Raw genomic sequence first — 65,150 nt, forward strand, 5'->3', positions numbered from 1 at the left:
GGTATCGAATACTATCCAAATGGCGCTTGGGTCAGAAATGTTTCCAGTTTCAGTAGACTTCCGATCTACGCCGGCTGCCACAACACGGATTTCTGCAGGAAGGATACCGCCTGGTCGTCGTGTATCGCGCACCTGTCGTACACTGAACCAGTGGGGCCGAAGAACCGCCCCATAGAGGTCTTCCTGGTGCCAAAGGCGGACGCGCTCAGGTCACGTGTTGACTTCAGCGGCATAGCCAGTTATACAGGGCCGCCCACTTCTGTCCACGCTTGCGTGCTAGTGCTCGACTTGGATGCCGATAACTACGCCAACCAATGTGGGCCAAGGTACATGCAGTACATGCTAATGGACCACTTTTACAGCGGCACACTAGGCCAAACTAACTTGGGCGGGTCTATAAGCGACGGGGCTCCCTGGTGTCAGATACGTCACTGACACCAGGGATACGCTGAGCATGCGAACGGAACTTAATGAATGGTGCACAATATTTACTTTTTTTCGGATCATGTGCATATTACTTTTGTTTGCGCTGTCATTTATATTGCGTGCTTTCTGTTGTATTGTAATTTGTGTCGATTTTATAGCAATAGCCGAATAAAAAGCTTCTTCGCGAGCTTTCTATAAGCGAGTGCTGGCATACGCTCGTTTCATGAAAAATACATTATTTGTAAATTTATTTTTTTACCTTGGAGTGTACAGTAAGAACGGTTAGATCAAGCTGGCGCATGTATCACCTTCAGAAAGCTCGTTGAGACACATAGTTAACGTGACGACTAATCAGACTAATCAGAGATATCTTTCTATGAAATGAATATGAATATATGAAATATATGAAATATGAAAAACTTTTCATGGACACCGTGAGAATGTTGATGTCTTTCTGACAGAGTTTGTGCTAAGAGCGCCCTGCTCCGTGGTCGTGGCTTGATTCGCTTACACAGCGTTACACAGCGACATGCCTACATAGGTCACTGTAGACATGGGTCAGCGTAGGTATTGTTCGAAGAAACTCTTAGCGAGTGACTTAGAGTATTGAGTATGTACCATTCGGTTCGTGTTATTCTGCAAATAAACTGATGCCAACTTGGGTCATACTGTGTAACTAGCACTGTGCCACTCTTCAATGAACGTCTTTACCGCCGACTTGAGAAACTTGGTAAGGGCCACTCGGGAATTCGCCGCGCTACAAGAACAAAAATTATCTTTTTCATTTCTGCTATACTAAACGGAACCAAACCCATTTCGCAAGGTCTCGTCAAGGATAGCAACCAAACGCTTTCGCAAGCTGCACCGCAAATGCACCGGGTATGTATATAGCGTTTCAATGAATTGCCCTCACGCCAACGCTTTATTGAGCAGCGCCATCAATGCTCTGGGTATGGGCCACTCTTGAATTATCCTCTTGACAACTTGAGTCACTGAATATATCTGCCACTGAGTGTGCGGCAATCCAGGGAACAATCCTCAGCATTCGTAAGCCCTGGAACGCCTTGGCGTTTAGCAGGCTTCGCAACAAATGCATCGCATATAGGCCGGTTTCAAGAAAGGCCATTGGCGCCAACGCTTTAGCCATTCAGTTCGTGTTATTCTTCAAATAAACTTTTTGATGCCAACTTGGGTCATACTGTGTAACTAGCTATGTGCCACTCTTCAATGAACATATTTACCGCAAACTTGGGAAACTTGGTAAGGGCCACTGGGGAATTCGCCGCGCTACAAGAACAAAAATTATCTTTTTCATTTCTGCTATACTAAACGGAACCAAACCCATTTCGCAACGTCTCGTCAAGGACAGCAACCAAACGTTTTCGCAAGCTACACCACAAATGCACCGGGTATGTATACTGCGTTTCAATGAATTGCCCTCACGCCAACGCTTTATTGAGCAGCGCCATCAATGCACTGGGCATGTAACTGTATGTAACAATACACTGTATGTAACTTGAGTCACTGAATATATCTCCCACTGAGTGTGCGGCAATCCAGGGAACAATCCTCAGCATTCGCAAGCCCTGGAACGCTTTGGCCTTTAGCAGGCTTCGCAACAAATACATCGCGCATGTGCCGGTTTCAAGAAGCGCCATTGGCGTCAACGCTTTAGCGAGCTGCACCATGAAAACATTTCGTTTTTTTTCCTCTTCAACGAACCTGTCGCCAACATGGGTCACTGACTATGTGCCACAGACTCTACGGCACGCGATTCTGCCTTTGAAATTCGCGATTATATCTCTTACATGCACGCTCGCGCACTTGCCTTCCAGGTTCACGTGCATATTCGCGCTTTTATCTTACAAGCTCACGCTCTTTTACATGCGTAAGCATATATATGCCCACACAACGAGGAAACCCGTCCATCCGTCCGTGACCTAGAGAGATCGCATTCAAGACAAGGCCCGAAGCAGCGAGCGAATGGACCTTCATCTAGCCTCTCCCTTCAACGCTACGATAGCACAGCGCGCAATGAAGCTATCCAAGATCGTTTCAAGATCCGCGTGGCAGCACCGCACGCAGCCGTCACCAGAGTACTGTGGATGACGGTGGATAATGGTTCGCGTCGAGAGGAGGCAGTGTCATGGAGCACGTCTACGTACGAGGTCTAAAAAACGTGACAATGTTCCATTACGGCACGTACCCCAGCACGCACTGGCCAGCGCCCGTCTTGCACGAAGCCAGCGGCATCATCGAAACAAGCCATCTTCCAATTTGAAAATAAAGAAATACAAGGAGAAGAACCGAACAGGAGACAGTCAACGTAATAAATGTTGGGTTTATTTGCTTCATTTACAATTCCCCCTCGTGGCTTCATCCCACGTCAACATGCTCTGCGAGTTATCGATAACATGAGCGAACATCGCTACAACTCGCTGCTTTTTCGCCGTCTTACGCTTGTCTTTTCGGTGCAGCATTTCGCGGTTGCAACACGATGGTGTTGTAACGGCGCTTTTCTAGTAATGAACTTTCGCTGTGTTTCTAGCAGTTATACCAACAACAGTAACGTAGCACGAAGAAAGAGCAGGTGATCAGCAGCAAATACTTGCGCCTCATTTAGATAGCTCTCGCAGGATATTCTGCGTGTAAATTTTTCACGTCTGTCTGCCTACCTTTTAGACACACCTTTCTCCTGAATGACCTGAAGGCATTCCAGAATTTTGAGAGCATCAGCTTCCGATGCAAGAATAGACTTCATTCTAGTTTGGTTCACTGAACGTGTTGCAGTGATACAAAACTATTCCCATTGTGCAGTTGCCAGTATTACACTTTACAGAAGTCAGTTCGAATGCATAAAAGTCACAGTTCCGCCAAAAAGGCGAAGTTTCGCTTGCGATAGGAAATTAGCGGACAGCTATACGAAGTAAAGAGAGAGAGAGAGTCAACTTTTATTGAGCCCTTAGTAAAGGTTTGAGCGCGCTGGCACCAGATGGGGTGGAACCTTCTCAGGTCCCATATGCGTCCAACAGTTCCTAGCCCCTAGCCGCCAGCGCGAGCTGGGTCGGTAGGTCGGGGCTTGACAACAAGGTATCCCATCGCTCGGGGGGGGTTGGGGCTGGGGAGGGTGAGGGGTAGGGATGGATCGGCCATATGAACTTGTAAACATACGCTTTCTAACTAAATTAACCAGTCTGGCGTCAGGCGGGAACAGGCAAGTATGAACACATTGAACTCGACGATCGCGGACACTTGCTGTAAAAATGCTGGCATAAAGAAGTGCGGCTGCAGCCGCGAGTAAAGTGACCATTGTGCTGCATGTCGCTTTAACGCAAACTCAGCGACGAGAACACAGCATACACGACACTATGGCCGTCGATGCCCCTAAGGCGCTAAGCGTAAATGTATTACAAACTTTTCAATTTAAATCCTGCAATCAGTCCTCCACGATTAGTCAAAAAAAGTTTAGCCACCCCCACTTCGCCTTTGTCACGCGACGTCACGAAAACCGCAATAGCTCTCCATCTGATATGACGTGTATACACCGATCCTGCATGAGTAGAAAGAACAAAAGAAAAATAATTATTTCTGATCTGACACCTTTCGCCGTAAGCCCTCTACTATTGGTAACCAGTTTTCGGGCTGCAGCCACTTGACCTTTCTGTCACGCAAGTCACAAAACCACGAAATCTCATGGCGTCAAAGTGACGTGTACGCGCTGAAGAAACATTAATGTGGCAAAAACAACTGAATTTTTTTTCTGAATAGCGGGAGACTGCCTCGTTCCGAAAGCAATAGAAGATGGCTGCGCGCCCATCACTCAGGCAATGGCTACTCGAAGCTGCTGCAGAGCATGCATTTATTTGCGTACAATATACATTTGTGCATCGCACTGTAGCGTTATTGAAACTTTTCGCCCCGTATGCGACATTGCTCTGCCAGCTCTTTGATGAGGATCCGCTTTAGCGGCATTCTTAACCTTCCGTTGCACGCCGCCGCAATATTCTACCAGCCACCGTAAGCTAAGGAGAAGCGGACCAATCGCAGACCCGGCACCACACCTCAAACGGTTATCTATTTTCACTGCTCTGGCTCGGCCCCATCGAAGCCCTCTCCACTTGAGCGCCCTCTACGCCTCTTGTCAACCAGTTAGATAAGAAAAACAGCTCAATGTAGGCAATGTTATTCGCTTTGAAAGCAAACAGAGGTGACCTCCTATAAACCAGTCGAGCGTTTGACTGGGGTTTTCAAACTACGCTGCGTGTTAGGGAATCATGCTTGCGTCGGTGGTTACGTAAATTTGCCATCAGGAGATTGGAATAAAAACAAATTGGAATGGTTCTACGTTATAGGGCTCACAGACTCTGTCCTCTACAGCAGATCCCTTTTTAACATTGGGCCCACGCTCCCCCGCCATACGCAGTGGCCACCGGAGTAGAACACCCTGCCCTCACCCTCTCCCCTGCGCCCCGTCCACTGCGCGCGACAGAAGACGGCACGCTTTCACCCCGCTCTCTTCCCTTGCGCGCTCGAGATTCAGCCACCACTGTCTGCTCACCCTCGTACATCTTCACATAACATAACGGCGAAGCCGACCGCGACAAGGACGGCAGAAATGCACCTGGAGTGTCATAATTAAAATTTATTGTGAAACCAGCGGCACACAATGCCTCGAAGAACACTTCGCAGTAGCTGCAGTAACACATGACACGACACCATAGTCAAGGCTGGTGCTTGTAAACAGAATGAACAAAATTATTTCCACAGAACAGCAGACACATCGAACATCACTGCATTTTGTAACAATGAATTAGGCACCTTCTTCAACAGTACAAGCTTAAATAACGCAACCTTATCTTTGCTACAATACTCGTCGCAGCATATTAACTTCGCAACAATCGATATCACATGCATTGAAGAAAATATGAACAATTTATATTATTGGGAGACAGTGCACAAAGCGAAAAAAAAATGTGCAGGACAAGCAATACCTACTGCGTGTCTTGAACCCTGAATAAATGCTACTTCAGTCGATGATTAAGTAGTTATCTAACAGCCGGCGCTTCACATGAGGTTAGTTTATATATTGCGAAATTAAAAAATGCACCTCAATAAGAATGAGCGTACACGCACAATAATTGCCTCTCTTAGTCGCTTATTTTTCGGACTGAGATACGTAGAGATGTGGAAGCGAAGATACACGCGGAGACGTACCAGAAGTATCAAGACGTATAGGAGACGTATCAAGAGCTCTTTCTTGGTTTGCCTGTGATGCAATACGCACCCTGTAGTTCGCAACCTGGAAGGCGGTAGCAGATAATTTTTTTAGCCGTCTCTGACACAATTCTAACCCTGCTACTTTTCCAAAAGACCCCTTATTGCGAAGATGTGTTTGTACTGTCAGCTACCTAAAAACCATGGCTACTTTATCTGCTGTCCCACTTTGGCACGCTCGTTGGTGTCGTGGCAATGGCTTTCCTATTTTTCATATTTATCTGTGGTTCACATAGAAGCATATACTGACCACAGAGGGATGGATAATACATGCAACATGCATAGCAGAAGGGACCTCCCCTGACTTTCTGACCAAGAACTGACAACTGCGGTGACAGAGCTGAGGTTGTTTGGTAGGATGTAATACACGATGATTTGAACGTTTGCATTGCAGGTAACAAAATGAGAAGACAATTTTTGAAATTTCCACATGGGTTTACTTTACAAGTCTGCATCATGTCGCAAAGAGCAGTGGTGTTGTCTCAATCAGCTAACAACGCTCAGGAGGCAGCAGTCTCAACATTGAAGATTCAAATTTCTGCGCTTGGGCTGGTTATAGGAAGAGCTACACAAGTTCATCAAAATTGTCGCTAACGAAAGTTCAGGAGCAGTAAATATCACAGCACTGGCTCACTTTACGAATGATGCACATTAAAAAGGAAAGCGAGTGTCATAATTGTTACCCTAAAAGCAAGGATTGAAATAATGGCAAGGTAGGCATGTGGCCATCACATACTTATGCTGTAAGAAAGTATATTCTACAGTGCGATGAAATGCATTTTTGCAACTCACAAACAATTCTTGTCTACATTTAGGTTGGTTCAGTCACTTATTGTCAATTGCTCCGTTAGGTTTTTGGATAGTGCAGACCATATATCACTCAGTTCATTCGAAACAATCAGAATTAACAGAAACACAAACAGAAAAGAAAATAAAACAACTGCCGCGCGAGGTCTAATCAATACAATGCGACATTACTGTGCACTCTGGTGCAGCTTGGACATGTTAATGACACATGCATATGTATAAACGTCAAATGAAAATGAGCCCAGTTGATTGAGTATGGCCTAAACAATGAAAGGTTCCTTTCCTTCGACCGCTTCCTAACCTTACGTGAGGCCTCTTTACAGCGAGAGGCGATGGAGGAAGCAAGCGTACTCAGAAAGCTTCCTTCGCCCGTCCTCACGTAAGGAACCGTTGCCGCATGCCTGGGTTCGAGAGGATCTCTTTAAAGCTTCATGCGAACACCATTATTCAATAAAGATATGTTGTATCATCGCATAATTTTTTTAATTGAAGCGCTAGCATAGAGACGCGTGTACACTTTCTTCTAGTTTTGTTTACTAAACGTAAAAAAGTACCACACCATAGCGCAAAACTTTATGGGCTCCAGCAACGCTGGCACGCCGGCGTCCTGCAACGCTTAGCAACGCCTAGGAACGCCGCTCATGGGGAACGTACGACTCAAATGAACATGCCTGTCAAAACGTACCGTGCTCGCGCTTCTGCGCAGGCAGGCGAGAGCGCGCGTGCGCAAGCAAACGCCACTTGGCTAAGCAGTGAGATGAAGCACTCGTTCAGGGCCAGGAGCGACGTAAGGACGCATCAAGGTAGCTTCGGAGCTACCTTACGCTGAGGAAGCACCAAGGAAGCCTTCACTGAGGGCCTCTCAGTAAGGAAGCTTTCAGAGTGACATAAGATCGCCTCACAGCAATGAAGGCTTCCTTACTGAGGTAAGGACGATTTCATTGTTTGGCCCTACTTCGCATTGTAGGTCATCTTCACAATAGATGTCCGTCAATCAACTTACCATTTCTCAGAGGAAATAAATTTCTGTGCCCCATCGCTTTTATAATAGTTTGTAAATTTTCGATGGAAGAATAGCAAATGAAAATGTCCTCACGATATTTTGCACACTCCGAATTGCCATATTGTATGAATCAAAGGCCTCCAATACACAACTTTGTAAATTCCTACAACTAACATGCATCTTATAGAAAATTGTAGCTGACATAACCCGCACTTAAGTGAATAACATATACTCAGTTATCTACAATAAATGAATAACAGCACAACGTGCACAGCATAACGTAACACTATGACTAGAATTCATAACCAGCACACATATTTAGTCCGCAATAAATATAAGCTTGTCAACAACCACTCTACACCGAAACAGCAGAGTCATTTAGTAGGGAAGGGTGCTATGGCTCCTTCTAAAAATTAAAAATTATGGGGTTTTACTTGCCAAAACCACTATCTTATTATGAGGTACGATGTTGAGTGGGGGACTCCGGAAAATTTTTACCACCAGGGGAACTATAACGTGCTCGCAAAGCACGGGACACGGGCGTTCTTGTGTTTCGCCCTCTTCAAAATGCGGATCCAATCCCGCAACCGCGTGTTTAGCAGCCCAACACCATAGCCACTTAGCAACCACGGCGGATAATAACACGTTTCCCTAACAAACAATAAATGAAGAGGCACAAGTAAATGCCCAAGTGTACAACACGTGTTGCATCCAAGGTATAGGCATAATCGAAGCCTACTAATGTACTTTCTTGTCAATACAAAAATCACAGCATATATATATATATATATATATAGCGCTCTTCATGTCCTTTCTAGTCTACCTGTTTCTATTTCCCACAGTTCAATGGAGTCCTCACATTTATTTCCCTCACATGTAACACCGATATGTGGCGTCATGCGGCTGAATGCTAAGGCAGCTGCCTCTAAATGGTGCACCACGAAATTCAGCAGCAGGCAGCGCACACATCAGCATATAGTTTCCAGATTGCTACTCTATGTATTGTACGTCAAACGATGGCCAATAGATGCGAACGGGCATACAAAAAGCGCACCCGCTAATTATGGCAAGGGCGACATTCATTACGGCAATGACTGGCCAGAAGTAACTTTGCCGTTGCCTGGTTCACCATAACGTTGTAACAGATGACATGAGAGCTTCAAGTCTTCTATGTTTTTTATCTAACGACTAAACCATACATTTGTATGGTATTGTGTATAGTGCTAACAACAAATTTGTCACTCAGTGCCTGAGGAGCCTGCATTAAAAAGAGCAATAATTTTCATTCATAACTTGCACTTAGTAGCCCAAAGACATGTCCATTATCTTGCGATCCTTACAGTATAAGCCACTTCAACAAAGGTTCGGTTCCTCGAAGTGGCACTTGGAACTAGCTCAAGAGCGTTCCAGCCTTGTCCTGGTCAGTGCGCTGCTTCGCCAACACGGTATTGTGATTAGTCACCAACTCGCACAATTGTCCACATTACTGAACTTCATTTCCATTACAACGGGCCCCTTTAGCGGTGACTGTCGGGTATTCTTGTGTCTCCTCTCTGCCTTGCCGTGGTCAGTACGCTGCTTCACCAGCACGGCATGATGATAGCATCAATACTTCATTCTAATGTGCCCTTGATTGTAACACGCATCTCCTTTTCATGTTACGCAGTGAATAATGCAATTGCCTCCATTGTAACGTGCACGCCATACTAACGCAATTAAGGACCCCGTGTCGTAGAACATCAGGTGCCGGCGTCGGCGGAGTCGTCCGTAAGCGAAAATTGTATATATTTAGGTATATGTATATAACACGCCTTGCTAAGTGATATTGCAGGTACAGGAGGCCTCATTAGGTGCTGGGCACATTTAGGTACTGTATCTTTTTTTAAATGTATAAAAAATCCATAAACATGAATCAAACAAATCTTCTTGGACGTATTTCTTGTAAACGGTCCGTTCCTTTCGCTTCGATGGGCAATCACCACGTCAAGCTACTACATAAGCAGCTTTTAGTAATTGCTTCTTTCTTTCATATAAAATAAATAACGAAAATTCAATGGCTTGCAAAGCAAATCAGGCATTCCCATTCATACTGTTGCAAATTGCATATCTTTCCAAAATTGTACAACCAGCACTCACACGCGTGAAAAGAAATTCTCCCACCCAATGTAGCGGTACTATATACAGTAGTGTATACATCGCAAAAACTAACACCCGTGGTCTTCATAAAATCTTACTGGCCCATCCACTCACCGCAATCACACTCTAAAAGGCTTCACTAAGACAAAACGTACTTATGCTAAAACAACCAGCTCCTCAATAACTCAACGTATCACACTGCACGCTTGTGGTCCGCAATCAACACGTGCTGCTCCCACAGCGCTCCTTCGCAGCTAAGCGAACATCGTCTCACGGTGAAATTGGTCTTATGCATCAACACTCGTGGCATCGCAAAGCCGGTACTCGCAGGCATCTCCTCGTGAGAGACATCTGTGTAATGTTGCAAAACGCTTCACACTGTGATTCCAGTGTCAAGCTCCTCTCAGGTATCAGTGAAAGTACGACCAGTGAACAATAACTCTTAGGCGGCAGCTTTAGGCACCAAAACTATACATTCATTGTCAACATACAGCAGAATCCACAATACCAGCATGTTTTTGTCCACACTACCAGGAGTAAAGCTACGTCCACCTTGCAGGACACTTTACTCCAAAACATCGGCCTTAAGCTCTTTCCCGGTGTCAATGCAAGCGCCACGGCACACGGCAGAGCACATCCTCATATTGAGTCATGGCAGCTAGACCTAGCGCTCAACAGAGAAAGCAAACCTAAGGCAGCCCAGTCTCGGAGGAGAAGAGCCATGTTGATGTGATCACTCTGCACGCCGCCCATTCTCATTTGTACATACAGGACTACTGTCGGGTCTGGTTTAAAGACGCGTAGGGTGCAACGGAATATGTTCGCACCGTCTTGAAACGCGGGAATACCATCTTGTTGCCATCTAGTTTGGAGCCTACAAGACGGCCCGTGTTAAAACCGTCCGCATACATCTTCTCGCGTGCCTCCGTCAGTGATGCCATCGCATCGGATCGCTCCACTAGGGCACCTGGAGCCTTCCACTGCAGCTCGTTGCCGAACACACGCTCATTGTGGTACAATGTTCGACGAGGCGGGAAGGGCACGTACGCGTAGAAGTACTCAACATCCACCGACACAGCCTTTCCTGTTGCGTCAGCACCGGCTTCGGCATACCGGGCTTGCATCAGCTCGTAGGCGACACGGCAGAACTGCATGAACGAAGAAGGATGCTTGTAACACCACAGGAGAGAAAATTGTGATAAAGGTGAAGGTCGGATAGTATAAGTGACTGGGAAAACATGAGTACATATGCGCTGGTTGGTCATATCACTATAATCAGGTGTCTTTTCGCTTGTATGATTTGATGTCCCTGCGAAGCTCCGTTTAACTCCTTCAGGAGCGGCGTGCACGACTGTATGCACAGCACCTGAGAAAAGGAAAAAGCACTAATGAAAATATCATTTAGGAGAGTTCTCTTAAATCTAGTGTACTTTGCAATTTTTAATCTGGGACTTGTCATTGGGCATGAGCTGAAAGTGCACTTGTGCATAGTACTTTATTAAAATGAGCTGCAATTTGTATGCCTAAGTGTTTGCTCTAGGTGTGAGTATGTACTCAGGTTCACTACTGTCATTGTTTTAAAGCGAATAGCTTTCCTTGGCTCTTTCGGGCGTTTTCGTGGTCGGTAGCAAGTGAGACTTGGGCGAGGGAAGACGACTAAACGTGGCGAAGGAAAGCGCATGCGCCCTTTGGCAATCGAGCAGCGGGAAGGAACCGGAAGGGAAGTTGTCACTCTTCCGTACGCTCGCTTGTTCGCCGTACGTCACGGTGACCGGCCAGCTGTGGCCAGCCCATCATGGATTATGTGACGGACTAAATTCCGCAGCGGATTCTCGTCCACATAGTCTACACTGCCAATGTAGGTGAACGTTCCGTCGAACGCTGATGACGCCAATTTCGGCACACCGAGGAAACAATGAAGTCGACGCGTTCGTTACCCACTTCTGTAACAAAGGAACTCTGGAAAGGCAAGGAAAGGAGCCGAGAGAAAGGGTGCGTGCTCTTAGGGAAACGAGCCGCAAGTATGCGCGGCGAAAAAGGGGAGGGCGAGGGAGGCACAGCAGCTCACTCGCTCACTCACTTGCTCGTTCGTTTGTTGATTTCGTCAGGCCATTCGCTTACACGGACAATCATCAGTTTTTCGATGCTGACGTAGTCTTTCAATCAGGCGTAGTCTTCAAGTTGTATGATAGGTGCTTTCTACACGCACTAGACATGAAACAGTTCAATTTCACATAATTTACATTTCTTCAGAGAGTTCTCGCGTGAAGTCTTCAGATGGTGAAATTAATAAACATCAGTGAAGCATTAAAATTTCCTAATCTTTTCTGCAGCTGTGCACTTTTCAAGATTCCGATGATCAATTGTGAAGAAGAGAGAGAATAAACTTTAATGAAAACTAATCCGCCAGTTTCCCTTTGGGGTAGGACGGGAGAGAAGAAACAATATTTGTATGGACAGAAGCAATTTGTATCTGAAGGGGTTAAAACAAACGTTTTACCAAGACTATATTCTTATTACCCAAAGAGCACCGCACTCGATCACGGTTGTGGGGAAAGTGGAAGCAACATGGCCTTGGTAACTTGGCACGCCTAAAATGATGCTTTCTCGCATTTTTTTTTACAGCACAAATAGAAAAGTGTGTTCCACCTGCCCACTGTACCTAGAAATTCAGTTCGAAAATGAGAGCACAGTATCAAATGCTTGTACACAGTGCTTCCACGGGTGTAGTGTTTTTACAAGGACACCTCCACACGCACCACTCGAATCCCCACTTCACCACGTGGCATTCATTATCGGCAAGAATCTCAAATTGTTAATATGCTCTTTCTTCGCATTCAAATTTATTGTAGTTAGACATAACAGGAATTTTGCATGTACCACTGAAGCTCCCAAAGTTGAGTGACTGTTGTCGGGACCACCTATGCAACTTGAACGCGGAGAAAGTAGAAAAGCTCACCAGAGACGGGGTACATTACAGAAATGCCCAAATAACCGCACTGAAAAGAAACTGTTCCATAAGGCCAACAAGAGAGTCTGATAAATTTTTGTTATTCACTAAAGAAGAAAAAATATTTTTTCTCCTTTTTATTTGGTGCCAAGGAACTCAACGATTATATTTGCTTTGAACTGTTCCATATTGATATCTAAGACTTTCCAATAGGATGTTCCAACAAAAAAAAGTTTCGCAGTAACAAAAAGCGTCTTCTCAAATTACGTACTCGGCGACGATAAAAATGACGCATCATTCCTTACAGCCATAATTATTTTTATCAGTCATTAGCTTACCTGGCAACTGCATTACTGAAGAACATCAACACTCACAACGGGCGCTATATTATAACCCTGTAACTTTTGAAATATGTTCGTTGATAAGATATTACTTACTAGTGTCTATCTGCTCAATGTTGATTATCAAGTCAGAAGTGCTTGCTTCTACATACATTCTAAAAATTGTTCCTTCTATCCACAGTCATATGTTTATCTAAATCTGTATGCACATTTTTCTCATGATCAGATGTTTCCGATTTTGCGCACTCAGTATGCAGGAATATTCAACTTGGCTTTCACGTTGTTGTAGAGAAATGCTGCTCGTGGGCAAATTTTACTTAGTTCAGTCATGCTTTATAGCATAAGACTCTGTAGCCTCAATATTTTGTCGTTCCTTGCGTTCTGACACCTTCCAGCGGCTCATTGGCCCCAAGAAGCTGTTTGACGCCGCTTTTTTGCCAAGGAGCACACCAGCATATGTACATAAGGCGCGAAATAAAACTAAATTGAACTGAATATTGAGGAAGAAAATGAAGTGAACCCATCACAATTAGTGACTACACTGAGCAAGAGCATCTTATCAAAGCTGTGCTCCGGTCTTTGGCGAATACGTTTCCAATACTCTTGAATATGCTACATACTTCGTCATCGCGAAGGGCAGTGCACCTGCTGGATGCTCTATTCAATGTTTGCAAGTCTTAAGCACCAAGACTCACCTGCAGCTTTATATTCGCACTGAAATAAAGAAAGCTGTGGTTTATTCTAACGATATACTGCGACGTGCTGCAACGCACTGCTAACGACTATTGGCCCTTTGGTCATCTCAGGTTATTTCAACGCCCATAACCAGCTATAGGAAAGCACCAAGAATAGTTTTAGACAGCAGAATGACGGCCGCCCAATGTATCAGGAGGGAACTTGCTTGGACTTGACTTTAGTTTCAAGGCACTTTGCTGCAAGCAGTCCAGCATGCACCCACACACTGTTTATTGTTTACCTCTTTTCGCCTTTCTGTTCACCCTTTCTTTTCCCCCAATGTAGGGCAGCAAACCGGATGCTCGCCTAGTTGACCTCCCTGCCTTTTTCTCCTTGATTTCTATCTCTCGTTCTTACCACAGGTGGCTAAGTGAGAAGAATCAGAGTCAAAGAGCACACGTCATGAGAAAACTTCTAATGGACATCATTATATAAGTTTGACCAGTGGTCGCATGCACAAAACACCATGGTTGTAGAAAAATCACCCACAAGCGAAATTCTTCTAGGAAGCAGATCGAGGTGAAGGGAGTACCGAAGGGATTGCTCGGAAAGAAAAAAATACACCGCAGGAGTGCTATTAGCGTTGAGCGCAACGACCGTGGAGCTGCAAGCACCGCTCGTGTGACGTCAAGGCGGCGGACCGTCATCTGCTACAGTTGTAAACAGATGTAAACCCTACAGCACATAGCTCCACCGATAGTGCTACAGGCGAGCATCCAGAGCACTGCATCAACGTAGTACACATATCTCAGAGTCTAAGCCTCGATTAAGATGATCTCCTAAAACGTGGTTTAATGTTTTGTCTTACGAACAACGCAGTAAACGAATATGAACTACACAAAGATATAACAGAGTTTTCAAGACGCATGCGCATCAAGGAGCTCTTTTTCAATGACCCAGACGTAGAAAGACAGGATAAAGACTCTCTTAGACCACCTAGAACGTGGATACCGCAAGCCAAACAGTGCCAAGACCTGAATTTATACATGGAATGGAATGGAAAAACTTTATTGCTCTATATCTCAGAGAGATTGCCGGTGGGCCGGTGTCTTCATGTCTTGAGTCCTGGCCGCTTCACAAGGTCGGCGCCCCTATTCCAGGGCACCGCTGCGTCTTGCTGCCTCGCAGGCGTGCTGCACAATTGCCCGTTGGGCTGCGAGCTCGCTGCTGGTGAGCAGACCCTCCAATTGTTCCGCACTTGGGTTGTTTACTTTATGGATTGCGAAATTACGCTTGCATTCCCACGTAATGTGGTATAACGTGGGGGTTGCCCCGCACCACGGACATGTATCCCTGTACTGGGTAGGGAACATTTTGTGTAGTGTGTGCAGGTTGAAAAACGTACCTGCTTGCAGTCTTCGCCAGCTGACTGCCTCGTGTTTAAAGCTAACCTCAAAACGAATTCTAGAGTCTGCGCGCCATTGCCGGACCGCAAAAATTTGCACCCCGCTCAGCACCAAATCCTTAAGGAACTCGCAGAAAGGAATGATATTGTAATAAAACAAGCAGACAAAGGCGGCAGTATCGTATAATCTGGCCTATAGAAAAATACTAGAATGAGGCCTCTGAACATCTGAGTAACCACGCCCATTACGGAAAACTCGACTCTAACCAAATTTCAGACTACAGCAATACTGGGCAAAGCACAATAGCGGAGCTCCTGGCCCGCGAACTAATCGCGCAGTCTGAATACTGCTTCATGATGCCCAAGAACAAAGAAGCACGCCGCCTTTATCTTCTTGAAATACATAAAGTTCCCGTCGAAGCAATATTTACAGCAGAAATCCCAGGTCGGCCTATTGTATGCGCACAAACGCACCTGCTCACCTGCGTGGAAGTACAGTGGCAAATTTTCTTCTTCAAGACCTTCCACCTAGCACAGGCTGGATTATTAACAAATTGCCGTTTTCAATCTCAATGTTAACCGAAAACACGCGAAATACATTGGGTACATGAGTTTGATGAGCCTTAACTTTTGGTTATAATTTGAACACGTTAGGAAACATGTTTCTCTTTTTTTAGAAAACTGAATGACCAAACCTCTTGAATACCCATTATTTGCGTACGGCAGAAAAAATCTGGTTGTGATATCCTCGAAACATACCTGGTGGGGAAACCTAAAATGCTAAGAAAATTTGAGAGAGCACCTGTGCGCTCTCTCAAACATCAAGTGGGCATCACTGTAAGGACATCCACTTGAGGTCACTTAATATAGGTCCCTGGTCGACTTCGGGAGTACAGACATCAATCGGACGGCCATCTGGCATTATATGACAACTGGGAAGCATACTGTTGTAATGGAAAAAAAAAAAAAACACTGCAGGCATCTGGCACGTCACGTCGCCGAAAACGCTCGGAATTCCGATTACCCATTCGAATCACGACCGTGATTATGCGTTTCTTTGCACTTTGCAGGCTGGGATGTTTGTGGGAGATCCACCGGATGTCGTTTGAATGCGGAACATGCGGATCTTTCCAGCACGTCCATGGGAAACTTTGTGTCGTGTAGGATGTATAGCACTAAGCGACCGACGCTGCACAAGCATATCGGGAGAAAACCTGAACAAAGCGGGTTGTGAAGGAGCCCTACCAGCCCACGTCAATTAAAAGCTACCGGATACCATCGAGTTCACCGAGAAGGGTCACGTCTTTGTTTAAATCAGTCGCCAGCAGTCGCCGGTTATCTCACCCCAGAAGAGAAGGCGCACACCAGGTAGTCCGACTCAGCGAGCAGGTGAATGTCGATGAGCATCCCACTCAGGGCCGAGCTTTTCGTTCGAGATTTCAAGTTGAAGGCCTCACTTGCAGAATGTTGATTCGCGATAACCAGGTACGTTGGAAACCTGCATTGTTGAAAGTAGGAATGTGCAAATAGTGTTTTATTCCAGCTGAGGTAATACAGAAATTTACGTCGGTAAAAGTTGCAGTCAAAGTAGATACGTTCAAACAGTAGAGTGTTCAAACGAAATTAAACACAGATGTAGATTAACAGTTTGTACATGCGATCGATTCAGTGATTGACTGTCGAGAAATCTCACCAAACACCAATAAAACAGATGGCTTACAAGAAGGGTTTCGGTTAGGTTATATGCCTCTAGATAAAGAATGTGGGCAATAATGCTCCATTTCGAATTGATGACGTGTCCCTAACTAATGTAATACGGTAGGTTCCTAGCTATTTAATTTCCCATAAAGTGGCAATGTCGCAAAGCCATTACCGAGGAGGTGGTCACGTGGGAGAAGGACACTGCGATGTTTCGGCACTAGGGGGACATTTTTGTTTGCTCGGTAGTCCACTGTGCTGCAATTCATGTAGCGCCAAGTAGCAGTACAACAGGCAATCAAGCGAGCCACCACGAGTCACAAACGCTCTCGATTTCCGGCTCCCACGTAATCATCTGCGTCTGACGGCGCAGGACAGTAACCTCCTCGGAAACAAAACCGCTACTAGCCTTAGAAAAGTTATTGTAAATTATTTATGGGCGCTTTCAGGCCTGCCACTCTTTGTTGAAGGGAATCTAGAACTTTCATTTAATGCAAGAAACTGGACAGTGCAAAAATATCTAGTCAGCAGTCCTTGAAAGCCGTTATAACTGGTAGACTGTACAATTTCACCAGTATTTTGTAGAATATATTAAGTCACGGATAAACAATACACTACGTTGCAAAATAAGTGCCATTTTTTATTTTGCCGATACGTTCTGTCTGTCAATGTAGACTCCACTGTTAAGAAAACCAGTAAGAAACCCAAGGTTATGAGGCCCACGATGTTTGGTCGTCAGTGCTCTCCCCCCCCCCCCCCCCCCCCCGGGACCATTTTTGTGTACTAATCACTTGGCTACTTGCTTATTTCAGTACTCCTAGGTTTTGGAGGTTTTAGATGGACAATTGCTTTCGCCGCATGCAAATTTTTAGGCGGGGCTTCTTGAAGGTGATTGCATCGCTAATTGCAGCAACGGAAGAGAGGACACTCCTTCAGGTGTTCCTTGTGTGTGGTACGCAAAAATTATGGTGAAAGGTAGCTGCCGCATTCAGGAACTCCCATGTTAAAATTCATGGTCGCTGTGAGAAGAACCATCGATGGGTACTGAAGGAGCTGTGTTCGTAAGAGACGAGGCTGTGATCCGTCATGCAGGAAACGAAGCCCACAATCCGCAGAACCCAACATCAACACCAATGGCAATTACCACTTCGTGGCGGACGCTGAGTCGGGCAGTGAGCAGAGTTAAAGGCATTAAATGCGTCAAATCACCTTTTGTGCAAGTCATGTCAAAGCACCTTGACGCATAATCACGCCATGCTTTTCGTATTACACATCGTACGAGTAAACCACAGAAAAAAAAAAACGTTTACACATGACATGGCGCAATGAAACCAACCGAATGGGACGTTTTAAAAACTAATGACAGCTTCCTCATCAGAAGTTATAACCTTAATAACTATAACTAAACAATTTTCGCTTTATTTATCTCATTGGCTGGATAATTACTACACAGAAATTATCCTCGTGGAGAGAGAGAGAACTCATAAGCGAACACCGTTACATCCATAACTGTATATTGTATCAGTTCCTTCTACAGCTTGTTTATCTTTTGCTACGACACCTTCATTCTGAAGAGTTTGACATATAAAAGTAATCTGCTCAAGTCGCTATGTTAACGTACCATGGTCCATATTCACATACCTGAGACACGGAAATGACCAGTACAAATTTCACGCGTGGATGAAAGACGAGAGCACAAGCGCTACTGTTTCATGCACCGAAATACCAAGTGCAAAACTGCCAGTTTTGACCACTGTCGCAGTAACTAAATGTTGTCTTACTTTGATTTTATTGCACTAATGACTGTAGGGTCATCAGTAGCGATGAATACACGCTTCTTGGCAGCCACTCCCTTGAGCGCAAGGGCACTGTAGAACTCTTCGGCATGCTGCATATACTCGGCCACATCATGGTATGCAGCTTCGCGCTTCTTGTCTGTGCGCCGAATATGCATCCTGCAATGCAGAAACAAAGCAAGATTATTACAGGTATTCTTATTGCGCACATCTACAAGCGGTCACAACAAAATCTACCAATCAGCCATGCAAGCGCGCTGTGTACATCCTTCTGTTGTTAATACATTCATGAATTAATGAAGACATGGATTAATGAATGGACACATGCATTCGTCCATCCATGAAATCCTTCGGACCATTCATTTATACACACACCCAGCCACCCATCCGCGTATACCCAGTCACCCTTTCTCCCATGCAGCTATCCGTCTACGAGACCATGTACGCATTGATGCATGCAGAAAGCCTGCTTAGAAGCATGTTTAAGTGTTTCGTGTGCTAGCATTTAGCAACGTGCTAGCCCAAGCAAGTATGAAGGTTTTGTTGGATTTGAACGGTTTTCAAATGCGTTAGAACCGTGCCGGACCAACAGCAAATTTCAAATCTGTTTCAAGTTACTGACATTTTCAATCACATATCTTCGAATTATTGCACTTAGCCTGGCCTTTACATTACCAGCGCAAAGTCACTATGCTGCGAGCGGATCCCTGCTGGCTCGGTTATTTTATTGCGATAGCAATTACATGGACACTCCACGCGCATTTCTGCCATCGGCGTCGCCGTGATGTTCAGCGTAAAGTCCGAGGGTGATAACACCGTCGCCGCGTGCCATATGCCTATGTGCGAATGAAACCTTGCGAGAGTGAGACGACAATGGTGGCTAAATCTTGCGCACGCTGAAAAGCGGGGAGAAAAGCGAGAGGAAAGCGGGGAGGAAGCCGGCCGGCTTCCGTCGTGAGCGAGGCACAAGGGGGAAGGGAGGGGGCTTCTACTCCGGAGGCGGCTGGGCATGGCGCGGTCGCCCGGGCCCTATCTTCAAAGCGATCTGCGACGAGTGTACAGTCTAGGTGCACCTATGGCTAATGGCTTTGTCTGTGCTCTGATCTCACTGCTTACATCACGTTGAAGCGATAGGCAGCACGAAGGTCAATTTGCTCGCTGCTGCTGGCGCGCTATCTCAATCCAGCGTTTTGACAGCGAGTGTGCGCGGTCATTAAGTGAGACGTGTTCATGTTTGAACATGCGCGGGTGAACACCATGCTTCTTAATTTGGTTAGTAAGCGAAAGTTTAGAATACGGCCGATAAAACTAGTCTTTAATTCGTATTGCTGTCTACAAATTTGCTATCGCAATAAATCCTTCACCTTTCGGGCAAAACTGCGACTTTTTCAGAGGTGAAGGCCATGTGCACTGCGTTTCTTAAAATGGAGCTTGTTCTTATCCTTCGGTTGTTACAGGATATATAGTGCATGTCTCTCCTGGTAGTGGCCCTCGCCTCCTGAAATCATGTGTTTGCGGCACTGAAATGTTTCTATCTCGGCTGTTACCAAACCAATTTGAAAAATTCTTGCGGCACAACGCTCCCTAAGGCACACAAGAAGTTCCAGCGTATAAACGAAATTTGGTATGTGGCCTGGTTAGGGGCCCTTTAAAGTGCGCCAAATGTACGGTACACGCAGGATTTTATATTTCGCTCCCATCGAAATGCAGCCATTGCATTTGATCCCGCGCCATCGGGCTTAGCAGCGCAACACCACAGCAGCTACGCCCCCACCAAGGGTAATTTTTTTCTTTGAGCTTTTCTGCATTTGTTCCCTGATCGATGTAGCCAGAAACCGGAAGTCAGTTCAATAACACAGCTAATCAGCAAGAAATATGCTGCAGCAAGCTTCTTTGTTTTGTTACTTGGTGATCAATGTCAAATATGTTGAATGTTGCTTTCCAGGTGACCAGGCTATCAGGCTTTCCAGCCTACCAAAGCTTAGTTGAGCAAACTATCATTCACGTGTTGTCCAAGCCATATGTTGTATGTCATTTGTTTTCATATAACATATGCTATATGTTGTCGAAGCCATAGTCTTGGCCGTAGACAATTTGTTTCAATTGCAGTTTAATTTGCTGCCGAATTCTAGGTACCACGTTTAGAAGACTACTGATGGGTCTTATGGCACACGTAGTGTGTTAGGGCAATTATTATAAGTATGCACCAAGAACTCACGCTACAATAGGATGCTCATAGCCGTTCTTCTTCTTGAAGTCTTCTATTAGCTGTCGTGACGAATTCTGTAGCCGGAGAATGTAGGCCGTGACCTGGCCATACCACCAGGCATAAGGATCCCCATGGTTTGCCACCAAGTCTTTCACTATAGACGCGGGCAGGTCAAGAATTTTGCTACGCTCCTTAACACCTGAAAATGACCAAAAAAGAATTATTGAAATTCTGGGGTTTTACGTGTCAAAACCACGATGTGATTATAAGGCAAGCCGTAGTGGAGGACTGCAGAAATTTGGACCACCTGCGGTTCTTTAACGTGCACGTAAATCTAAGTACACGGGTGTTTTCGCCTTTCGCCACCATCGAAATTCGGCCGGCATGGCCGGGATTCGATCCCGCGACCTGGTGCTTAGCATCCCAACACCATAGCCACTAAACAACCACGGCGACGAACGCCTGGAAATGAAAGATTGCCAAGCGACAAAATAAGCCTACAGAGAAAGCAATTTCAAAACGTCGCAGAGATTCAGAGGGTAATGCGGATCTTGCGGGTTCACCTCCGACTGGCAGCAAGTTGTTTTTTCCTCATCTTTCATTTCTCTTTAGCTTATCATTCTACGCTTAAATTAAAAATGACAAATAACTTCCTCCATGCATCCCTTGGCTTCTTATCTGTCGACTTCATGTGGCCGCGACTGGTGAAAACCGGGATCCTCGGTTCTCCTTTTTGTCGTTCAGAATAAATTTAACACAGCCTTGCTTGCAGACAACTTTCTGTGGCAATGAAAGGAAAGCTACGGAGGCAAAGCGCGCACAAGAGAGAGCGCTTCTGAAAAGAGTACCACGTTTTCATCCATGTTAGTTTTAGCTCCGGAAGAAAAAACAAGCACATTATTGGGCAGCAGTTAAAAAGGACAAAACAGGCCACTGAATATAAAAGTCTACTTATTTTGAGGCTTTTCCCTTCCGCGTCTGGGAAAACGCGAAACCATTGCACGTGGAAGCTGCGTCGATCTAGCGTCTGTTCCGAGCAACCAAAAGCACTGTCAAACGCTGGCGGACTACTTGGCGCGGTCAGACATGTGCTGAAGCTCCGCCCCCGTAGCTTTCCCTTCATTGGCACAGAAAGGTGTCCGGGAGTGTAGAATGCTAGCTCGGAAGTTAAGAGGAAGCTTTAGCTCGGGCTCAACACCGACGCGGCCTATTCAAATACATGTAAAACGCAAAAACGTTTTTCTGATATAACCCCTGGATCGATTTTAATGAAGTTTGTAGCATTTGAAAGAGAAAGTAAAACTCTAGTGACTCTTGGAAGCTCAATTTAGATTCAGGGCCTGAATTTTGTAACAAGAACCTTCAAAAATTCCCAAGTATGAAAAAAAATAGAAGCACAATGTTTACAAATTCATAGCTCTGCATCAAGAACAGATATCGTGGTTCTGTAAACGGTATCCATTACATCATTCAAGGCGGACAAACTCGATATGTCAATTTACATCTTACGTGAATGTGTTACGTTGTTTACAAGGGTTCTGCAAAAGCTGTATTTCCATATTACTAATCTTTTTTTAGATTCATGTGTAACATATCAATTTTGTCCGCTTCAGATGTGCTATTAGATGACATTCACAGAATTGTATTGTCATTTTTGTTGCTGAGTTACAGAATTGTAAACTAGATCTGGTATTTGAAAAGTTTCGATTTTCGCCAATTTTTTATAAATAATTGACGACCTAAATCAAAAATTCGAAACCAACAGTCACTAGATTTTTTTTTTAATGCACCAAGCTCCCACAAATTTAGTGCAGTGGTTGCCGAGAAAAACGAATTCTCCTTTTACATGTATTTAGATAGGAGCAGCCGAGCTAAAGCGTCCTCTTAAGTGAAAAGCCTTCGACGTGTAAGAAAGGTGAGCGGCATTTCCTCATGCCGCAATTGTAAGTGGTTCCCAAAAGCACGCCAATGAAATTCTTGAAGTAAGGAGAGTCCCACATACAAGAAATGTCAACATACGTTTCTCTTGGAACCTCCTTGAGTACAAAATCGGTTTGATGTAGGCGACTAGCCTAACAACTTTCACAGAAACCGAGCACACTCATGAAATAGCACCTCAGCAAAATACTCCGCATCTTCGCAACCCAATTAACAGTAATTTCTCAAAGTTCTGGAGCCGTTACACTATAGACTAAATATACTGCAATAACGAGAGTTAGCAAGCGTGCACACATGTGCAGACATACACACACACTAAAGTACACGCAACTGAAATTACGGTCATCGATGACACAGGAGATGATAACATCACTCACTGGAATCATACCCCGGGTAGCCAGTGACGATCATGTTCTCAGTGCCAGCGCCATTACAGGGCCGGCCCGCAATGGGCTGAAACACCTCTGACCAGCCGCTCTCGCCGGGAGCGTAGTGCCACGACGTACTGTTGAGAATCACCGTGCGCCCCATCTGCAATGCTGCCACAAAGCACCACAGCACGTCATGGACACCAGCTGCAAAGCCCCAAGGGTTGTCCAGGAGGCAGTGTAGTTTGGGCGCTGACTCGCAGTCACCAGGATTCTGTATGGCAGATAAAGAATTGCAGTTTAACACAAGATGCGGCGGTATACGCCACAGCTGTTGCAATGTTATATGCTGTTGCATTGTTTCTTTGGGTATCGGTTTCAGTATGCTTACTCCACTGTGCCCGGGCAACCTGCTTTCTGGGAGAAAATATTCTGCTCTGCCGAACATTAAAAAAAAACGGAGCTCAACAAAACGGATTGGTGGGCTAGTTAGTATTGCACATTCATAGTTTTTAGCGCAGAGAAACGCACCGCAGGAGAGAAAGCACACAGAACACAGCTCACATAGTTCACATCGTCTTCTATTGTGAACGTAGTGCTCCCTAGTTGTGGACCAGTGGAGAGACAATGTTATGTTTCCTGCTCTTTCCTACTTTGCCTTCTACATTTTACAGCTGGCTTTAACGAAGTTGTTTCACCTGCTGCAGAGTGTGCCGTCTGCCAATCATACGAGCTAAAGGCATGACAGCGTTCTCCAGACGCATTACCCAGTGACTGGGAAGGCCTCCAGTAGATATTCTTTGGAGACGCACCGCTGTTAAGTGGAGCATATTCCTGAGGCGAGCTGAATTTGTCCATCGGACGTTATTTGCATGTCCGTGAGGGATGTCATGACGACAGGCTGGAAACTTTTCACGCCCATGTCAGGGCTGTTCGCTCAGCTTTTTTGCTATAACTTGTATTACGTTCTCAGAAGACGCTGACAGATAAAACCGGAATAACGCCCGCGCATCAAGGTGAGCTACATCACCAGCATTTGTAGGCCAACACATATAAATGCAATGTATTCCACGATATTCGACTTGTTACGGCAAGCTTGAGTGGCCACACTGGTCTAACTAAAGTTCTCAGAGTAACCTAGGCCGAAAAATACGGATAGTACAAGATATACATACGCATCAGATATATTTGCGCCCACTTATTTTTTGGACATATAAGAAAGCATGATTCGTCGCGAGTAAATGTGGAATACCAAGCCTTTGGGCTGACAATCATACATCTGTAGGCTGAAAAAGGTCCAGCTGCCTTTTCCCTTGGACGTCCTTTGTAATATATTGGACACCCGATAGTCGTGGATGTCCTATTTGTCTCCTAAATAGTGCACGGATATTGCGACACGATTTTGAAACCCCATGAACGAAGGGTTTCCCATGTGTTTAAATCTTCGTGGAGTTTACAATGTTGCACGTTGGTTCAAATATTCTGTCTAGTTTAACAATTGAAAGAAACGCTCTAGAATTTAAGCAACTATTGCTTGTTAGCCGTGTTTCATTAACCTTTTTCATACTCCCCTTTTAAAGAAGTTTCAAGAATACAGAACCTTTTCTAATCTGTTAGCACAGAAGGTTCTGACCCTTAAGTCCTGGATCCATAACATTTGTTTGCATTTCCTTGTGGTCAAGGAGATTATATATTTGGGTTATCTGATAGGTCTTCACAGGAATGCCAAGGACAAGTAGAACAAGCACCAGATAAGTTGCCTTACCTGAAGCCGTTCAATTTCTTTCCGGACGAAGTTCCGTAGCCTGTGCATTTTTTCCACACTTCTGTCGACAGCTTGGTCTGTCTTTTTGATAACTGCTACATCTGCCTCCATAACCCTGCAAGAAGAAGTGGCAATAAAGAAAAGTTATTAACACCACAAGGGTGCTGCATGTCAAATGAGCGGTGAGAGAAATGTTCAGCAGCTTGAAATTCCAACGAAACATAATGCTTCCTTACTTCGTAGCGCTTTCTACTAATAGTGCTGCGCCTTTCCGGCGGAACTGGGAATTTTTTTGTTTCATGCGTCTAGGATTCCTTCGGAACTGAGTGCGGTTTCGCGCGACGGTCAAACCATTTCCGTGGACTGATCGCGAACGTAGCGTAGTCTAACAGACTGGGGTGAAAGCCTCACGGCAGTACCGCTGTTACGAAATGCTCCTTGCGGAAGTGGCTAGTACAAGTTGGCTGCCGCTTCCCAGCAAGGAATGGTGGTGACGGAAACGTTAAGCATAGTGCCAAATAGCGCCACAAATAACCACCTCCCTAAAGCATGCTGAATGCATTTTTGGATAGTCAACCGCGGAGTTTGTTCTTCGTAAATTTTCTTTGCGACGAACCAAACGAGTACACAGGTTCAAATAATCAGCTTAACCGCTTTCTCCATGACGGGAGCCACCTCCACATATATTTATGCACATTGTAGATATGTGTATGGGCGAAAGCGCACCGGTGAACTAAGATTTGCCAATTCGCTGCGCTGGCTCCCAGATAGAATGCGTACTAGACGTCCACCGTAGACGAAACCACTAGAACTGGTTCTGCCCTTCTTCCTTTCTTTCCTTGCAAGAACCCTGTGCGAAGAGTAGCCATTCTGGCAACTTAAGGAGACAGCGAGGTAAGCCAATCATAATGGGGCTTGAGCCGTTGCACATGGACATGCTATAGCACGTGCGGCGGCGTATGTAGAAGAAAGCGTCACTGGCTCCATTTTGTAGGTGAGAGAAGTGCAAGACGATACCAAAATCGACGCTAGAAAACCTCTTTTAACAAATTATATGGGGCCCTCTCAGGCCTGCCAGTAATGTTTCCATTGTATTGAAGCGAAATGCCTTCACTTAACCCCTAATAATCAGAATACGCGAAATTCATGTTATTATACTTTCTTAATGTTTTGAATTATTGGGAACATAGAGTTTCATTCTGGACATTCTCATATTCAGCCAGGCAATGACGCCATGTTGTGATATTCGCCATCCTACACACTTTGATTAAACTAGTGGACTGCTACAGCGTCTATAAATGGCTCAAAATGCCGCGATCACAGAATTTGTCAATACGACGGAATGTGACTATGTCCCGGATAACACTAATTCGAGAAAATGAGCAATGTGCCACTTTGTTTGTAGACAGATTGGACCTAATGCGCCTGCGGGTTGGCATGTGTTCCGGTCAAACTATAGATGTTACCGTCGTGTACTTATTTGGTTGGCGAATGGCACGCATTCTTTTAAAACGCTTGCCTGGAGCACACGGCTTTTGTGAGATACATGCACTTCACTCACGTCGCTTGACCTTTAGACGTAGCAACGAAATCGCGGGTCATCACTTTCGGAGATCTGTGGATGACGCTAGATGTCTTATAGTGGCTTTCATCGCGCCCTGCTGATGTCCCAGATTGATATACCATAAGGACCCCCCCCCCCCACTCCAGTCGCCCAGATTTTGACAGCCACACCAGTTACTGCCGTCTCACGTGATCAGAGAGACTGACGCTTGGCCAAGTCCTTATCGTGCCGTGGGCGCACCTGCGGTCCCGGGGAGAAATTTGTTCACTTACCAGAACCATAACATGACAAGTCCCTTACAACTACAGGTTCAACTTGGAGCAATGTTCACCTAGTACAAAGTTCCCCTGGTGAAAATTTCACTTGGTGCAAAGTTCACCTGGTGCAAAGTTCACCTAGTGCAAAGTTCACCTGGTGCAAAGTTGACCTGGTGCAAAGTTGACCTGGTGCAAAGTTGACCTGGTGCAAAGTTCACCTAGTACAAGTTCACCTAGTACAAAGTTCACCTAGTACAAAGTTCACCTAGTACAAAGTTCACCTAGTACAAAGTTCAGCTGGTGCAAAGTTCACCTGGTGCAAAGTTCACCTGGTGCAAAGTTCACCTGGTGCAAACCAAGAAACAAATAATGGCGAGCACGTGCATCACTGTTCATGTGCAAAACGCCCGCGCCCAAGCGCACCTGAGGTACTCGCGTGCCTTGACGAGGGTCGCAGCTGCTCGGCTGGTGTTCCCACTGCCGGAGGACTCCGACATGTGACGCACCAAAAAGTAACGCATCCCAGCAATCGTGGCCTCCAACCTGGCCAGTCGCTCAACGTGGACATCATCCTTGCCTGTTGGGAGTAAGCGTTGCTGTAGTGTTTTTTCGAACACACTTTAACACCGCATAGACATGCGATTACGCCGATTCCGACGCCTTAACGCCAGGATGTAATATATAGGTGGTTGTTTTATATATTTTTGCACTTTGCTTGAAGTCAGCCTGCCAGATGGCGCGTACCAGCCGACCAGTCTGTCGTGAGTGGTAATGTGTATGCGCGCTAACATAAAACTCGAGTTGTTTATAGCAGGTAACTGACAATTGACGTATAAAAACGGTATGTCGCCTTACGCCGAAGTCACAGCAAAGCTTGAAGCACTTAGCGGCACTGATTGCCTGCAACGAGCTGGCAGTGTTTTCGCATTGCCCGAATCTTCTCTTTAAGAAACAATGTCTGTAAAAGTAGGCCCACGCTATTTATTTCGCTGAGACTATACCGTTACGCGAGCATAATGTCTTTGTCAGTAGACGCGCGTCGAGGCTTTAAAGAAAGACGAAGATTTGGTGCTTTGACCTTACATGCATGGCTGCCGCAACAAAACAAAAGAACATTACAAGCAGTACGCTTCCTTGCACAACGTCCCTGTTATCCGCCCACGTATTTATTCCTCTTGTTCAGTCGCGCTATGGCAGCCATTAATATGTGTTCATGATTATACTGCGCTTAGTAATACCTTGTAGTGGTGAACGTCCACCAAACAGCCCCGTTCATTGCTTTACTAAATGAATATACTTGAACGTAACCAATCGAACAATCCTCCATCTATTTGAGGACCGCATATAAAATCGATCAGTGTTGCAAGTTGTCCTCGTTGGTATGTCATCTTGAAGGTTTTTTCGTGTAGCGCTGCCAAGGCGGTAAAAGAAAAATTGCCGCAGCGGAGGGAGCGGCCCGTCAAGTGTAGCCGCCGCGTCACCATCTCGCGGGGGAGTGGGGGGCAGAAGCACGCCAGTCGCCGCAGATTACGTTTTTCGGGTCTTCGTATCGTGCCATACTCGATGCTGTTGGGATCCCAAAATCTGCTAACCCGCTCGGGTGTTTCTAGGAATGTTGACGTACAAGCAGTTGACATGTCAGCATTATATCCATCTCATAGAATTAAGGTTGCATATTAGCATTGCCTTCCTCTAGAGTTAAAAAAGAATATATTTCAGGCTAAAAGGAAACGGCCGCCGCCAAAATTCTGAGACCATCCATACAACGAGGATGCTAAAGCCACGGCTACACCTGCTGATGATGAAGATAATGAATAATTATGTTTCTTGTATGTACTGCAATTTCTCATGCTACATTTTCAGTTTTTAATTGCTTTTCGTTATGACAGCTTTCATTATTTATCAATTTCTACACTGCATTAAAGAAGGTAAAGAAGAATTTTTTCTACTTTGCGGGACTGCATAATCACATGCCGATAAAATGGAAAAATTCCCCAGTACTCAGACAACTGTGATCCAGATACATACAATATGGCTCGCCTCATAGCCCACGGTGTCGCACTAGAACCTAAAAATCCGTTAAGCAAATAAAAACCGCTGGAAATGTCGGCGAACAGCGCTGCGAAACTTTCGGCAGGCCGCTTCTTGCCCCCCGCAAGATGGCCGCCGCCGGCTTCACCCGAGCTCGTAGGTCGGTATGGGCGACTTCCATTGCAGAAGTTTTTGTTTCACATCCTTGAGCGCAACCAGTACAAAGCCGCAGAGAGCGAAAAAAAAAAGACACATGCTCAGCAATAAGGATAAAAAGGCCAGGCAGGCAAAGTTAGCAGCCCCCTTCCCCACCCCGCCCTCGCCAGGCGAGCACACATCACCTTACGTCACAAAAGCCCCGTTACGTGTTATAAATCGGCTAAGAAGAAGGGGCGCGTAGCACAGTAGTTCATAAATATTTAACTCGCGTGCGCCATTCGCATACAGTGTCAGAAGATGCCGCTACTAGCTCTGCTGATTGGTCCTCCACAGCGTACACCGTCTGGTGCTGCGTTAAGCGTCTACGCATTATACCACCCTTTATGACAAAGAACTAAAATTGTAGAAATCAGCACTTTCGCCAAACGGTTTTACAAGCAGGACAAAACAGCCTTTACTCGACGAATGTGGGCATGCCAATTTAATCCCATAGTGGACCCCATTCCAAATCCCTCAGAAGAGCAGTGGGAGGCTATTCTGCTCAGCGATGATCCTGACCGTCAGCACTGGCTGGTGGGGAGGGCGAGCGCATCAGCAATAAGCAGTGGACTACCGGACTAGGCGGCCCAACCACGAGTTCTACGAATATCCAGCAAATAAAGATGTTTTCAATGAAATCGACGGATAATCGACGAACGTACGCTGCGTGAGCAGCTTTCGAACGCGTAGTGCATAATTAGAACGAAGCCACACGTCGAAACAAACCAGGACTCGAGAAGCGTAAACCATTCTCACCAATCAACATTGTAGGGTCGAAAGTCTTCGCGCCCGCGGATGATGGGTTTCCCTGGTTTCTCAGGGCAGGGGGCGCTTCCGTCGAACTGAAACGTAGAGGCAACTCTATAAAAAGACCATATCCACCGATTAAGATGACGACATAGGACCGTCTACGCACTCAAAATAATCCTTCTATGGTTGCTGGGTTTCTGTGGCGAAACATACTGGCTATTGCCACAGGAAATGACGGTACAACATATTTCCGGTTTCGTGCCAAGATTCCCAGTGCCCGTGGCGCCGCCGTGACGTCACGGGCATCATGGTCATCGATATAGGTTCCCGCCACTTTCGCACCCGTTGCAGTTCAGATTGAACAACACTCTGCAAAAAAATACACCTTGTAAGCGTTAACGCGAGCATTTACACATTTCGTCACAGCTTTCGAGGACGTATTTGTAAACACTAAGGCCGAGCACATGATTTCTGCTAGACGTACGTGACTACTCTCACTCCGCTGTAAATGGGCTATCTACAGGTATGATTTAAAATGTGTGATCAAAAAGTTAGTTAGTGACAACTGGTTTATTAGCCACCATAACACCACCATGTGTCTCGAAAGTAATGCAAACCATCAGCTAATCCATCTGACGCTATGGAATTGCACTATGTGTCGTAAGAGGTTTCGTTTCTATCTCAAAATTCGCCTTTACACTAATGGCTGATACACTTAGTTTCACTACTCCTTGACCATTTCGCACTTCTTATGCAGCGGGAAAGAGGAGGAAGGGAATGCGTAGCTTTCTCTTGCACCATGTATGCAAGATTGCTCCGGAAATAATGATCGATGCACGTGCCTACAAACACTGACACAAACACAATGAAAAGGCTATCTCTGCCGATTCTCTCATTTCTCTCTGCTCATTTAGTAGGAGCATCGCAGGCGTAATTCGAAGACGTTAGTTCGTATCCCACCTGCCGGTCAGTTGATTCTTCACGCACTTTCCTTTCTATTTATTTATAATTTCTTTGTTAAATTAGGAACTACGACATGTTTCCCTTATGCTTCCTTCGTGTAATTGTTTGTTGGCTTCTTATGATTTGACTGTACATATCATATATATGTATATATATATCGACATCGACCTCGTGCCTGGCTTCCAACACTACGCATACACTCTTTTTTTCTTTGACACTCCTGATGTTAACGTATTAAAAAAAAACGAATGAAACCTCTTTGGCCGAAGACAGCTGTCGATTAGCATTGTCCACTCACTCGCTGTGCGACGAGACGCCCAACAGCCCAAAGGCTATCAGAGGGGAATCCTGCCTGCCGGAGATCCGCACCTCGTACCGGAAGCTGCGGCACGAGAATCCGGTCATGACGATCAAGCCGAGGCACAGGCACATCACCAGGAGCACGGCGTTGATGGTCCTGGCCGACACTCGATTCTTGAAGGGTAACATGACTCCTCCTAAAGCGAGAGATGTAGTATATGCACTTAGAAAAAACGTTCAATGTAACGATGACATCTAACGTAAGGCGTCGTGCTAGCTCTCTAGAAGCGTCACGACGTCAGTTTTATGCCAGAGATCACTTAGTTGCAGAAACAATGGCGAATGAGGCACCCGCACATATATTTCGCAAACCAAATCGCACGCGGCAAAAAGGCATGCGGCGGCGCTCTTGGAGGCGACGCTGTGCAGGCGCTAATGCCTGTTCTCAGCTGGAGAGAGGGTGTCACCTTACAATGTTTGGAGAAGTTTTATAGGTGAATTAAGAAGTCAACATTGCCCCATTTCGAAACACCTCGTTAACATCAAGTTAACGTCTCATACTCATAGCATGTCGTCATTTTGCGGCATCCTAAATTGATTTCATAAATCCAAATTGGATCCTTAAGAGGATGAAATCCTGATTCTGACGTCGCGTGTGGTCGTGCAGAAAAAGCGCGCCAGCGTGTCTCCATATCTGACTGAGAAAACAACGCTTTGCGTATAAGTGCTTCGAACGAGAGTGAACACCACAAGAAACACATACGGCTGCATTCTCCTAGGTATATAGATTGAAGTCGCCATTTCTGCAATGCCGATTGTTATACAGACTGCCATCGGATCCGACACGGTTAATCTGCAAAGTCCGAGTTTGTTCAAATTGTTTTGTGCCGAGTGCCGGTATCATGTTTTTTTCTTCTTTTTTTTTTACAAGGCTCATTCGGGGAAGCGAATGGTGTGAGATTAATTTGGACCTCACCCCGCATACAAATTTTGCTAACTGCTGTTCGAATGTTTGAGTTCATGCAAATAAAATCAAGCAATCGGAGGTTATATTTTTTTTTTAGCGTTCATACTGTCTTAGTGAAATGTTTTAAGTTCGATTAGCGCATGATGGAAACGTTGAAATAATAACTTGAAAATATAACCTATTAGTTACGAAATATTACTTGCGAAAGTTCCAAAATATTAGCCACTAAATAAATCAAGTTTCAGAGTATGGCATTCCTTTTCCCCGCACCGCCTGCTCTCCCAAATGCTCACGTGGTTCGTCAGCGGCATAGTGCTTCCAAGCGCCAGCCGGCACACACATGCTGTAGATACGCGAATGCTGTGTTTCGTTGTTTGTAGGTGAACTGAATCGACAGTTGGCTGCAAGTCGCATTGTTTAGCCTTCCCTGTCTTGATGCCAGGTGGCTGCCCATAAAGCTGCAATAACATGGCTGAGACAAGAAACGCAAAACTTTCTTTTGTATCGCGGTAGTGAAAGGTTGCCTGAAACGGCGTGCCATGTCATTGCACTGAATTGGGTAAAAGAACCTTTTGTTGCCGTTTCCTGCATCCTCAGATACGTTTAGCTTCAACTTTTCAGGTGATGTTCGCGCAACGCACTTTTACTGGGCTGTGCGCAAGGATGCCGCGACGCGCTCGCTCGAAGGGGCGCACTTCGAAACACAACTATTCGGGAGTGCCGTTGAGGGTCATTTTCATGCGCGCTAAGGAATCTCAAGGAAAAGGCTGCAGGACATGGGTATTGAAGCTGCAAAACGCGGACGTGCTGCAACAGGCTAACCGGCAAAGCAAACCATTGAACGGCTTAAAAGAAATCCCGTTAACTCTAGGTGATCCTGCGGCAAACCACGCGGCAAAACTGACGTAGTGTAGTTCTTTTAATTCTGCTGTTACACGCACCAAAACTACGATATGATTATGACGCACGCAGCACTGGATCAGAAATTCTGACAACCTGAGAATCTTTAACGTGCACCAAATGAACGACACACGGCCAATGCTTGTATTTCGTCCCCACCGAAATGGGCCCGCCGCGGCCGACGTCTGACCCGAGACCACGCGTGGTTATTAGCGGTGCTTATCAGCCAACCATAGCCGCTAGATCGATGACGGGTGATATAGCTCTTATTCGACATTGGCGACAATTAGGGAGAGGCAATTACTTGGATGAATTATCTCTGGACGCGTGTCGTGCTTAGCAGCGCAACACTATAGCCACGCTAAGTCACCGTAGCGGGTTGTATAACTCTCAGTCGATATGAGCGACAATAAGGAAAAGACAACGACCTGGACTGAGTACAGAATAACCATTAGTTTATTTCCTGCGACACACCTAGCAACTCCCCGAATTTCTCGTAAAGTTTGCAAATTTGGGCTCATTCGACAATTTTACGAATGCTGTCTCTAGTTTGATGCAAAATCAATTTTGTTCTTGAATACGTTTTGAACATGCTTAAAAATGGACCGGTACAAGATTGCCGTTTTATTCGGATAAGTTCATGGAGCCGGCAAAATCGGTAGCAGGAAAAGCGCTGATGAAACTCACTGTGATCCGAAAAAAAAAGAAAGAATGTCAGTTCCTGCTGCTCCTATAGTTTGTTGCTGCTTGTGTGAAGCGTCTAAAGGTACATTATTGTTAGTAAAGAGTGCGTGATGCAACAATGTAGATAAATGCATGCCATCACCCCTCCCTCCTTTCCCCAACGCGACATATTGTTACGGGGATGTTGTGAGTATAGAAAGACTATATTTACAATATATATACAGGTCGAGTCAGAGCACTTTCGATGCCTGATCACCAAGAACACGCAGCAGCCAGCGTCTCCGATCTTCTTCCTCTTTCTTCTTTCATCCTTCCTTAACAGGACCCCCGGGTGGCGAAGCGCCATCTAGGCGCATGGTAGGCGAAGAATTGCGAGCGAAGCATGGCTTCAGCCGCGAGACGTGCGCGACGTCAACAGGCGTGTCACTTGAGGATGCATCAAAGTGTAGCGGCGATATCTCGTAATTTACGTCGTTAACTTGGCGTAGGACTTCATAAGACCCTGTGTAGCGAGAGAGAAGCTTCTGGGAGAAGGCAACCCGACGACATGGTGACCAGAGCAGCACCCAAGCACCTGGTGCCAACTTAAAATAACGATGGCAGCGGTCGTAACACTTTTTTTGTATATGCTGCGAGGCTAATAAACGAGATCGGGCGACTTGACGTGCCATGTGAGCGCGGTTGATGACTTCACGAGCGTACTGAGTTGCAACACGCGGCACACAAGGGAGGATGGTGTCAAACGGCAATGTGGGGTAGCGACCATACAAAAGTAAAAGGGCGAATACCCTGCGGTGTCATGTCGGGACGAGTTATACGCGAACATCACGTAAGCTAGCGTGGCGTCCCAGTCGCGGTGATCGTTAGAGAGGTACATCGATAGTATCTCTCACTGTTCGGTTGAGACGTTCCGTAAGACCGTTCGTTTGTGGGTGGTAGACGATGGACAGCTTGTGCTCAGTGGCACAAGAGCGGATGAGGTCGTCGACAACTCGAGATAAGAACGAGCGGCTGCGGTCTTTAAGTAACTGTCGAGGTGCACCGTGGTGGAGAATGACGTCGGGGAGGAGAAAATCGGCGACGTCTGTTGCGCAACCAGTAGGCAACGCCTTTGTTATCGCGTAGCGTGTCGCGTAACCAGAAGTGACGGCGATCCACTTATTCCCTCTAGTCGTCGTCGGAAAAGGGCCAACCAGGTCAAGCCCTACGCGAAAGAACGGTTCAGAAGGAACCTCAATAGGATGGAGTCGTCCGACAGGTGCCAGTGGAGGTTTCTTCCGGCGCTGACACAATCCGCAAGTTACGATATAACGACGCACAGAGCGATAGGGACCCGGTCAGAAGAACCGGCGTCGTACGCGGTCGTATGTACGCAGGACTCCAAGGTATCCCGCCGTCGGTGCATCGTGAAGTTGTTCGAGAACGACGGATCGCAGATGACGAGGAAGGACAAGGAGCAACTAAGGGCCGTCAAGGTTGATACTGCGGCGGTAGAGGATAGCGTCATGCAGCACGAACATGCAGCACGTGCCGTCGGTGCGGCCAGATTGATCTCTGGCGATGATGGACTGTAAGGATGCGTCGCGGTGTTCAGCGCGCATGTCGGTCATGTCAGTCAAAGCCATCACGCAGGTCACCGGATCATGCGCAACAGGATCGGGAGGATCCACGGTGTGACGCGAGAGGCAGTCACCGTCCTTGGGGAGGCGTCCAGTCTTGTAATGGACACTAAAGGAAACTTCCTGGAGCCGCAAAGCCCCGCGACCAAGCCGTCCAGTCGGGTCCCGAAGGGACGACAGCCAGCAGATTGCGTGATGGTCTGTGACGACCGAAAACGTGCGACCGTACAAATATGGTCGCAACTAGGCCACAGTCAAAACTAAAGCCAAGCACTCCCGCTCGGTGATGGAGTAATTTCTCTCGGCAGGTGACAGCAGGTGGCTGGCGCAAGCTATCACACACTCGGTACCATTCTGTTGTTGGGCCAGAACAGCGCCGATGTCATGGCCGCGTGCGTCAGTGTGGACTTCGGTCGGTGCAGATGGATCAAAGTGAGCAAATGTGGAAGGGGTGGTCAGGAACCCGATAAGAGCGGCAAACGCGTGAGCCTGCTCGGGGCCCCATGAGAATGACGTGTTCTTTAGAAGATCTGTCAAAGGCCGAGCAACGCCGGGGAAGTGTTTGACGAAACGGCGCAAGTAAGAACACAGGCCTTCGAAGCAGCGCACGTCAGAAGCAGGACGTGGTTCAGGGAAACTGCGTACGACGCGCGAACCTCTTTCTCCTTCAATCCTCCCGTAACAATATTGTGACCGCCGAATATTTACGCTATATACATGCAGTTCAGAGATTAGTGTAGGTACACTTTTATGCACTGCACCGCACGACGTTATCCCACAAGGTCCATGTTGGATACGGACCCTTTCCCTGGCGTCACTCGAGTTCCCCGACCACATCCAATCGCCGTCGCATTCCAATTAGGGTGCGCAGGAGCGCGTCTACCCCGTTCCCGGGCCTGTCAAACAAGTTGGCGACCCCCGCCTCAGGTGCCACACGTAGAGCTAGTGTCACCACCCCTGCTAAACTCTTCCCGAAAGTGCTACAGGAGCCTAGAACGGTTGCAGGGAGTTGATCTTGGTCTCAAGCAAAGCTGTTTTGCAGCTTTGAAAGGTCGTTCGAAAACAACCCGTCTCCTCCATGTGAGCGCTTTCAGGCGGGAAGGCAACACCAAGGCAACGCCGGTGGTAAGTCTCCCGTCCGACAGTGGAGCCCTTAGAGTGACCCCATCTGCCGAATGTGACGGCACTTGCATGGGCGCCTGACATTGGAGGAAAATGACGACACCTGAACGGGCTCGACGAGTGACCGAAAATGACGTGACCCCGAGAGACCGAAGGGGTTAAAAGCGAGAGACAGGGAGCAGAGACATTTATTCCTTCATTCATTCATTTTGTCGTTCTATTTGCCACGGGCCGCAGCGTCCGATTTGCTGCCGGCCGTAGATGACTTGATGTCTCTTCATTGCTGTGTATTATTACTATAAATAATGTAAATAAACCTTCTCAAGATCCTCCTCAACGTCGGTCAACTCCCGCACTCAACGGCAAGATCCAATATCGACCAGCATTAGGGTAATGCGACCGCCACAGGAGCTGAAAATGAAAATAGTGACATCGCACCCGTTCAGTAGTGAAACTTCGGCAACCAATTTTAATTTCTCATTAGTACATGCTCTATCGTAGCTGGTTTCAGATGCGCATATGCTGCAGTCATGTCTTCCCGCGGTTGTAAGCTAATTTTGACATAATGGAAAATTAACATTTGTATATTCGTTCGTTTACACTAGCGCGCTGTTTGGCAGGCTATCGGTACATGCAACATCAGTCAAAAGAGCCACCAACCCACAATATCGCAATGTTTTGACAGCGAAACGCGTGTATATGCGAAACTGCTTGCCAGGTTACTTGTGCCACGCAGCGACTAACATAATCCTGCTAGTGATTCATTTGGCCCATTTGTGAGCTTTGAAAACTTCGAGCCACCCGCACCGATGAAATCTGCGAAAACGATTCGAAAATTGTGGCAGGCCGGTCTTGTTGGCACGACGATTAAACTATCGCAAACTGCCCGACAAGAAAAAAAGATGTCGCGACAAATCGCACCACAATCTTAAACAGACACGCACAATCGCTGTTTGTCCATGTCTGTCAGTGTTCCTTTCTTTTGTGTGTGTGTTTTTGGCGCTGCTGTTATGCCTGAAATAAGTGACCAACTCACCCCAAGAACACGTTTTACTGACAATGTTAAACGCGGTTCAAGTGTTTCTCAACGCTGTGAAAGCTAAAGCAGTGGCGCTTGGGAAGTCCTATGGAAGCCTCTGTTGTTATCAGAGGGGCGGCTACCTTCGCGCTACCCTGTAAACCTGTCTTTTTTTCGTGACTATAGAAAGTATGTGATATCATACTCGTTTAACGGCGTCTTTTCAATCACTTTTTTTTTCGCTCACTTCATTAGACTCATTCGGTGGCGTGTGCTCCCCACTGCCGGCCGCCAATAGGAACTGGCGAGTCAGCCTAGTTAAACAGGGCACATCTTGCATAGAAACACAATACTGTAATCAATACGCCACAAACGTTTCTCCCCCCCCCCCCCCCTCCCACTCCCGTGGTCCTGACAATCAGATCATAGTTTTGTGATGTAAGATCCTGGAATGTACTGACAATGAAGTAACAGGCTCTCATGCATCCAAACAAGGGCCGATCCAGAAGCCGGTTCAGTCGAAAACTCAAGCAGGCAGGCGCTCCTTCTACTCCCTTCACACGAGGGGTGACGCGACAGCATGTCGTGCGCCGCAACTCCACCCCCTTGTCACCCCTAACTCACCCAAAAAGACCAGAGAGCTTTACGTTAGGGAACGAAAGCGTTGGGAGATGCAAACTACCCGCGGCGTGCAAAGGAAACCAAAGCGAGCACAAAAGAGCGCGAAGGACCCACAATGGAGTTTGCGTCCCCCAAAGCTCGGGTGCGGCTTGCATCCCCTAACCTAAAGCTCTCTACTGTCTTTCATAGGTTTCAGGAAGACGTTAAATAACCTTCCAACTGTTTCTCTGGTATTACATGAACTGCGTATGCGCCATCGAGTCCGTATAGAAAAAAAAAACACATAGCACAGGGGATTTCTCAGCATAAGCGAGGTCTGTGAACGCAGGCGACTCACGAATAAGATAGCCAGTGTTTGTTCACTCCCTTAGTGAACGCACGACCACGACTGCATGGTAACGGTGGTATGACAACGGATGCGTGAACGCGAATTCTGATGACGACATAGTGACTACGATGGGATCGCAACGGCGGCATAATCACGACTGAATGACGACAGCCACGATTATGCTAGAACGACGATGTAGAACTGACGTCGATGGAACGACGAAGGTGGTATGACAACGACGGCGTAACGAAAATGGAATGACTTCACTCGAGTGACGACAGTAAAACGACGGCGGGACTACGACGGCACGACGAAGATGGCTTGACTACGACGCCATTATGAGAGTCGGGTGACGAAGTTAGAAGGACGAAGGCGAAATGACCGCGACGGCATCACAACTGTGTGAAGACGACGACGTAGTGACGAGAATGAAATGAGAACCGTATAAGGACAACTGGATGACGACAATGGCATGCTGATGACTCCATAGTGAAGCCTGTGTGACGATAATGGTGGAACGACGAAGGCATGACAAGATCGGAAGACGAAGCTGGAGTGACGATGTGACAACGATTTCATTACGGCTGTAAAACGATAGCATGACGAGAGTCGGACGACAAAGCTGGAATGGGAACGACGAAACAACCAAGGCGGCATCAGAACCACAAGCTATAGACTAGTGGCTAGCCACTAGGCTAGAACCTAGTTGCTCAACCTATCAGACAACTTAGATCACTATGTAGGCGTAGATTGCGTGACGACGACGGTATGACCAGAGTCTGATCAGGAAGCTGGAATTCCGATGATGGATCGACCGCGAAGGCATCGCGACCACGAGCACATTCCTAGTGGCCCAAGGGATCGGGCCGGCAGGCTATACCTGTCAGTCCCGTCGTGGGATTAGCCGGGTGCTCGTTTCATCGAGTTCTGCTGGACCCAATAAAAGTTTATTCACGCACTCGCTCACTAGAGGCCCAAGCTCGTAGACAGCTTGGACCACAGAGTCGGTGTTATAAGAACAGACAAACAGACAGACAGACAGACAGACAGACAGACAGACAGACAGACAGACAGACAGACAGACAGACAGACAGACAGACAGACAGAATTCTTGTCTGATGCCCACCTGGCAGCCCACTCCCTCGCATGCGGACGCCAACCCGACTTTCAAAAAAGTTCGGTAATGCACAGATCTCCAAGGCAGACCATGAAAGATATCTTCGAAGCCCAAGAAATCGCCGTCAATTCAACCCTATAAAGGCGGCTGGTCAGCAAAGCTGTACATATGTTGCGCCTAATGTAGGGCAACTTGTCAAACACTGATCCCATAATGTGCGCCCATTACGGACATTGCTTTTCAAAGTGATATGTATCACGCACACGCTTCAATGCAGTTTACAAAGCTTTTACTTTATTTATTACTTTGAAATTACTGCTATAACGGTTTCGTGGTCGCTATGATAAACACAGATGTTTTTCGTTCTTCAGAAATGTTTGTCACCAAAGTTGAGTCGATGCATGATCCGTGTACGGTAGTTAGTTGAATCGGATCGTTGAAGTAAGTGAGACCACACTCTCCGACAAAGTGGATGAACCACTGCTTTTGTTACCGGTATTGAGACGTCTACGTGAAAATCTCCGACAACGGCCTCGGGCGAGGCATTGGCTGCTACATACGTTGATCAACGCGGATGTGCGCGCGCCTCGTCATTAATCATGCGATTTCAGGGCTTTTTTAGAGCGCAACTCTCAAATGCGCGTTCCTGCGACGAGCGTCGGCGTTGGCGGCGTAACCGAGCGAACGAGCACAACAGCGAAGCATGAAAGACAATAGCGTAGCGCCGCCTGGTGTCGCGCACAATGGTGCAACGCAGGAAGTAAGTGCTCTGCGAGGATCGCTACGAGATGGCGCCAGAGTATACCGCGCGTCGTCTGTTCACTTCTTTTATCTTTCTTCGGTAGCTGCTTCCCATCGGCTAACAAATGCTAAACGCTATCCCTCGACGGCCGACGCGCTTGCATGTATCAGAAGTTTCTCGAATGTTATGAATAGTTCTATTCGTTGGCTGCTGTCCCCAAAGCTTTTATATAATTTGCATGCACGACACGAATGACGTAGTACTTTCTTGAAGCCACACGGGCACCAGCGATTAACCTAGAACGTTCGACGAGCCATGTATAAAAGCCCAACGCGCTTGACCCGCACACATTTCCGACGATCGCCGATTCTGCTAGCCGCTGTGCTTCAGTGTTGTTTCGCAACTTTTTTCTCCGTTTGCAACGTGTCACGCGAGACAGATTGTCCGCGCCAGCCGACAAGTTGCGAAACGAAAACACGCATAGAGGTGCGCTCAAATTAAGCATTAGGGAGTCCCGTAATCGTCGGTGAACTTTTTTTTTATTTGTGCACTTCGTATTGAAACGAAAGCTGTGCTGTATGTTCGTGTCCCGCCTCTGCCTCACGGGGTAACGAGCCATTGCTCCTGGCCCTGCACTCCCGCTGGGGTCGGGCCACTGGGTTTTCTGTAAACGAGACGGACGCCTAGAAATCCAGAGGTCCTAGCCACAGACGGCTTCGTTTTAAATAAAGTCGAACTGCGCAGGGTTCGTGTGTAAAGGCCGCGTTGTTGGATAATTCGAACACAGATGCTGCGCGGTAGTTCAGAGCCGTTGTACGCTTCTGGTTGTTTCTTCCGCCTTTTCACGTTTTTTCCTGGTTTCTTCATGGAGCCAATGTACCACGTGTTATTTCAACGCATAAATACAGCTGGGATTTAGCGCTTGTCTGGCTCCCTGTCCCCTGTATCAATTTCGCGCTTCAACTCTGCTCACGGATTGCCATCCAACCCTCTCCCAAGCGTCATGAATGAAATATATATTCTTTGCAGAGACCATGAGTAGCGCTCACCTTGAAAAGGATGCAGCATCCAGAAATAGGCTGTTGAAATAGACGGAATGAAAATATGACAAGAAACGAAACTGTCTGACTACGGCAACTGGAAGCAAATTTAAATGGCAGAGACACAAACAAAAAACAGAAAGATGAGCTCTCGTGTGTTTTTTTTTTTTTTTCTTTGCATATGGCGTGTATGTTCTTCCGCCAGTTTTGTGATCAAGCGGCACCGCCGGCGTCAATTTATGGCAACGGATTCAGAAACAATTAGGAAGACTTATAGGAGCAATTAAAACAAAATGACAAAATTCCGATCATGTCATCACCATTATTTACCGACATTTTACTAAAAAAATTTAGTGTTTCAGGCCGCAACGTGGCCACATTGTAAAAAAATAAAAGAAAGGTGCACTGTTTGGCACACCAAAACAAACGAACATAGGAAACTGTGCATGCTTCCGCTAAGCCCTACCTAGAAATATCAAAGTTTTAGTTATAAAACAGCCATCAGACTGGCACGCGGTAGCCTGCAAATATGCCGAACAAAATACACATAAAAGCAAACAATACTTGGTATGATGTAACCGCGACATGAGCGCTGAACTAACATGAACGATAACATGAACCCAATGGGTCAGAGTCAGAACGCCGCAATACAAACATACCTGTAAATTGTACGCTCGACATAATTACTACAGGCAATTCACAAAATTGAACATTTTGTTTAGCATACAGCTACGCTCTGACCCGCGACTGCAAGAATAAAAGACTGTTCGTCGTTGAGAACTTCAAACAGCACAGATTTACAAGATGAACTCAACTGAAGTAACCAATAGTTATCGAACAAGAGATGCCTCCGACTTGAGTCAAGGTTACGACAACGAAGGGGAGGGTGCTGCGTTCGTAATTTGTAGCTCTGACGAAGACAATTAAGTCCCATAGACCGAGACATTCCTTGCTCACCCCCTGTTGAGAAAGTACGCCAGCTGTCGCTCACTGTAACTGAGACTGACAGAAGAGCAAGTTTGTTTGCTGGATCGTACGAAAGGATTGCATTTCCCCGGGGCAAAAAATGTCAAGACACTGCCACGGTGTCGCTGAAGGTTACGTTAGACTATAAGGGCCGGGCGAAGATTAGAAGTTTTGAATAGGAATAAAAAACCTACACACTTAGTATTCGTATTCGAAAAGGAAATGTTTAGTATTCAACTTCGAATATTCGAAAACAATCATTTCGCAACAACGAACTATATGAGCCTGCTAAACAAAGTCATCTTCATCATCAGCCTGGTTACGCCCACTGCAGGGCAAAGGCCTCTCCCATACTTCAACAACCCCGGTCATGTATTAATTGTGGCCATGTTGTCCCTGCAAACTTCTTAATCTCATCCGCCCACCTAACTTTCTGCTGCCCCCTGCTACGCTTCCCTTCCCTTGGAATCCAGTCCGTAACCCTTAATGATCATCGGTTATCTTCCCTCCTCATTACATGTCCTGCCCATGCCCATGTTTTTTATCACAAGTTATGTTAAGTGTGATAAGTTTTTCGGAGCAATGCAGAAACAAAATGGGTAATTTAAAGCTTTGTTTTCGGTTTCGCGACGGAAACCTACATGACAAACTGCAATTCTTGCTTGCAGTCTGCCATTCAAGTGTTTTAGGCTGTATAGCCATGTAATAATTTTATCTATTACGTTACAGCCGGTGATGTTTTCCTTGCAACGGGAACAACTGCATGTGTCTACGGCACACAAATCCTTCGGCAGCTTTTTCAATTTTTTTCCACAGCTTGTGATCTGTTTTTCTGCTAACATTTATTTCGCGTTTTTATAAATTAGTGACAAAACAGCTATAATTCATTTCATACCTTCTTTACAACCAGTCCCTCAAGCTGTTTAGAGGCCAAACCCGCCGCGTTAGTTTAGCAGGGATGGTGTTCCGCTGCTAAGCACGAGGTAGCGGGTTCGAATCGCGGCCGCATTTCGACGGGAGCAAAATGCAAAAACGCCCGTGTCCCGTGCATTGGGGGCCCGTCAAAGATTCCCTGGTGGTCAAAATTAAGCCGGGGACCCCCTAAACGGCGGGCACCATAGTCAAATCGCGGTTTTAGGACGCTAAACGCCACAATTTATCGTTTAGAGACTATTTGTGCAGTTTTTTTATTACAATTAATGATCTTCTGTTGAAAACCGATCCTTTGTCCCCGATATTCAGTGGCCTTCTCCCACTAGGCAGTGCAAACATGGCACCTAATTAAGCTGAAGTAAATATTCCTGCTGTAAGTACACACGTCTCGCTTTCACTGTTGAATATTTACTATTCCATTCGTATTCGGAGAAGTTTACATGCGCCTGCCTCTGACTACAATTATTGAAAAACAAGCGCAATGGTCGATCAATGCAGGCTCCTCTTGGGGCCACCTCGCGTTCATGGGCTAAATAAGAAAGTCACCAAAAGAATGCAAAGCTTTTGCGTCCTTGGGCAAAGCCCCCCGCCCCGCTTAGACGAATAACAAGTACGGTGGGATTGAATGGGGGCGTTTACAGAGGCTCGGTAAACACCCGCACACGGTTCATAGCTTCAATCCGGAATGTTTTCCCGCACAAAGGCCTATTTTTACGTTTATCCTTCGAAATTGCGCTTCGGCACTGTACGCCCCCCTTGTACAACTCATTCAGGCCAAAATTTACACCAACACCGGGGTTAGCACTCGACAACGCGCCTGGTTGTTTGTATTGTTGCCATGGGTTACATGCAATGATAATGCGCGGTGGGCTGCGCAGGTGCACGAAAGTAGAACGAATCCGGCATTTCCATAACAATAGCCCCAGATTCACACAGGGGAAACCGCGTTCTCCGTCTGTTAGCACAACAGTGGTAGCGCTAACGGTATTCCGTAACGTCGACTCACCTCACTGAGCACAGTATCTCGCCCGTGAAGCTTCCGTTTCCTGGATATTATTTTCTTGCGCAGATGCGATGTGCGTCTGTCAGCCCGGGGGGCGTAGGTAGCATCAATCGGAGCCTCTTCAGCGAACCATGAAAGCTGCGAGCTCACGTTGCATTTCATAGGAAGAACATAACAAATCAGGTTAACAATCACTCGGAAACCAACGGTGACAGGTAACGTCAGCACTTCTCCAGACGACGCGACCCAAGCAGCCGATGAGAAAACTCGCGATCACGCCACATACAGACGTCGGCGCGCACTCCGCGAGTATTCATGTTTGGACGGCGTAGCGCACCTATTTTTCGCAGAAACGCTAATCTGCCATGGGCGGTGGTGGCGCACCACGGCTGCAGAGGAGGAAAGAAAGCGGGGCTTCCTCGGTCGGCTAACAGACGACACACCGCAGTGATGGCGACGCAGGGCTTCCGTGCGACGTTTATAGCAGACGACAAAACGCTTCCAGCGGTTGTTTTCCTCACAGCATGGCCGCACACCCGTCAACGTAGATGACACTGCACCAGGCCAAGAAAGTTGGGCAGTCTTCATTCATGTCCTGCACGATACATCGGCCGTACAACACAGGAGCGCCATGGACGTTGCGAGAGCGGTTGACGTAGAAGCGGAGAGACCATGGGGGCGGGTGGTTGGGGCAAACAAGCAAAGCGGCGAACTGCGAGAAGGGGCCGAGGGGAGGAGGCGGCGCAGACCCAAACACGCACCAGTCGTGATCACGTGACAAGAAAGAGGGACAGAAACGAAGGAGAGAACGTCGGCGCGCCACAGGAAAAGTGAGGGTATGTTAAAGTCAGAGGAAAGGGTCTAGTCACGTGACAAGATACCCGCTCTTCTTTTATGGGACAATGGCGCCAGCCCGTCGCGCGGATTTAGGGTGGAGGCTTTGAGAGGCATGAAGTTTTGAATTGTTTATTTTTTTTTGTCAGAGAGCGCTGCGGCGGCCCTTCTGTGCAGTCATTGCTCTCTCCGCGAACATCAGCAGTCGCTGGCTGAAGGACATGTATAACTGGCAGGAAGCAGCTGCGCGAACAGTTATGAAAGTGTCCGAAGCGACTCAGCCTTCTTTATTATTCGCTTTTGCTCTTGTTTTAGTTTCTAAATCAAACTAGCATTTCATATCAGCTGCGGCCCGTTGCGTTCTGACAACCTTACGAAAAAGAAAGCAATAATAAAAGGGCTAGTACAAAGCTCGTGTAGAGGTACAATTGTTCAAGAAATTTATTTATGTATGATGATATTCGATATGTTGGCAATTGTAGTATCTGTAAGATTATTAGATAGAAGTTACAATGTTTCAAGAAATTTCATCCCACAAAACAAGGACACTGTTCACACAGCATAAAATGAAAAAAAAATAAGTATTTTAGTTGGCTTCGTTTATTTCGTTTATTTCACCATTTTGCGGTCTCCATAATTTTCTTCATCACATAATGCAACTGAATCCGAATGGTTAATTTGTTTCTTCAAAGTCTCATAACTCCTCGATCATGATCAGAGAACCATAGGCAAAAGAGAGGAGGAGGAAAAAAAAAGCTTTATTTTGACAAGTCAATAAAGGCATTAGGGATCTCTCAGGCCCCCTTGGCTCCCGCACAACCCCACTGCGCTCAAGCGTTCACGTTCAACGTATCCCCTACGCTGGCAGCCCGGCTTCGCCGGGTCCGTGGAGCGCAGTGACATCTCCCAGTCCTCACAGGTTAGAACGCAATGACTATCAATAGGCATTCGGCGCACATCGCGCAAGTGGCTATCTCATGTACGTCTTTTTCAAGCACCTCAGCTATGGTCTTAGGTGGAATATAATTGCCCCTGCGCACTGAGACGTCGGTGATAAATACGAAGATAACAAGATAAGGGTTACAATTTTTTTTTATTATCTATGAGCGCTGGAGGCCAACGCCCCGCGACACTTGGACAAAATACGTTTTGTCGACCTCGATACGACCCGATATGAGAACGAGAGCTTGGACAATGAAAAGGGGTAGGGGAAGACCAAATTTCCGCTATCTGTTAGACAATCGGCATTTACCCAGGACGTTCCTCCTCTCCACACTCTGCCTCCACTGGAGAGAACAGGCGCACCTGCGCCCTTCGGCGCAAGTGGTCACTGCGGTTCATTGATATTCTACGGCAATTCTTGCGAAGCGCAGCTTCCGATTCAGCCGAGGGGTGACGCTGTACTCAACTCTGTGGAGTCGAAGAAAGACAGCGGAATTTTGGGCTTGTTGGTCCAGGATCACCATCTTGCATAGCGCAGAGGAAACGACCTTAATTTAAAGAGACCGACAAGACATGCGGAGCGCTCTGTGTGTCACGTTCTCCTTTTTTTGTGTGGTTATTCCCTTGTGCGCTATGCAAATCCAAGGAGGAAAGAGCTTCGACCTCCGCATCGTTGGAGAATACGTGAATCAGGCACAGCCCCACATTCTCAAAGTTTGTCGATGGAGATGAGCCCTGCCACCAGCGTCATGTCCTGATCAAGAGCTTTTCAAGTTGCGCTAGGAGACATGTCGGCCTTGTTTTGTTAGAATGGCAGAGTATACATTCACAAGTATCCATCAAGGGGCGGCTTCGACTGACAGTAATGAGAGAGTAAACGCTTCCATAGCGTACATAATAAGTCCTCGGTAGGTTGGTGGCGCATCAGTATAGAGAAGAACAAGAATGACGTCGACTAAAAATTGGCACATGGCTGCCGGACGGTGTAATCATGCATTTATGATAGCTAAAGGAATGGAAGCTTAAACATATACAGTTGCGTAAAGAACTTACGCAGTATGGTGTAGAGTGTGGTGGCCCGTTGCACTGCTCCATTTCCCAGCGCAATCATCATCATTATTTAGCTTTGCACTTGTTGGCTGACAATAGGTGGCGAAGTGTCCCCAGATATGAAGAAGGTCCCTTTCAGTGTGATGACTTCTATTAGCATTCTCAACTGCGGCCGTATAGTGCATCTCACATCCTAGATCAGCGGGAGCACTTTCACATAGTGTTTTCCTTTTTTCCCCAGTGTGAGAAGTTCCTGCAAACATTGCGGGAACCACGCGTACGCAACAAGGGGCCAAAAACGTACAAATTACTCAAAAAGTAAGTTACTAGGAGCCACGGAGGAAGACATTTAGGAGGTGAAACTCCCGTCAGCGCGAGCGAGCGCGGGCGACCAGATAAGTTCGCAATTGTATGCGCCCATGGGGCCGTATGCAGTGGCGGCGCCATACGGCGCGTCGTAGAATCTTCAGCGAAAAAAAAATGCAGCGCCCGGGTAGGCGGCTCCGGCGCGCTCTCCGGCCACTTCCTCCGTGCCCTCAATAGAAGTCAGGCGCGCGCGGCCGAACGCGAGCAACACGCTCGACCGGTTGCCCTGGCAACCGAAACGGCGGTAATTTGTTTCCAGGCCGCCAGGCGTCGCCAGCATGATATTGGCTCAGCAAGCTTGTGACCTTTTCTGGTCGCCGCAAACATCGGAGTTTCCACTCCTAAATGTTTCTTGCTCCGTGCTAGGAACCCAGCAGAAATGCAACTATGTGGAGTAATAATAATTTCTCGAGTTTAAGGATACTTGAGTATAATAATACTAAGACAAAAAATGTTACTTGCTTATAAGTTACTTACCCCTTAGAGGAGAATCGTCAAGCCCATTGTCAGCAAAATGGCACAGTCGCCCTCAAAACGCTCTTTTGAAATTCGAATAGTGTAGATTCATCCTATATTTTTCACTAACAAGCCGTTACTGCAAAACGGGCAAAAGAAGTGGTAGCTAACTTTTATGGGTGCAGACAGATATTGAAGATTTCGAAGTTGTTGCTGTAAAATTAAGTGGAAGCCCCCAAAGGGGAGGTAGGAGAGACATTGGTCTCCGGTTCCATCACCAAGGACTTGCACAAATTTTCTTAAATGCAAACCTTTGTATATGAGCCTCCTTTTGCTTCTTTGTGCTTCCAGTTAGATGTATGACTAGTTTCCCTCTCACAATTTGTCGCTGCAGTTGTACCGATGTTATTGAGGGTTTATATATCTAAGCTTCGACAAATTTTCTTGTAGAAAATGTCTTTCCTGTTGAAGGTAGTTAGGCAAAGCTCGGAATCTACGGCCAAAATTTTCAGCTACTGTGCACAATTAGATCATTCCTGTGTCTTCGTGCTCATTCTTGGTGAGCAATATTGACCCATCCTCGAGACAGTAAATTATGATGCCGTTAACGGCATCTTGCGAATGGTGGTTTTCGCACGTAAAACTCCAGAATTTGATTAAAATTTCTGGCAGCGTTTTGGCTGTTGTGTTGAAGCAATCTTTCTCTGTGTCTGTTCTTTACAAAATTGAAGGGAGTGGTCGTCAGGCTTGCACCTATTCGTGAGCATTTTCGTTGTGAGCTCTTGAACAGCGCGATGCAGTAGGGTGTTGCTGGATTACTTGGACCAACGCCGCAGCACCGAGCCTAACGGCGCGCAGAAGCTCATGGAAAGTTATAAACAAAATGGCTCAATTAAGAAAGCGGGTTACAATCAAAGTAAATTACATCAATCAGGATTTAAGGCATCGCCGCATGGTATCAGCGATTGGCTGCGTAATCGAAGTTTTTGAACGTTGAGGCCCAAAGGCGATAACTCAAGTTTTTAGGAACCTACTTCATTTAACAATCTTACGCAAGTACCCCAGGAATAATGGTCACGTTCTACCTTGAAAAATATATTACTATGCCCATGTTGCACCGTCTTAATCTAGTACGTGAAATTTTATACATTACAACATATATGCGATATGTATTATGCGTTACAATTATGTATATGTTTGGGCAATCGAAGCTAGTGGCAATAATGTCACATTATACGATAACACTATTATTAAGTGATATATACATATATATATATATATATATATATATATATATATATATATATATATATATATATATATATATATATATTTACTCCAGCAACGTGAACTACCAGTTCTCCCTTTGCACTAGTTGTGCGGTTACGCTAGTTGTGCAGTAGTATCACCTAAAATATATAGTGTAGCAGAACAGGCGCATGATTTCGCAATTGAGAGAAATACTAATAATTATGGTAGGAGATTAGTAAGTGTTAGAAATAGCGCACCCATGGCAAGTGTCCTTTGGTAGAAGCGCCGCATTTACTTGCTTGCGTCTTTTTTTTTTTTTCTTTTCTTGCAATTTTAATATTTTACTGAAGCCGCTTCGCGTAACCAAAATCCCTATCTTCATGGTACGCCATTTGCGTTCTCGTGTACTGTTTTTACGTTCTTTGTGAGCACCACGGTTTCCGTCCCGTAGCTCTCTAAAGCTCCCTTACCCTGTGTGCCATTCTGCTTTCTTTTTACAGCCGGCGGTTGGCGACCTGTAATTTTGGGTGCGCAATGCCTGGAACTCTCTGAACTTGTTTACGCGCTCACTATATTTGCCAAAAGCTGCTGCAAATTGTAACGTTAAATACGCATACAACGCCGTGACTTTGCAATCCGACATTTAAATTCATTCCTGCGAGCCTCACGTGGACCATCTTAACACTCGTTTTTCACAGATTAAGCCTTAAATGACACGTATTGGGTTGATGGGGCATGGTTTTTAGTGGTTCAAGGGTTAACGATTCTGCCAGAAGGAACCAGAACAATATTCTAGAAGCTGCGAGATGATGAAATGAAACTTCATGGATGTACATGGGCCTAAAATTACCGGTAGCAAGAACGCCTACAAAACGTGTGTTATCCCAGTAAACAAAAATCGCCCAAACCATTTGTATATTTCCAATTGTGTTTTGGTACACCCATCGTAAAAATTCTACAGGTCCAATTCGACCCGATTGGTCTCTGAATTAGACTCGTTGAGGCCAGCATGAAAAATAAAGCAGAGGAAAAAAAGACTTTGGACACTTGCCCTGCCATGGCACCGGTACACTAGAAAACCATATTGAGGAGCATATTGAACCATATTGAACAAACTATGGCAGTTTTCTTGACTGAACTAACCTAAACTCACCACTTTACTACTATGAGCTATAAGTGTCAGGTTCTATATATGTAAGCAGTATTTGGTAAACAGTCGAAAAGTACATTCTCAAGAGCTATACCATAACCAGCACCGTTCGCAACTGTTTCATGGCTCCCCACCACAGTTCTAGTCGAGCATGTGGAGCATGAGCTTCGAAGCGCCGGCCTACTTACGTCTAACTCTCCGCTAGAGTAACTCTACCTCCGCATCGAGAAATCTGAGGGCTAACCATCTAACCTCCTTGCGTCACCCGCGAACTCCGTTGACATGAAACTCCCTGATGGAGATTTACGGCAATGGAGTTCCGGCCGTGCTACACGGCACATTGGGAGCATTCGACGGGAGCCGCATTGGACAGAAACGGCGCTGCTGCGCTCCTTCCGCGTGCAACTGCACACATATACATCGCCGTTAAATGTAGTGTTTTTTTTTAACGTAGCATGTAATCTAATAGAATCACAGCGACAGAATTTGCTGTATTTTACCGCAAGACTTGTTGCCCAACCATAGGGAAGTTGAAAGCGACGTTGGCCACACTGCGCTCTTGCTTTCGCGCGTGGGTAGCGTGAGTCACGTGGTTCGACCGTTGCGCTTTGAGTTGTGATTCTCTGCTGTGTAATCGTGCGCGTGCGCGAGGTGAGTTCAACTGCTTCCAGATCAATGACGAAGCGGATAAAGAAACGAAAATGGCGGAACGACATTTCCCGACGCGGCACGGCGAAGCATTGGTGCAGACGGTACGGGCGTAATGTCCTTAAAAATGAATTAAAAACTCCCTTTACGTGGCGTGTAAACCAAGGCAAAAAAATAATAATACTGCTAGAATTTGTAAGTGAGCCAGTTACGGCGATTTTGCAAGCGTGATTTTCTTCGCAGCTTTAGCTTTCTGGGAACGAGAGTACTGCATCCAGCCGTAGTGGTCCCTGCCGAACTACCTTCGCCAAAATCTAAATTCAACTTCCTTGGCGCAAAGGAGACCGTGTGAGGAGGAGGAGGAGGAAAAAACTTTATTCTTGTCCTGTACAAGGTGTTGCCACCTGCCTGGCTAGTCCCATGTTGGGACCGGGAGGTCAAGCCTCCTAGCCCTATCACGGGCGTACTGGACAGACAGGAGTTGAGGGATATGATCTGGAGGTCTGATCATTCCTAAAAACCGATTCCGGAAAAGACCGTGTGACATGGAGCGCAGTTGCCTTGACGGAAAGATGAAGGAATTAAATGTAGTTCGCGGGCGCCCGTGTTAACAGGGGTTAATGTACATGGCTCCCGCTCCTGCAAGGTGCCATATAGGTTGTCCCAGCCAACTTTAGCCAGAGTTTAAAATTACGCGAATGCCACATGGCTGGACAGAACCAAGGTAATGTTGTTTGCCGTCGCCTGGAGATACCCATTTATTTCATACTGAAATATTCTAAATACACTGACTGAAAAAAAGCGGCAAGCAGGAAGTTGACATATGTTTTGTCGTCTGCGTTTCGCAAGACCTACTGATGGAAAATTATATGCACAAAAACAGACACGAGAGATACATACTGCTAGAAAAACAAGAAAAGTACTTGTTATCCAAAGGGAACCGTACACACGAACATAGTAGAATGAAAGCCTGAATGCACGCGCAATCACCAAGTGGCATTAAAAAATGAAATAAAGAAAAGAAAGAAAGGCGTTTAATCCGAAGGTATAAATACATGTCATATGCAATTATAAACGCTGTTTGAGCCGTGTGAACGCATATACCAGCGCGCGTAGTAGTACGAATGACCCTTGCGACAAGTATCGCCAGCAGTTTCCAACGGCGCGACTTTGATGCGACCCGATACGCTTCGATCGCAGCGCCACCAGAGTATTTTTCGTCATCGTGCGCCTCACTGCAAAGCATGCGCCGCCCAACCGCTTGCTCCACTCAACTGTATCCTAGTACATTCTAGCTTTGCTTTTACCTCGTGCCTAGGGCGAATTCAAACAAGACTCTGTTTGATAAGGGGAGCGGGTTCAGCGCGGGCTCTCCGCTCAGACTTTTTGTACAAAAGTTGGTGGCGCCCCCGTCGCCTTTACCAAACGAGCGGCCCCGTTCGTCGGCCGGACGCTTGTCGCGTCGGACACCCAGCGCAGCTGCATTGAGCTTTGACGGGCGTTTCACTCTGTTGATACTCCGTGGCAGACACACAGTTTTATTCCCCACCAATCTGTAATACATACAAGGGTGGAATAGCGATGCAAACCACGCAACAACGACGGTGTGTCGAGTCGACGACAGCTACGCAGCCCGTGAGCTCGCCTCAGTCAGTGGGCGTTGACGAAACAGCTGGAACTTCAGGATAAAGGCGATGCCAGCGGCGCAATTTCAGTGCTTTCTGCATCACCCTCGGCGCTTGCCAACAACGGTACTAGATGCTTGCGAAGGCGTCTGCTGGATCCACTTCTCTCTAAACCATCGTCGAGGATTCCGAGACCGTGGCGACATCTAGTGTCTGTAACCGTAACCGTGAATGCCAGGGTTTCGGACAAGCCTACTTGGCGGCGCAAGGTGCAGGCCATACGCCAATTCGCGTGGGTACTCGACGGAAATAGCGAGAAAACTGAGTATTTCCTTAATTGTCTGTTCCCAGCGTTACAAGGCTTGTTAAATCATTAGAGCGCACATTATGTATCTGCTCACACAGTTAAGGCCTAACCAAGCACTGCTTATGCACAGGCACTGCTAGCGACGTCCAATCACTGCTATGAACTCGCGCGGATCGTCTACTACGATTTCGTTTTTAATCAAGTGGATATCCGTTTTCAAACGATCATTTTACCGCATTAAGCGCACGGAATATTTCTTTTTAATGTTTGTGACGAGCAATATTCTCAATCTGCAACCAAGCTAAATGAATAAAAAGAATTTATCACTGCTATGATGAAAGTGTACGAAGACATGCAATTGTTTTCATCTGTGGGATCTACTGGGGCACCCCATCCAGTAGATTAAAATGTCCAACGAAGCAACATACTACACAGCTTTCAGCAAAAGCTCTTACATGGGAGCACAGCCTGTAAAAGCGCTGCGTCGCAATTCAATTCTTTAAGCAGAAGCTCATCAGCAGTCGCCTTTAGCCAACTCAGATCAATCGCTCCACATTATATTGTTTTATTTTGTTATATTTAAAACATACTTTGCGTAATAACTTGTATACGATGCTGCGCCTTTAAGATGATTGAATTTAAAAGAAAATAGAGTAATCGGCCACAGTGAAAGAAGCCGATGGCAAGCCAACTGAATCCCAATCCAGGTTTTTCTAGAACACGTCGTCGGATATCGTGCCGTGCCTTCGCGCAAGCATCTGTGTCACTCCAGCCGGTGTATACATCCTGTCATTCGTGTTATCAACCTGCGCCGTTGTTTGTCGGCGCTCGTTTACGCGAAGGGGGCCGATCCGCACCGATTCCTGCGCGTCTGGGCCAACGGTAGGTTTCGATCGCCGCTGTCAACACCGCCAGTTTGCGTCGAAATCCGGGCTTTGCGAGTAATGGCTACGGGTCAGCGCCCAGCGCGCTACACTCTAAGTGGCTTTTCGCCCGAGTACGACTGGAGGCCAACCGAGTTTGAAGATCCCGTCGACGTCGACAGGTACTGCGCGTTGTGTCTGGTGTTGCCGAGGGGAACGGCGCAGTTGGGTTGTTCTCACGTGCTTTGCGAGCCGTGCTACATGGCGTCGCTCGAAAACGGCCAGCGCTGCCCGATCGACGACGCAGCCTATGCCGAAGGCGAGGTGAAGTGGCTCTCTACACGGCCGCAGGAACTGGAAAGCATGCGGGTCAAGTGCTGGAACGCGAAGCACGGCTGTCCTTTCGTGGGGACACTGAGCGATCTCCCGGCTCACTACTGCCAGAAGTGTCGATTCCACACCATCTCCTGCGATCGCTGCCTCGCCGAAGTACCAAGGTCCAGCGCGCGCGAGCACCGAAACATTTGCGCCAGCCACGACCACGGGCTGGAATCTCAAGAAGGCGGCGGAGTGACGGCGTCCGACGTTGTGAAGCCGGCCGGCGACTCGGAAAAACTTCGCGGACTCTCTCTCACCGAGGTCGCCGACTTCCAGTATAGCCTCGAGACCAAACTCAACTCGCTCGTCGAGCACATCCATGGCAGGGAAGCCACAGGCGTCTCCAACTCAGAATTAGTCACCGCTGCAGTCAGTCTCCTGCGTTCCGTCGGTCTGCTATCCCTCTCGGCAACGTGGCGACCGCAGGGACTAGCCGTGGTGGTCAGCAGGGTTCGCTACTTCACCAGACAGGTTCCGGAGTATGCGGAGGAGGTTTACAGCGCGCCGTCGAACGTCTGTGGCTACTCCTTGAGGCTCGGGGTCCGCTGCGAGCGCAAGCTGGTGTCCCCGACAAAATCCTCCAGTGACGAGGACAATAAGGAGGACCTTGTCCTGAGGTTCAAGGTCCAGCTCTGCCCAGCTGCCAACAACTCGGCGTTGCAATGGCCCTTTCGCAAGTCTCTGACGTTCTCGGTTATTCATCCGCAAGATTCTACCAAGGAGGTCCGCTTCTTCCACAACACATCCATGATGGCAAGCGAGCCTTCTTTCCAGATGCCTCGTTGTGCGGAAAACCCTCCTTTCACTGTTGGTGGCCCACTTCATGTTAGTGCGCTAGCTGGTTGCCAGTACTGGAGCTATGGTACCCTGCAACTGAGGCTCAGTATGTCTCTCTCATCTGGTGGGCAACATGAAGAAAGCAATGACTGAGACAGGTTCCAGCAGCAAGATGCTTGGTTGGCTAAGTATGAGAGGCCTGCTCTTTCCTTTTTATGTCACTTAGGCAGTGGACATCACATTTATCCGTGTAAAGCAGAGCAAGTGATGACAGTGAAAGAAAAGATACTGGCATGACTAGACAGATGCTGGTCTTGCAAAGTGTGTTTATTTCCTGTCATTTCTTTTTTATTTATTTTCTTGCTGTGATGAATCAATTCACTCTGGTACAAATCTTGTTAGTCTGGAATGTACCAACATGGGTCATCATTACGAATTTCTGTTCTTATGATATCCAGATGCAGGAACGTGAGTTCAGTTTGGAAGTTTCCTTGTTGTTACAAGTTGCTACAGTCATTCTTTTACCCAAAGAATCTCAGGGTGCCCCAAACAGCTTTTCTGCAGAACAATTTGGTTAAATTTATCTTCTGTTATGGCCACTGTCGCCACGATGACTACTTACAATTAACTACTACGATGACTACTACGATTAACTACTTATAAGGCCACCATTCAGTTCATTGAACTGGGATTTGCATAAAAGTGAAGATGCAGAGTTTAATTGCTACCAAAGGAAAAACGTTCACTTATTGTAGGTTGTGTGCACTCTCGTAGGTAAATTGTTCAAAAAACTTTATTTAAATGAAAAATAAAGAAGATCCTGTCTTAGCACTTGCGTGTATCGAACGCTCAACCAGCACAGCTAGCAGAGTTGACCTTTAAGCCAGCATGTGGTGCTTGCACTATAGCTTAAACCATTAACAGACACTCCATTGCACGGAGAATGTTGTTTTGGACGCCAAGGCTATGTAATTTTAACTGAATTTACACAACAGCTAGTACATCCAATCTAGTTTGCAACTTCACAAAGCATCAATATAAACAAACATTCAGTTGCGAGGAGGAACCAGTTTTATAGAGTGAGGGTGTGTCACTTTAAAGCCCACAAAAGTTATTCGGCTCCAGTGTGCACTCTTCATGACTTGGGTCATTCGTGAGCAATTTGTTACATGGAGGCAATTTCTTACAGCAGTATGATGAATGCAGAATTAAAATTATGGATTGAAGGCAATAAGAGTGCTTTCAAACCATGTAGGGACATTCTAATCATACATTTCAAAGACATTTAAGCCTTGAGGAAGCTGATTTTATGTTCCCATGACTGTTAAAGTAATATTACAAAAGCAAAGAGCTCAAAGGAGCAGGAAAGGTTTTATTACTTGAAGCATAAAGGAATGCACTATTGCTTCAAGGATTCCTTTTTTTTTGTGCAGCGGAACCATGTCACTGCTTTTCTTTCAGTCTTAGCTGCAACATTTCCATGACTTGGACCATAAATCTACATTCCATTGTATGGAGAATGACATGTTGTGCAGCAACACTCTGATAACCAAACTAATGACTGAGTCGATGCTAAAAGTTGTTTTAAGACCAGCCTATGACATTCCCTTTTTTCTGGAATTGGAATTCTTTTGAGAGTAGGATGCCTTTTGCACCTGTGCAATGACGGTTCATACGAAACCACAAAATCGCAGTGCTGGGCTTTTTCGGATGAGCTTGCTACATTTTCCTTGTCTTGGACCAATAACACATATTTCAGCATGCTGAAATGCTGGGCAAATTAGTATTCATTTATAGTGGGAGGGCAAAAAGAAACACTGCCACAAAGATGACAGAAACATGTTGCCATACATACTGTGTTTCCTCCTGCATTCTGACTATATGCAGATATCTTCTTGGACAATAATTTGGGATCAGTAAGCTTAAGCACAATGGCTTCATAGGCTTAAGTTGCAGTATTTCATGTACATGTTTAGTGTTATATTTGCTGAGACATCATTAAATTTATGCTGTTGTCTTAATGTTTGTATAGTATGTTGGTTGCAAGAGTGACAGCTTCAGTCATGACTTACTCAGCATTAAGCAATATCCTAATACTAAATAAGTGTTAATGGTTTCTCGGATAATGACTGTATAGGTTGATTTAATGTATGGTCTTGGTGTACCAAATCATAAATTTAGCCATGATTGACAAATTTGGTTGCGAACCCATACAACTCTTTAATGAGAACAGTATGCAGCCTTTATATTATTAGCACCCCAACTTTTCAGTGATTAAGGCACAACCTCCAATGAAATGCCCCTGAAGAGTATAACAGAATGAGTGACTTATGAATTCCACTTAGGCACAGTAATAACTGTGGAATTAGACATAGAATTCACAATCTATAAAACGTGTAGCATTTATCATAGCCTAAGATGTATGGAATAAGTCTCATAATAGAAGATGTCAACAAGAACTGTGTTAAATGTAGTAGGTTTGGTCCTTATTTAACCTTTTGTAATAGGATGGGCTCCCTTTCTGTGATTTTATATGGCTGCAGGTAGGTTTTGTTCTGCACGAGCTATAAGCACATTTTGCTCAATTTTTGTTTCTTTCTGACGTGTAGCGTTGCACCATCACTGTCCTTTAAAAAGTTTGATCTTATTTGCTATGACCATGCTTTAACATGCCTGTATTATGGGTTTTCTGTGAGCCGCTTTCATACGATAACCGAAGGGATTAACAGTGCCTGAACAAGGAAGGTCTTGGTATTGAGCCAACATTTGAAGGAGAAGCCATTTATTTGTTGCTGCTTCCCTTATTGAGCTACTTTAATCGCTTCGCCATTTTCCTGTGCCTCTGACTTTCACTACCATGACCGAGGCAATTACTGTTATATAATTTCCTAGTGTCCTCGGACTTACCCAAGCATGTCATACAAATTGTGGCTGTCTTGGCAACCACAATGTATATGTGTATAGCACTCTTTTTTCGTAGTAGGTTAGTAGACTTCTGCATGCTTACAATGTGCATTTAGATTGCTAATGAGACAGTATACTTCCAACTTTGCCTTTATTGAAGAACCTCGTGATAATAGATACTTAGTAAGTATACCATGTCAACATGCCTGGCATTTATATAGTTCCTAATATAGGCGTACACCCTGTAGCAAGCTATCACACATGCATCTAGGATTGCCTTATTTAGTGCATAATATATGTGCTAGTCCCATATCTTGGTTTGTTGCAGGCTCCTCGTCATTTCTGTTGAAGCGAATAAACGCCTATCATTTCTTTAAATTGTTTTTGTTATTTCTTTGATGTATTATTTCTATAAATGCCACTGAATGATGGAGAAGATCATGGTTGCGTAATGTCAAAATACAGCACACTATATGAGGAAATAGCATGGCTAGTTCCTCTTTGCACATCTCGAGTGCAAACATCTTGAAGGAAGTCGCTCGGAGTTGTGTCCTAATGTTTCTTTTATGCTTCTGAACACTGTCAATGACGTTATTTTTGTGCTTTTAAATTTGTTTATAACTTGCAATCATGGAGAAGTTTGCAAAAAGTGTTTTTAGTCCACAAGCTTCCTGTAAAGAATGCAACAAATAACATGCAATGTGCAGCTTGGAATGTGTAATGTAGATGTCGTTCGAATACCTTTAGTGTGCTTGTAAATGTGAAGTGCTTGACCCTTAAGAAAGGACTTGTGAAATAAATTTTGTCCCATATCTATGATCTATGAAGTTATTTGTTGTGAGCCACCACCTTAAGTTTTATGTCAGTTAGGTATAAGTCCTGTTAATGTTACTTCGATCTAGAATCATGTCTCATGTCACTGACTTGCCATGTTTAGGGACAGCATTAGGTGTGAATTAACCTTTACAGGCAGTGTTGCATGCAAACCTTTTTCAGGTGTCAGGTGAAATAGAAATGTGAAGTTCTTAAGATATGGCGTTATATGCCCAAGGCAAATATGTGCCATGCCGAGTGTTGTTACAACTTTCTAAGGTTTAATGAGGCTTCACATTTCACATAGTAAAGTTCCACAGTTATATATATCAAAACGTTTATTTAAAAGAAAAAAAAAATGCAGAAAGCGAGTGGGTGGAGCCCCTAGTCCAGGGCCCCACTGGCTTGAGCGGTCCGCCGTGCTTGGTCGAGGAGCTAGAATGTACCATGTTGGCCTGAGAAATAAAATGTGAATTTTAAAAGCACCTCACTATGGTTTACAGTAGGCAAACAAATATTTGCCTGCTCTTTCCAAGACACGCCAGAACGTTGATGGCTGCCTGTGAACGACCGGGACCGTGGTGTTGTCATGATTACACTTAGCTTAAAGCTATGCTGTCATTATTTACTGAATTTTGCGTCCCAAAAATATTTTAGATCTGTCAACGCAGTTTAAGAGTACTCTTTAGGCAGAAGTGAGTGATGAAATTGACTAAGCAAGTTTTTCCAGACTAGAGCACTTACTCCAGCTAGGAACAACATTCCCTCCTGCCGTAATCCTTATGAACCTTAAAGGGGCACTAAAGCGAAATAAATCAGTTTAGACTAATGAAGCATTGTTTGAGAACCCTGCAGGCAGTCATTTAAAAAAAAAATAGTTTGATTATTAGATGAGAAAATGAAGGTCCAAGTATCAGCATTTGAATTTCGCGCCGAAACCCCAGCGCCGGTACGTCAGCGTGACGTCAGGGATTCCAAAGTATGTTTTCGCATTTGGGCCGCGTTGGCTGAATAAAGGTTCCCGAAACTTGCCATGTTTAATATTTGGTTCCTTTAGAACACAATGTAGTCAATCTGTACCGCTATATATAATCAATAGGCCCTAGAAGATGCCATCAAAATCCAAGACGTCACAGCCCCCAGGTGCGGGAACTTTAGTAGGCGTCGCCACCCGTATTTCGTTCTTGCGCTTTTTCTGGCTTACCAAACGTCTTAGCTTTGCAAGAGTGGTCTTTTTGATGTTGTAGAACAGTAATTTACTGATGCAGAAGAAATCATTTTTCACTTTAGTGTCCCTTTAAGGTCATAAAATAAAGGAAAAATAGGCAGTGATGTAAAAATGTTCGAGGATGCCTATGCACTTCCTATGAGTTGTGAATGCGATAGCATTAATGCCCAATTGAACGCCGCTGATTGTTTCCTTGAGTTTTGCGCTGCGAATAATGTTTTCGAGTTTTGGTGTGGGGTATGTTATTGAGTTTCGTGATTAAATTGGTGCGAGTTATTGTTTTTTCTACCGTTTCTACGTTAGAATGTTTGCTATAGCCCGGAATCATTTGGATAATGTTGCTGAGATGATAGTGCTTAGCGATCCGCTACAGCCTCACGCTTTCGAATTGTTTCGTACTGTTTCCTAGCGCGTTGCGCCGCTGCTCGTTCCGCCCGCCGTGTATAGGGGAAGTTGACAACGATGGCAGATTTCGCTGCCAGCCTCTTCCCTCGTTTTGCTGCGTTCCTCTGCTCCCTTACTTCGTCCGCAGTGTACCAGCGTGGACGGGCAGGTTTTGCTACCGCCGAGGTTGCGGACGCCGCCGATGTTGATAATTCAGACTCCATACGGCTACATGCTGCCTCAATCAGCAAGCAGCAGCACCCTGCGGTGCCAACGCCACATGCCAGCGACGTCCTGCGCGACGAGAGACCGAGGAAGCAGTAGCGCCCACCAACGCCGGCAGAAGCGCGCTGCAGCTAATCCCAGTGAGGGCGAGAGAGGCACGTCGCGTGGATGCCCTCTCCCCTCACGCAACACTTGGCGTGCTAGTGCAGCAGCAGGTGTGCCGTTTCGCCCGCTCTGTCTGCTCCATCGAGACTTGCTGTGACGTGGCGTCGCAACCAAGGGGAATTTAGGCGCCGTTTCGCTGCTACAGATGGCTGCTTTTCCGCTGAATGGGACATTTAATGCTTTCGCATCAAAACTGGCGATTTCGCCTACTTCCAAGTTCATGCACCAGTTTGCCGAGGTGTCATACATTCTCACATCGTCCAGCCAAGGCTATGTGGTTACCTTATGACCGAAAAGAGGACCGGGGAAGGAAAACGAAACCTTGAACTTTTGTCGCCTCATACATAGGAGAATGAGCGCGGAGGCGTCGGAACGTTGCGAACGTCGTGACATCACCCATGGTGGCCAGAAGTGCGTTGATATGAGCGTGAAAAAAAATAAAAATAAATGGAAGTGTGACCGCTTTATTCGGCAGTCAGCAAGCAACATTTTCTTAAAGAGAGTTTTCAAAGAATCATCTGCCAGTCAAATCTGTTTTAGCCTACCTATCTAGTAGCACGCGACGTAAGCACAATATACGCTCTCCGGATTGCACTGTTTACACTATGCGATCTGAATTAAATGGTAAAATCTGAAATTTTTGAGAACTCGCGTCATGACGGCAATGTTGTCTTCGTCAACTTATTGCTATAGCAGCGGAGCCCGTCAGTTGATATGTGATGGTCACTGAATACCTAATTAAACTGGTGAATTAAGAATGCGTTGAAGAATTCCTTGCAGTTGTGGAAGTGAAGGCAATCAGTGCGATGGCATGAACACTTATTAGGAATGCTGAGATTATAGCATCAGTTTCGAGATATAGTCAACCTCATTTTGTGCCACTACTAGTTAATTTGTCATCTTTCTGTTGAGCGCACTATACGGAAGCAATATTCCTTAGGAAAATATATATATAGTCAAATACCTATATGACAAAATGACCTGTATTAGTAAAGGAACAACATGGCCTTGTCAGCATGGCGTCTTATACATATAGTGTGTCATTTTAACGAACAATTTTGCAACGAACTTGCCCGTTCACCAAAATAACCTACGGGTGTCTAATCACGTTTGTCCTAGAACGATGTTAGACAAAAGCCGCTGTGAGCAGTATTTTGCATAACTTGCCGTTAGCGACATCTGCAAGTATAATCAGAATAGATAATAGAAGAGCAAAGTGGCGGACGATGCCTACACAGTTCAGCTTGCGACCATTCCTTACGTCAATACTGCCAATTGAATACGTTTTTGTACTCGACAGCGTCAGATCTGCGGTAGTTAGCCAAAGGTTCATGCAAGAAAGAATCGTCAAGGAAAAAAAAACAACTCAGCATGGTGAGGATAAATTTTCCTGTCTTTCAGCACGCTCTTAGCCATATTGCGTGCTGTATATCGAATCCGGGATTATAAGGAAGAATATTCCTTTTGAATAGTTGCTTCGTTATAAAGGTGTTTGACTGTATGGCTGGAACACCAATTAATGTGACCGCAAATTTTGGGCTGAATATCTGGAATCTGGTTGTAGTCTCGGGATTTATTACACGCCTTAAGCGGCTAGCAGATTCCATGGAGCTGCGATTGCAACATGCGTCATTGTGTTTGTGATCGAAGAGCTCATTAGCAAACATGGACTAAACGAACTATTTATTATGTATTCGTTCCATATTAAGTGTTCTCCGCTGCCGCTGATAATTAGTTGACGCAAAAGAACGTCATATAGGTCTCTGCTAAAAAACGTTAGTTTTTATTTCAAACGCGGTATACAGATGACTCTCCTAGTACGTTTCCTCACTTTAACTTGCCTAATAAAGTTATCCCAGTCTCTTTTCCTGTTCTGTTTTATTCATTTCGTTTCCCCTTCAACTGATGTATGCTGAGGTGTTATATGGTTAATGGCGCTGTGAACAGGCTATCTTGTGTTCACGCGATCGCATCTTTTCTCAGATATGCATAGTTAAGTAAGGTTCTCTTTGTAGCAGAAACGACTCGGGTCATATTGAGCCAGGTGCAATGTGTAAATTCAAGTCTATATTAATTAGGAAGAAAGCCGTTTATTGAGTTTTCTAGTGCATATGTTCTATTCTAGGGTCCGTTTAACGTATGTGCAGCTTGCAGAAACAGTTTTGAAGAGGCCCAGCGGAGCGTTCCCAGAGTTTAGCAGAGTGGAGTGAAAAGGTCAGATGTTCGCCTTGGCTCTTTGATGCAAAGTGCACTTTTCTCAAAGTGCAAGGGCGTGCTATAGTTGATGCATAACTGCCGAGAAATGTGGCATGAAAGGTGAGTGATAAATAAGAGCAAATTGAAGAAAGAGCGCTCTCTTGGTCCGTGATTCTTTCTTTATTTTTCTTTCTTCACACCTTGAGAGATACCGTTATACGACCGCGTGCAAATAGCTTCGCCCAATGGTGGAAGCGATGATACAGCGTCAGACTGCACATTTGTGGAGAAGTTAGCCGGTGTGGGATAATTCCTCTTTCGCTTCATTTCAATGCTTCCATAGTTCACGTTCAAAATGCCCGACTCGTAAAGCGCAGTCTTCGAGAACACACTCTATTCTCTCTGTGCAACGTGCACCGACAGGTTACGCGAGCTGGCGTCCCGTCTTTATCAACGCTTGACAGTTATTCGGTGCATTCTTTGAAAATCACGCGTGTTGGCTGAACGGTATTATTGCGGCTGGTTGTGCCTGTTGCAGACAACCGTTTCACCATGACGTGGTCATATTTGTCGCACAATTTGTATGATAATGTACGTTCCTTTCTAATAGTAGTGACTGTCAAACTGGTGCGAACGTATATGCAACGAAGACATTACGTGCGATGGATGCCCGTGCCGACGTAGAATATTTCACTTGAACCCACTAGTGGACTACCGTGAATATGGACCCTGCACCTATTAGAAAGCCTATGACAGCACATTTCTAAAAAAAAAAAAAAAATAGGATGCTCTTCCAACGCCTGCCGCCCCATCTGCCATAAATGCCTGCTTTTCACAGACTCCATGGCAGCATGTCGACAGGTACAGAATGGGAGAGAGAGAAGAGCCTGGTAACATTACCAAGCAATGGCAACTACTCCTTCACAAACCAGTAAGCCACCGTTTGGATATCAGGATACGCTGCCGCGTTTCCCAGCATCATCGGGCAAAGTTCAGACGGCAGTGCAGAACAATCAGGAGTATAGAGTCTCACAGAATAGCAAGAATATTTCCACATGCACACACAAACCTAACTTTACAGCATTACACATTACGACAAGACCTAACAATTACTAACACCAGCACGAATACACACTTGAGCTGAGGAATATTTGTCAGCTGTGGGGAGGGCGCCTTATAAGAACGTGGCTACGTATAGTATTTGACTACAGTTGGGAGTGCCCGCCCATCACCAAACCCAAAACACCCATTTATCTCATGCCATCACTTCCCACGCATCCACAGCTGAGTTGCCGACTCAGACAAACCAGCTAACCGGACCAAGTCTACCTGTCGAGATTTATCGGAGCAGCACCAAAGGGGAACATAATGTCAGCGATTCCTTGATTAAAGGATTTGAATTTCATTTGCGTTTTTTCTCACTCATTCTCTCTCTCTCTCGGCGTGTCAAGCATACGTAAACGCCTTATTTGGAAAGTTACTGTGTGTAATGTATACCCCCGCCGCGATACTCTATGGAAGGCTGTGGGAAATTGTCTCCGGATAGAAATACCCGAGCGTGGGCCCCGGGAGATTGCCTATGCCGCGATGTCCGCCTCCTGAACGGAGGCCCATCTTATGCGACCAAAATACTTGCTTCCCTGTATGTGCAATGTTAAGTGATAGAGCGCGCCAAATGACTTTCCTTGACTTAGTCGTGAAGGGAGCAGATGAAAGACATGTTTTCTGCCGCAATTGAACACACACAAAAGGAAGACACATAAAGACAACACGGGCGGCAACACGGGCGACAACACGAGCTGATGGTTCTCGTCAACCTTTAAGGAGAGAGTATGTGCTGTGGACGACAGCGCATGTGGCCTCCAGCACGAACTCCCGCCTTCCGTTTTTTTTTTAAACCAGCAAGTATTTCGTCATTGTCCTATTTAAGAACATCTTTTAGGTGTACGCGTACACTATAAGTAAGCGTAGATGGAATTAACGGCAATTATTGCTTCAAGTTGCCCAATCGTGCTTTGGGAAACGCTGGGGGAAGGCTTTGTTACTTCTGCGCGTGACAGTAGGTGTGTGATATTTCGGATATCTTATCGGCCGACTGCGAGAATCGTTCTGGAATGTTTTCAATTGAACGATAAGCGATAGTAATGACAATCATTGCTTCGAGTTGCCCAATCGTGGTTCGGAAAACGTTGGGGGGATGACGGAGTCGGTTACTATTGCACGCGACAGTACGTATGTGGAATTTCGGTCCTCTTAACGGCCGACTGAAATAATTGTTTTGGGATGTTTTCCCGGGCGCTGTCAGGTTTCGCGAATTCTGCCCCGTATCCATCTTGAACCTATCGGTGTGCAGGAGCCATGTCAGTCAATTAGAACTTCGACGATGTCGGTATCGTCAATGAGGCGAAGTTTTACGATGTGCATTGGTGATGTTCCGGTCGTGAAATCTCTCCTTGTTCTCTGAATCCGCCGCGTTGACCGTTCGAACCAATGAGCGAGGGCGTAGCCGTCTTGTGAGCCAATCAGAGCTGAAAATATGGCGGATATCTGCGATACGGCGGAACGTGACGGTGTTCAGAAAAGTGTTTATTCGTATATTTGCTTCGAGGTCCAACATCACTTACCAAATACATTAAGTCAGAGAGGCTTCCGAATCAAAGCGACCGCGAGGACC

General features: G+C 46.0%; 2 protein-coding genes across 2 annotated transcripts; one reads left to right on the forward strand and one right to left on the reverse strand.

The window, feature by feature from the left end:
* Positions 1-5,053: 5,053 nt before the first annotated feature.
* LOC126544659 (alpha-(1,6)-fucosyltransferase-like) lies at positions 5,054-45,169 on the reverse strand. The gene is made up of 10 exons (XM_050192106.3): positions 43,918-45,169; positions 30,853-31,051; positions 29,598-29,683; positions 27,036-27,189; positions 24,792-24,906; positions 23,036-23,300; positions 20,730-20,919; positions 18,497-18,670; positions 16,362-16,515; positions 5,054-10,794 (listed from the first exon to the last, which is right to left on the reverse strand). Exons 2-10 carry the CDS (start codon positions 31,041-31,043, stop codon positions 10,420-10,422), a joined length of 1,704 nt encoding a protein of 567 aa, XP_050048063.1. The 5' UTR covers positions 31,044-31,051; positions 43,918-45,169; the 3' UTR covers positions 5,054-10,419.
* Positions 45,170-53,262: 8,093 nt separating this feature from the next.
* LOC126544665 (uncharacterized) lies at positions 53,263-58,277 on the forward strand. Its single transcript, XM_050192111.2, has one exon. The coding sequence runs from the start codon at positions 53,488-53,490 to the stop codon at positions 54,712-54,714; it is 1,227 nt and encodes a 408-aa protein (XP_050048068.1). The 5' UTR covers positions 53,263-53,487; the 3' UTR covers positions 54,715-58,277.
* Positions 58,278-65,150: the final 6,873 nt, after the last annotated feature.

This window comes from Dermacentor andersoni, chromosome 10 (genome assembly GCF_023375885.2).
Source record: "Dermacentor andersoni chromosome 10, qqDerAnde1_hic_scaffold, whole genome shotgun sequence".
NCBI lineage: Eukaryota > Metazoa > Arthropoda > Arachnida > Ixodida > Ixodidae > Dermacentor > Dermacentor andersoni.

What these genes read in the sequence shown, in the direction of transcription:
- LOC126544659 (XM_050192106.3), bottom strand. Translation starts at nt 31,043, where the DNA reads ATGTTACCCTTCAAGAATCGAGTGTCGGCCAGGACCATCAACGCCGTG. An exon ending in GGCGTCTCGTCGCACAGCGA is followed by an intron (nt 29,684 to 30,852) that starts GTGAGTGGACAA and finishes TCTACGTTTCAG; the next exon opens with TTCGACGGAAGCGCCCCCTG. An exon ending in CGACCCTACAATGTTGATTG is followed by an intron (nt 27,190 to 29,597) that starts GTGAGAATGGTT and finishes TACTCCCAACAG; the next exon opens with GCAAGGATGATGTCCACGTT.
- LOC126544665 (XM_050192111.2), top strand. Translation starts at nt 53,488, where the DNA reads ATGGCTACGGGTCAGCGCCCAGCGCGCTACACTCTAAGTGGCTTTTCG.